Source organism: Phocoena sinus, chromosome 3 (assembly GCF_008692025.1).
Source record: "Phocoena sinus isolate mPhoSin1 chromosome 3, mPhoSin1.pri, whole genome shotgun sequence".
NCBI classification, from domain to species: Eukaryota; Metazoa; Chordata; class Mammalia; order Artiodactyla; family Phocoenidae; genus Phocoena; species Phocoena sinus.
This window is the reverse complement of record NC_045765.1, coordinates 115,845,112-115,917,200: the sequence shown is the minus strand read 5'-3', so window position 1 is coordinate 115,917,200 and position 72,089 is coordinate 115,845,112. Positions and strand designations below refer to the sequence as shown.

Sequence of the window (72,089 nt, the reverse complement as noted above, 5' to 3'; positions counted from 1 at the left end):
GCCGGGGCGGGCGGGAGCTGCGAGCTGAGGCTCGGGCTTAGGTCGGACCCCAGGGAGAGGACTGACGGTGTGAACACAGCCTGAAGGGGACTAGTGCACCACAGCTAGCCAGCAGGAAGTCCGGGAGAAAGTCTGGACCCGCCTAAGAGGTAAGAGACCATTGTCTCGGGGGGCACGAGGAGAGGAGATTCAGAGCACCGCCTAAAGGAGCTCCAGAGACGGGCGTGAGCCGCGGCTATCAGCGCGGACCCCATAGACGGGCATGAGACGCTAAGGCTGCTGCTGCAACCACCAAGAAGCCTGTGTGTGAGCACAGATCACTGTCCACACCTCCCTTCCAGGGAGCCTGTGCAGCCCGCCACTGACAGGTTCCCGGGATCCAGGGACAACTTCTCCGTGAGAACACACGGCGCGCCTCAGGCTGGTGCAACGTCACATCGGCCTCTGCCACCGCAGGCTCACCCCGCATCCGTACCCCTCCCTCCCCCTGGCCTGAGTGAGCCAGAGCCCCCGAATCAGCTGCTCCTTTAACCCCGTCCTGTCTGAGCGGGAACAGACACCCTCAGGCGATGTACACGCAGAGGCGGGGCCAAATCCAAAGCTGAACCCCAGGAGCTGTGCGAACAAAGAAGAGAAAGGGAAATCTCTCCCAGCAGCCCCAGGAGCAGCGGATTAAATCTGCACAATCAACTTCATGTACCCTGCATCTGTGGAATACCTGAATAGACAACTAATCATCCCAAATTGAGGTGGTGGACTTTGGGAGCAATGATACATATTTTTTTCCTTTTTCCCTTTTTGTGAGTGTGTATGTGTATGCTTCTGTGTGTGATCTTTTTTAAATTTATTTTGGCCGCGTTGCTGCGCACGGGCTTTTCTCTAGTTGCCGTGAGCGGGGGCTACTCTTCGTTGCAGTGTATGGGCTTCTCGTTGCAGTGGCTTCTCTTGTTGTAGAGCACGGGCTCTAGGCACACAGGCTTCAGTAGTTGTGGCACATGGGCTCAGTAGTTGTGGCTTGTGGGATCTAGAGCGCAGGCTCAGTAGTTGTGGCACACGGGCTTAGTTGCTCCGTGGCATGTGGGATCTTCCCGGACCAGGATTAGAACCCGTGTCTCCTGCATTGGCAGGCGGATTCTTAACCACTGTGCCACCAGGGAAGCCCCTGTGTGTGATTTTGTCTGTATACCTTTGCTTTTACCATTTGTCCTAATGTTCTTTCCTTTTTTGTTTGTTTTTTTGGTTTTTCTTTTTAGTATACTTTTTAGCACTTGTTATCATTGGTGGATTTGTTTTTTGGTTTGGTTGCTCTCTCCTTTCTTTCTTTTTTTATAACTTTTTTTAATAATTATTTTTTATTTTAATAACTTTATTTTATTTTTTCTTTCTTTCTTCATTTTTTCTCCCTTTTCTTCTGAGCCATGTGGCTGACAGGGTCTTGGTGCTCCAGCCGGATGTCAGGTCTGTGCCTCTGAGGAGAGAGAGCCGAGTTCAGGACATTGGTCCACCAGAGACCTCCCAGCTCTATGTAATATCAAAAGGCGAAAGCTCTCCCAGACATCTCCATCTCAACGCTAAGACCCAGCTCCACTCAACGACCAGCAAGCTACAGTGCTGTACACCCTATGCCAAACAACTAGCAAGACAGGAAGACAACCCCACCCCTTAGCAGAGAGGCTGCCTAAAATCATCATAAGGTCACAGACACCCCAAAACACACCACTGGACGCAGACTTACCCACCAGAAAAATCCAGCCTCATCCACCAGAACACAGGCACTAGTCCCCTCCACCAGGAAGCCTACACAACCCACTGAAACAACCTTAGCCACCGGGGGCAGACATCAAAAACAACAGGAACTACGAACCTGTAGCCTGTGAAATGGAGAACCCAAACACAGTAAGTTAAGCAAAATGAGAAGACAGAGAAACACACAGCAGATGAAGGAGCATGGTAAAAACCCACCAGACCAAGCAAATGAAGAGAAAATAGGCAGTCTACCTGAAAAAGAATTCAGAGTAATGATAGTAAAGATGATCCAAAATCTTGGAAATAGAATGGAGAAAATACAAGAAACATTTAACAAGGACCTAGAAGAACAAAAGAGCAAACAAGCAATGATGAACAACACAGTAAATGAAATTAAAAATTCTCTAGAAGGAATCAATAGCAGAATAACTGAAGCAGAAGAACGGATACGTAACATGGAAGATAAAATACTGCAAATGACTACTGCAGAACACAATAAGAAAAAAGAATGAAAAGAATTGAGGACAGTCTCAGAGACCTCTGTGACCACATTAAATGCACCAACATTCGAATTATAGGGGTCTCAGAAGAAGAAGAGAAAAAGAAAGGGACTGAGAAAATATTTGAAGAGATTATAGTTGAAAACTTCCTTAATATGGGAAAGGAAATAGTTAATCAAGTCCAGGAAGCACAGAGAGTCCCATACAGGATAAATCCAAGGAGAAACACACCAAGACACATATTAATCAAACTATCAAGAATTAAATACAAAGAAAAAATATTAAAAACAGCAAGGGAAAAACAACAAATAACATACAAGGGAATCCCCATAAGGTTAACAGCTGATCTTTCAGCAGAAACTCTGCAAGCCAGAAGGGAGTGGCAGGACATATTTAAAGTGATGAAAAGGAAGAACCTACAACCAAGATTACTCTACCCAGCAAGAATCTCATTCAGATTCAACAGAGGAATTAAAACCTTTACAGACAAGCAAAAGCTAAGAGAATTCAGCACCACCAAACCAGCTTTACAACAAATGCTAAAGGAACTTCTCTAAGCAGGAAACAAAAGAGAAGGAAAAGACCTACAATAATAAACTCAATATAATTAAGAAAATGATAATAGGAACATACATATCGATAATTACCTTAAATGTAAATGGATTAAGTGCTCCAACCAAAAGACATAGATTAGCTGAATGGATACAAAAACAAGACCCGTAGATATGCTGTCTACAAGAGACCCACTTCAGACCTAGGGACACATACAGACTGAAAGTGAGGGGATGGAAAAAGATATTCCATGCAAATGGAAATCAAAAGAAAGCTGGAGTAGCAATTCTCATATCAGACAACAGACTTTAAAATAAAGACTATTACAAGAGACAAAGAAGGACACTACATAATGATCAAGGGATCAATCTAAGAAGAAGATATAACAATTGTAAATATTTATGCACCCAACATAGGAGTACCTCAATACCTAAGGCAAATGCTGACAGCCATAAGGGGAAAATGACAGAAGCACAATAATAGTGGGGGACTTTAACACCCCACTTTCATCAATGGACAGATCATCCAAAATGAAAATAAATAAGGAAACACAAGCTTTAAATGATACATTAAACAAGATGTACTTAATTGATATTTATAGGACATTCCATCCAAAAACAACAGAATACACTTTCTTCTCAAGTGCTCATGGAACGTTCTCCAGGATAGATCATACCTTGGGTCACAAATCAAGCCTTGGTGAATTTAAGAAAATTAAAATCATATCAAGTATCTTTTCTGACCACAATGCTATGAGACTAGATATCAATTACAGGAAAACTGTAAAAACTACAAATACATGGAGGCTAAACAATACACTACTTAATAACCAAGAGATCACTGAAGAAATCAAAGAGGAAATTAAAAAATACCTAGAAACAAATGACAATGAAAACACAACGACCCAAGGCCTATGGGATGCAGCAAAAGCAGTTCTAAGAGGGAAGTTTATAGCAATACAATCCTACCTGAAGAAACAAGAAACATCTCAAATAAACAACCTTACCTTACAATTCGAGAAAGACGAAAAAAAAAACCCCAGTTAGGAGAAGGAAAGAAATCATAAAGATCAGATCAGAAATAAATGAAAAAGAAATGAAGGAAACAATAGCAAAGATCAATAAAACTAAAAGCTGGTTCTTTGAGAAGATAAACAAAATTAATAATTCATTAGCCAGACTAATCATGAAAAAAAGGGAGAAGACTCACATCAATAGAGTTAGAAATGAAAAAGCAGAAGTAACAACTGACACTGCAGAAATACAAAAGATCATGAGAGATTACTACAAGCAACTCTATGCCAATAAAATGGACAACCTGGAAGAAATGGACAAATTCTTAGAAAAGCACAACCTTCTGACACTGAATCAGGAAGAAATAGAAAATATAAACAGACCAATCACAAGCACTGAAATTCAGACTGTGATTTAAAATTTTCCAACAAACAAAAGCCCAGGACCAGATGGCTTCACAGGTGAATTCTGTCAAACGTTTAGAGAAGAGCTAACACCTATCCTTCTCAAACTCTTCCAAAATATAGCAGAGGGAGGAATATTCCCAAACTCATTCTATGAGGCCACCATCACCCTGATACCAAAACCAGACAAAGATGTTCACAAAGAAAGAAAACTACAGGCCAATATCACTGATGAACATAGACGCAAAAATTCTCAACAAAATACTAGCAAACAGAATCCAACAGCACATTAAAAGGATCATACACCATGATCAAGTGGAGTTTATCCCAGGAATGCAAGGATTCTTCAATATACTCAAAGCAATCAATGTGATACACCATATTTTTTTTTTTTTTTTTTTTTATAAATTTATTTATTCATTTATTTATTTTTGGCTGTGTTGGGTCTTCGTTTCTGTGCGAGGGCTTTCTCTAGTTGTGGCAAGCGGGGGCCACTCTTCATCGCGGTGCGCGGGCCTCTCACTGTCGCGGCCTCTCTTGCTGCGGAGCACAGGCTCCAGACGCGCAGAGCTCAGTATTTGTAGCTCACGGGCCCAGCTGCTCCGTGGCACGTGGGATCTTCCCAGACCAGGGCTTGAACCCGTGTCCCCTGCATTGGCAGGCAGACTCTCAACCACTGCGCCACCAGGGAAGCCCGATACACCATATTAACAAATTGAAGAATAAAAACCATATGATCATCTCAATAGATGCAGGAAAACCTTTTGACAAAATTCAACACCCATTTATGATAAAAACTCTCCAGAAAGTAGGCATAGAGGGAACCTATCTCAACATAATAAAGGCCATATATGACAAACCCACAGCCAACATTGTTCTCAATGGTGAAAAACTGAAACCAGTTCCACTAAGATCATGAACAAGACAAGGTTGCCCACTCTTACCACTGTTATTCAACATAGTTTTGGAAGTTTTAGCCACAGCAATCAGGGAAGAAAAAGAAATAAAAGGAATCCAAATCCAAAAAAGAAGTAAAGCTGTCACTGTTTGAAGACGACATCATACTATACATAGAGAATCCTAAAGAGTCTATGAGAAAACTACTAGAGCTAATCAATGATTTTGGTAGGGCTTCCCTGGTGGCGCAGTGGTTGAGAGTCTGCCTGCTAATGCAGGGGACACAGGTTCGAGCCCTGGTCTGGGAAGATCCCACATGCCGTGGAGCAACTAGGCCTGTGAGCCACAACTACTGAGCCTGCACGTCTGGAGCCTGTGCTCCACAACAAGAGAGGCCGCAATAGTGAGAGGCCCGCGCAGCGCAATGAAGAGTAGGCCCCGCTTGCCACAACTAGAGAAAGCCCTCGCACAGAAATGAAGACCCAATACAGCCATAAATAAATAAATTAATAAACTCCTACCCCCAACATCTTCAAAAAAAAAAAAAAATGAATTTGGTAAAGTAACAGGAATCAAAATTAATGCACAGAAATCTCTTGCATTCCTATACACTAATGATGTAAAATCTGAAAGAGAAATTAAGGAAACTCTCCCATTTACCATTGCAACAAAAAGAATAAAATACCTAGGAATAAACCTACCTAATGAGACAAAAGACCTGTATGCAGAAAACTATAAGACACTGATGAAAGAAATTAAAGATGATACAAATAGATGGAGAGATATATCATGTTCTTGGATTGGAAGAATCAACATTGTGAAAATGACTATATGACCCAAAGCAATCTACAGATTCAGTGCAATCCCTATCAAACTACCAATGGCATTTTTCACAGAACTAGAACAAAAAATTCCACAATTTGTATGGAAACACAAAAGACCCCGAATAGCCAAAGCAATCTTGAGAAAGAAAAACGGAGCTGGAGGAATCAGGCTCCTGGACTTCAGACTATACTACAAAGCTACAGTAATCAAGACAATATGGTACTGGCACAAAAACAGAAATACAGATCAATGGAACAGGATAGAAAGCCCAGAGATAAACCCATGCACATAAGGTCACCTTATTTTTGATAAAGGAGGCAAGAATATACAATGGAGAAAAGACAGCATCTTCAATAAGTGGTGCTGGGAAAACTGGACAGCTAAATGTAAAAGAATGAAATTGGAACACTCCCTAACACCATACACAAAAAGAAACTCAAAATGGATTAAAGACCTAAATGTAAGACCAGACACTATCAAACTCTTAGAGGAAAACATAGGCAGAACACTCTTTGACAAATCACAGCAAGATCTTTTTTGACCCACCTCCTAGAGAAATGGAAATAAAAATAAATAAATGAGACATAATGAAACTGAAAAGCTTTTGCACAGCAAAAGAAACCATAAAAAAGACAAAAAGACAACCCTCAGAATGGGAGAGAATATTTGCAAATGAAGCAACTGACAAAGGATTAATCTCCAAAATTGACAAGCAGCTCATGCAGCTCAATATCAAAAAAACAAACAACCCAACCCAAAAATGGGCAGAAGACCTAAATAGACATTTCTCCAAAAAAGACATACAGATTGCCAACAAACACATGAAAGAATGCTCAGCATCACTAATCATTAGAGAAATGCAAATCAAAACTACAATAAAGTATCACCTCACACCAGTCAGAATGGGCATCATCAAAAAATCTACAAACAACAAATTCTAGAGAGGGTGTGAAGAAAAGGGAACCCTCTTGCACTGTTGGTGGGAATGTAAATTGATACAGCTGCTATGGAGAACAGTATGGAGGTTCCTTAAAGAACTAAAAATAGAACTACCATACCACCCAGCAATCCCACTACTGGGCATATACCCTAAGAAAACCATAGTTCAAAAAAGTCATGTACCTGCAGATCTATTTACAATAGCCAGGACATGGAAGCAACCTAAGTGTCCATTGGCAGATGAATGGATAAAGAAGATGTGGCACATATATACAATGGAATATTACTTAGCCATAAAAAGAAACGAAATTGAGTTATTGGTAGTGAGGTGGATGGATCTAGAGTCTGTCATACAGAGTGAAGTAAGTCAGAAAGAGAAAAACAAATACCGTATGCTAACACATATATATGGAATCAAAAAAAAAAAGGTTCTGAAGAACCTAGGTGCAGGACAGGAATAAAGACATAGAGAATGGACTTGAGGACATGGGAAGGGGGAAGGGTAAGCTTGGATGAAGTGAGAGAGTGGCGTGGACATATATACACTACCAAACGTAAAATAGCTAGCTAGTGGGAAGCAGCCACATAGCACAGGGAAATCAGCTCGGTGCTTTGTGACCACCTAGAGGGGTGGGATAGGGAGGGTGGGAGGGAGACGCAAGAGGGAGGGGATATGGGGATATATGTATATGTATAGCTGATTCACTTTGTTATAAAGCAGAAACTAACACACCATTGTAAAGCAATTATACTCTGATAAAGATATTAAAAAAAAAATGCTGGTCAGGGCTTCCCTGGGGGCACAGTGGTTGGGAGTCTGCCTGCCAGTGTGGGGGAAACAGGTTGGGGCCCTGGTCCAGGAGGATCCCACATGCTGTGGAGCAACTGGGCAGGTGTGCCACAGCTGCTGAGCCTGCGCTCTGGAGCCCGCAAGCCACAACTACTGAGTGCACATGCCACAACTACTGAGGCCCGCGCGCCTGGAGTCCATGCTCTGCAACAGGAGAGGCCACTGCAGCGAGAGGCCCGCACACCACAGTGAAGAGTGGCCCCCGATCGATGCAACTGGAGAGGGCCTGTGCACAGCAGCGAAGACCCAACACGGCCAAAAATGAATAAATCCATTCATTAAAAAATATATACTGATCAAAAGAAACCAGACACAAAAGAAATAAACTGTATTCTTGGATTTATGAAGTTCTTGACCAGCCAAAACTATCCATAGTGATAAAAATCAGACCAGTGGTCGCCTGGGGCAGGAGTTGAAGGGGTGATTGGTTGCAAAGGTGGCATGAGGGAACATTTTCTATATCTTGATTGTGGCGGTTGTTTTAAGAGTACATATAAATGTGTACATACACACGTGTATATTAAACTGAAACTGTACATTTAAAATGGGTGCATAAAAATGAATGTTAATTTTAGTTCAGTTAAAAAAAGTCTAATAGACTAAAGAAAAATAATAACCAAATGCACTGTGTGAATTCCAGCTGGATCCTGATTTGGTGAAAACACACCTATAAAAGATTTTTAAGATGACTGGGCAATTGTGAATATGGTCTGGCTATTAGATGATATTACAGAACGATTGTTGATAGTCTCAGGTGTGATAATGTTATTTTGGTTGGGTAGAATCATGTCCTTACTCTAAGGAGATGCATGCTGAAGTATTTAGGATTGAAATGTCATGATGTCTGCAACTTATTTCAAATGGTTCAATAAGAACAAAAACATGTACACAAATACACACAGAGAGATGAAACAAACCTGACAGATGTTAATACATGTTGAAAAGATGAAGGGCATATAGAGTTTCATTGTGCTTTCAACTTTTATGACTTTTCTACATTTCCCACCAACTTTCAATAATAATAATAATAGCTATTATTACTACTGTGGGAAGAAAAGTTAATGTTGAGGTGTTATGGCTTGCCCCAAAGTCTACAAATTCTTCTTTAGAGGACACTTATGAAGACATGGCTAGAGTCATAATTTTCTCCAAGTTCTTCTAAGTGCTTGTTTTTGAACAGAATCCCGGAAACGAAGAGCGTTACAAATACCTGATTGCAGCTCTGGTGGCTTTCCGGCTCTCTTGGTAGCTTGCTGGGGCAGGGAGGGTCTCGAAACAGTTGTGTCAGGGACACCCAGGCAGGGGCCACTTCTCTGCTGCCCTTGGTAGGAGGGAGGTGAATGGATGACTAGTTACCCTCCCTTCCCCCGCACTGTTGAACCCTTCTCTGAGCCTGCACAGGCGTTCCCCAGCTGAATCCTGCCAGCCAAACCAAGTCTCAGGGAAAACAAGACGCAGGTGGCAATGTTTGCTAAACTGAAAAGCAGGCTTACGCAGGCACCTTACAAAAGGCTACACACCCCTTACAAAAGGTTACATTTTGGCATTAAAATGTCTCTCTTCAGACCTCAAAATCACCAGTAGCCTGAGACAGTGCCCAGAGCCTTGGGCAGGTGAGGTCTTGGAGCTGGTGAGGGAAGGGTAGGAAATCTGGAAGTTCTCCCTTAGGAAGGCCCACCTTCAGCAAGTAGGGGGCGGAGCCAGGGAAGGGAGGAGTCTGATGGGGGGAACATGTGATAAACGTGGGAAATGTTACATGAGCGTTTCTGAGGTTAAGGGCTGAAAATAGTTCACTGGATTGGGGCTGCTGGGTGGGCTTGGGGCTCAGGGCCTTAGTAATTTCCTTAGGTAAGGGCTGGGGGGTAAGTTGAAGCGCGTAGAGATTGCCCAGGAAGGAGGGAAATGGGGACACAAGGTGCAAAGGATTCTTCAAGAAGGTGGGTGCAACACCGTGCTGCTTGTGGTAGAGGGCATGAAGTCGGAGAAAGGAGGAGAGGGTTTCAGTGTCTGGAGACCTGAGTATGCCCAGAGGCCGAGTGGAGAGACTGGGACAGAGGAAGTGGGATAGTTAAGAAAGCCAACGGTTAAGAATGAGATCATAACCCACGTGGAGGGCAGTTTAGCAAGAAGAGACTTCTCTGAGATGGAGGGAGAGAAAGAGGGGGCAAAGACGTGTGGGTGTTTTGAAGTCCTGGGTAGATACCAAGGCCACCCAGCCAGTTTACCCACTACACATTCTACTTTCATATCTTTAGAAATAAGAGTGACCTGACATAAATCACAGCAAGATCCTTTTTGACCCTTCTCCTAGAGAAATGGAAATAAAAACAAAAATAAACAAATGGGACCTAACGAAACTTAAAAGCTTTTGCACAGCAAAGGAAACCATAAACAAGACAAAAAGACAACCCTCAGAATGGGAGAGAATATTTGCAAATGAAGCAACTGACAAAGGATTAATCTCCAAAATTGACAAGCAGCTCATGCAGCTCAATATCAAAAAAACAAACAACCCAATCCAAAAATGGGCAGAAGACCTAAATAGACATTTCTCCAAAGAAGATATACAGATTGCCAACAAACACATGAAAGGATGCTCAACATCACTAATCATTAGAGAAATGCAAATCAAAACTACAATGAGGTATCACCTCACACGAGTCAGAATGGGCATCACCAAAAAATCTACAAACAATAAATGCTGGAGAGGGTGTGGAGGAAAGGGAACCCTGTTGCACTGTTGGTGGGAATGTAAATTGATACAGCCACTATGGAGAACAGTATGGAGGTTCCTTAAAGAACTAAAAATAGAACTACCATACCACCCAGCAATTCCACTACTGGGCATATACCCTAAGAAAACCATAATTCAGAAAGAGTCATGTACCACAATGTTCACTGCAGCTCTATTTACAATAGCCAGGACATGGAAGCAACCTAAGTGTCCACTGACAGATGAATGGATAAAGAAGATGTGGCACATATTTGCAATGGAATATTACTCAGCCATAAAAAGAAACAAAATTGAGTTTTTGGAGTGAGGTGGATCGACCTAGAGTCTGTCATACAGAGTGAAGTAAGTCAGAAAGAGAAAAACAAATACCGTATGCTAACACATATATATGGAATCTAAAAAAAAAGGTTCTGAAGAACCTAGGTGCAGGACAGGAATAAAGACACAGACATCAGAATGGACTTGCGGACACGGGAAGGGGGAAGGGTAAGCTGGGACGAAGTAAGAGAGTGGCGTGGACATATATACACTACCAAATGTAAAATAGCTAGCTAGTGGGAAGCAGCCACATAGCACAGGGAGATCAGCTCGGTGCTTTGTGACCACCTAGAGGGGTGGGATGGGGAGGGTGGGAGGGAGACGCAAGAGGGAGGGGATATGGGGATATATGTATATGTATAGCTGATTCACTTTGTTATAAAGCAGAAACTAACACACCATTGTAAAGCAATTATACTCTATTTAATAAAGATGTTTAAGAAAAAGAAAGAAGAGTGACGATGGTTACTAATACTGTACTGCACATTTGGAAGTTGCTAAGAGAGTAGATCTTAAAATTCACAAGAAAAACATTCTAACTATGTCTGACAACAGACGTTAACTAGACTTACTGTGGTGATCATTGTGCAATACATGCAAATATCAAGTTATGTTGTACACCTGAAACTAATATAATGTTCTGTGTCAGTTACACCTCAATTTAAAAAGAGAAAAAAAAGAACGGAAAACATAAACTTTATAAACAAATTTTATGTGTAGGTGTAGATCTAGTTAATTATAGTTAACTCAGGAAGAAAGTCAGACCGGAGGGGGGAATAAAGAAACAGACGATTGGGAGTCTGATACAATGAGGAAAGTCAGGTCAGGAAGTGATTGAAAGGCATGGAAAAAGTAGCAAAGCAGAAAAAGATACAAGGAAAGATCACATAAAAACCCACCAAGAGGTGGATAGTCAGGTCAGGCACACAGACCCCTCTGAAGGAAGCCCACTAGGAGTGTCCCTCTAAGTGAATTGCTGTTGCTTTTTTGCATCTCTAGGGGGAAGTCACATGGCCTGCAGTTGACTCAGGTATTCTGTCCATCTGCTTTAAAAATGTTTCTCAGGCTTCCCTGGTGGTGTAGTGGTTGAGAGTCCGCCTGCCGATGCAGGGGATACGGGTTCGTGCCCCGGTCCGGGAAGATCCCACATGCCGTGGAGCGGCTAGGCCCGTGAGCCATGGCCGCTGAGCCTGCGCGTCTGGAGCCTGTGCTCCGCAACGGGAGAGGCCACAACAGTGAGAGGCCTGCGTACCGCAAAAAAAAAAAAAAAAAAAAAAGTTTCTCACTTGGCTTGGATCCATTCTCTCTGGAAAGAGACTGGCAAAACAGGTAGGTCAAATTTCATTTTACAAACATGGATTGCAAAGCATCATCTTAGTGCCCATACAGATAGAACAATGAATAAAAGAGGCTCTGTCCCTGCAGCAAAACGGTTCAGGCCTCAGGCTGTGAAGTGGAATGCAGCAGTGAGCCTGCTATCAGAAGGGTCATAGCCGGTAGGCTTGGAGGCAGGTTTGGGGCTCAGAGGTAGTGATGACCTGGAGGGAGGTTCTTTATCGTACACACTGGACTGGGCTTTTCCTGCCTAAAGACGGGGCCAACTTAAGGCTAAAGAGGCCTGCAGGGGCTCTTGTCATCCTTACAGCCATTTACCATTAGCGGTCCGGTGGTGACTGCCGTAGGTAACAATGGTTGTATTATCCATATTTGGGGCTATAATCCGCTTCCTTCCAGAAATACACAAATGAGGGAAATAATATTGCCCCCTTGGAGTTAAACCCCCCTCAAATCCACTCAACACATACAGGATGGAACCGAGAGAAGCACATTTACCGGAGGAGGTGTGCCAGAGAACAATGCATGCATCCCAAGAGTGTGTGTCTTTTACATGTTGTTCCCTTTGCTGGAATGCCCTTCCCTGCATCTCTAGCTACCAAAACACTACCACCCCATGTAGCATTCTCTAGCCTCTAGAAGTATGTGTTTGACTTTGTTGTAGTCCATATTTTATTCCATCTTGGAGTAGAGTTTGTGGTTACATGTAAGTCTTCCTTACTATAGTACAAACTCCTTGACCATAGGAAACAGGTCTTGCTCCACACTCTCTGCATATCATGGGTGGTCAATAAACGTTGTTAAATGAGAAACTGAGTGAATATGGGATGACCCCTCACTATGCATTGAAAGGTCTGGAGGCCAGTCCCAGTACTGCACATTCCTAGAAAGAATGCATTCCTACTAGTAGCCAATCACAAAAAAATCACACATTGATTTCAATCCATAGTATACTATTGTTACTTACTTGCCCGAGGAAAGGTCTGTCCTAGGTTGGGATGCGCCGAAACAGCCTTAAAGGGGGATTCTCGTCCTTGTGATATGTTGAGGAAGTGCTCTCAGGAGAAGAGGTGTGAGGAAAGAAGGAGATGGGAGGTGGTGCGGGGACACTAAGCGAGGATGCCGTCTCAGCCGGAGACCAGCGTCAGCCCGATCCCACGAAGCACAGGCGCATTAATTGTCCCGCTGGGCTGGTCTTCCATGAAGTAAGGAGACTGGCCTTTTGTACGCCCGTGTCAGCTTGACTTTGGCTGCGAGTTCCCTTGGGGGTGGGCGTGATCCTCTGGGAGAGAAGGCTCCCATTGGCCGGGGGCAGTTCTCTAGATTGGGAACAGTTGTGAGCTGTCGGCAACCACATTCACAGCAGGCTCGGCTAAGGAAATCTGGGCCAGAATTTTTAAGCCATTTACAGTGAATCTCTGGTGGTTTCCAGGAGCTCCCCTCCCCTAGTCTTCCTGTCTCTTTCCTTTTCTCTTCCTTGGCTAGCCCTACAAGGTCCTGGTTTCAACCGGCTGGTACCATGACTGATGGCACTGCAAGGGCCGCAGGGAATTCATGCAGCTGATGGTCCCTTGTGGCTCAGGTCAAGTTCTGTGGAGAGGCACGCCCACAGAGAAACAAACATTTCATCCACTAATACCGTTCACCTTTCATAGTTTAACCTTGAACTGTCCTTCAGCTGAGCGATCTCTTCCCACTAGTGGTGAAGAGGAGGGGGAATGCAGGGAACAGAGGAGATCAACAACCTCTTACTGCCACCCATGTAAAGACACCACCTTAGAATTTCCCCTATTTGGTGAAAGAGATATCGTTCCTGCAACTTTGCGACCCTAGTCAGGGTTCAATCTAAGCTGCTATAATAAGCAGACCCCAAGGTTGTTGAGCAAGACAGATGTGTATTTTTCTCTCACAAAACAGCCTGGAGGAAGCTGAGGGCTGGAGAGGTGGCTCTGCCCCATAAGGCTGTCTAGGGACCCGGGATCAGGAATGAGAGTTGCATTGCCATCCCTGATACGCAGCTTCACTGCACGGTCTGCAATGGCTGCCCCAGCTCTTGCTGTCATGTCTGCACTGCAGCCAGGGGAGGGGGAAAGGGCCAGAGGGGTCCCTTGCTTTTATTTGTTTGTTCATTCCTTAATTTATTCATTGTGGTAAAATACACATAACATAGAAATGATCTTTTTTTTTTTTTTTTTTTTTTTGCGGTACGCGGGCCTCTCACAGTTGTGGCCTCTCCAGTTGCAGAGCACAGGCTCCGGACGCGCAGGCTCAGCGGCCATGGCTCACGGGCCCAGCCGCTCCGCGGCATGTGGGATCTTCCCTGACCGGGGCACGAACCCGTGTCCCTGCGTCGGCAAGCGGACTCTCAACCACTGCGCCACCAGGGAAGCCCGAAATGATCATTTTTAAGTGCACAGTTCAGTGGCGTTAAGTACATTCACACTGTTGTACAACCATCACCGCTATCCAGCTCCAGAACTTCGCCTGTTTCTTTCACGGGCATGATCCTAACTTGGCATAGATCACTTCCACTCACCTCCTTTAGCCAGAAATTAGTCACATGGCTACACCTGCTGGGAGGCAGATGGAACTGAATGTATTCTCTAACCAGACGATTATGTGCTCAGCTGAAACTTGAAACTTCCTTGGTTAAAGGAAAAATGTGCAGCCCTACCGACCCCACTCTATTTCATCCTCCAAGAGGCTCTGCTCCTTCGCCTGTTCTTACAGTCCTGTGTTTTGTCTCCTGTCTGTATGCTCTTTATGTGTCTGCCAGCATCAGGGCTGGCTGCCTGGGGTCTGGTGCCTAGAAGACACAGCTACTTTAAACTGCTGGTGGCGGGCCATGTATGAGAATTCAGCACATACTGACACGTTCCCAAAACGTTGAGTCTAGATCAATTTTTGTAAAGAAAATTGTCTTTAACTTATTTGAAATACTTGCACATACAAAGGATGTTATTGTGAATCGTTTGGTAAAATGAATAATTATTTCTAAAAGATTGGCCACTACCTGATCTGTCGTTCATGTAAATGTGGGGTCAGATTCCTAGCTTGGTATGGGGCTACCTACCGCATTTAGTTAGGTTCTTCTGGTCCTGCTGTGGCAGGTGCGGTTCAGGTTTCATTACTTCTTCAAGGTCAGCTGATCCTGGTATCTATTGCTGTATACAAATCATCCCCAAACTTAGGGGCTTAAAGTAACAACAGTCACTTTATTATCTCTCATAAACTATGGGTCTCTGGGTCAGAAAGGAAGTAGTGGGTTGGCCTGTCACTTCCAGCTCAGGGTGTCTCATGTAGTTGTAATTACATGCTAGGTGGAGCTGGAAGAGAGAAGGGATGAAGCAGCTGGGGGCTGACCGGGCATTGGTCGCTCTCCTCATGTAGTCTCAGGACCTCTGTGTGTGGTTTCTCTACGTGGAACAACTTAGGCTTCCTCACGGCATTGCTGCCCCTGGGCAATCAGACGGCTCCCATGGCGACTAAAGGCTTCCAGAGCGAAAGCACCACTGAACAATGTGGAAGTTGTGTCCGATGACCTAGCCTTGGAGGTCACAGGGTGTTGCTTCCACCGTACGCTATGACACGGTCACAAAAGCCCATCAGTGTCAAGGGCAGGGGACATAGACGCCATCTCTTCATAAGACTAGTGTTCAAGTAGCAATGTAAGAAGAGAACGAGAAATGGGATATGCTATCGTAGCTATCTTTGGGAAAAAGTCTGTTGCACCAGCTTTGGCTAATTAAGAGCTTCGTGAGCTCCAGAAGATATGAGGCAGGAATCAGGAAGTCACTTGTGTTTCCCAAGTTGAAATTTCTAAGTGTGCTGGATTTTGCTTGTCTCTTTTTAATGTGGAAGAGAAGCAGCAGTGGTCTGGAGAGAATTGGCTTTTATACAGAAGAGTCATCTGCTGTAGTCTTCTGCTTGGCAGTGAAAGCACAAGCAGCAGCAAACAGAAGCATCTGGAAAGACTCTGCAAGGATCTGAAATTGGCCACGGTGTTTTTTAAGGAAAAAGCTACTGAAAGTCAGTTTTCCTCATATATAATCAGTGTCCTCTACTTACTCAGTTTCTGCTCTTAAGTTCTGTTTACACGTGACCAATATGCAGCTCTTCAACTCTCCTTGCCCTCTCTCTATGTCATGGCTCTTCTATTTCAGCCACTGGCATCAATTTTTAGTTTCCCAGTTTCTAGCTGAGAATCTGATTTCCCATGTTATTGTTTTGAACTTGCCTACACAGGTCGTAAGTCCCTTCTTGCTAGGATGACCAACTTGTCCTAGTTGGCCTAGGAATTTTCTGGTTTTAGCACTGAAAGTTTTGTGTCCTGGGAACCCCTTCAGACCAGGCAAAGCATGATGGTTGGCCGCCCTTCCCTCTATCTAGGGAAGGGTTGCCCTTGGATCAAATGTTCACCTTAAGAGAAGGAGACCTGGGTCATCTGGTGTCCAGCAGGGCCACTGTCTTTCAGCAGTGTGGGGTAGCTTCTCTGAGGAGGGGTTATGAGTTGGGCCAGCAATGATCAACGTTTCTAGTTAAAACTGTAACTGCATGAATTATTCATTAGAAGGGGAGGAATGGAGGTTTTGTAAGTACACGTGCAGCAGTTTGAATGTAGTAGGGAGAGCAGTGAAATAGGAATCAAAATACCTGGTTTCTGCCAGAGTGGCAATAAAACCCCAGAGCCAAATAATTCATCTTTATGAGCCTCAATTTCTCCATCTGTAAAATGAAAAGATTAGACTAAGCCTTGCTTCCTTTTTTTTTTTTTTTTTTTTTTTTTTTACTTTTGTTCTAGAACTTCACTCTAGAGGGTAGAATTACTCATTCTCTTCAAGACATGGTCTGGTACCCTCATCGTTCCAGCAAGTTTTTCTCCTCCCCTCCCGTCCCCTCGCCCCCCCGCCCCGCCCCCTCTTCCCTTCCTGCTTTCTCCATTCCCAGCACCGATCCTTTTTCTCCCAAGAGACAACCATATCAATGTGAAAGCTATTTATCTTTGAGTAGGTACGTAGTTTTATAACATGAGTATTGTTTCGTGTATGGATTTTTAATTTTCCTATGCTATATTGTGCTGTAGACTTCATTTTATTCCTAACTTTTTTTGTACTCAGCACCATTTGCTAGTCTCTAAGGCTCCTTCCATAGTGACATTTTATGAACCTTGTTTAATATCGCAGAATGCTGTTATCCAGAATTCTACCTAACTGGAACCAAATGATCAGCGAGCTTTCTAGAGTGACAGAAAAGAGAACAAAGTATCTTTAATCCCCCCCCCAACCCCACCCCCTGCCAATTGTACCATTTGGTCTGCATGAAGGGAACCAAATGGATGAATATGCAGAGAACATTGCTGGGGAATAGAGGACGTGTTAGATGGCAAGAGCAGTTATGAATGCACCTCCGGGCTTCTGACTCTCTGGACTATGGGGCCTTCCCCAAACCTCCCAGATCCTCTGAACTCTCACTGGGGGAGCTCACCTCTCCCTGAGGCTGGTGGGCATTTTCCTCGGGGAGGCAGGCGGAGGAGTTCCCTGGCTCTGTCTCATGCTTCACCAGGCACAGAAAAGGAAGGCAGCTGCTTAAGACCTCGGCCGGAGATCCAACTCAAAGAGGGCAGACACCTGCAAGCTCTCGCTTCTCCTTCCCGGGCCGAGGACCCGGTTGGCGTCCTGCCCAGAGAGTTCCTGTGGCTATTGGAGGCTATTAGCAGATCAGTGACTCACAGGCTGAGCCGCTCTCTTGGTGGCAGTGAGTCTCCGGGCGCCATGTGTTGCCTGGGAAGAGGCTGCAGGTGGGGAGCAGCTGTGGGTATCAGCCCCTCGTGTCACTGCCTGCCGACGCCTGGAGACCAGATTCCATTTCGGGCAGCAGCGATTCACACTGGGTGGCCTCTGGCTTGTCTTCTACGTCAGCGCCATGGAGAACTACCCAGAAGACTGACAAAAGCAGAGATCCCCTCAGAGGAAGGAGGGCCTCTCCTCTCTCCCAGGCTTCTGGCTCCACAAGGCCTTCACCCTTCTGGCCCCTCAGCAAACTGGGCAAGATCTTTCCAGGCTTGGCTGGTGAGGGCTGGGAGGTCAGGGTGGGACGTGGGGTGGAGGGTGCCTTATGCTCCTCCAAGTGACACACTTTATTACCAAAACTTTATACAGAGGCACATCTGGACTCTATTCCAGGCTTAACGATTTCTGCTCCTTTGAAGATACAAAAACAACAAAATACAAAACCAAAAATAAACAAACATATTAATAGGCACACACACAGATGCAGAGACCTATTGTTTCCAGCCCCTCTCCAAATTTCAGCTGATTCCACATTAAGATATGCGGTTTCCACCTTGTGTTTTTCAGCTTCCCAGAGGAGGAGATAAGTGCAGTCCTAGGAGTACGTACACACTTCACCTATATGTCTTCCTTTGCAGTAATAGGACTTAAGCTGACTCTAAGAATCAGAGAAGGTTCACCTTGGCTTTCAGACCTAGTAGCAGCTGATCCTTCGTACCCAGGGAATGGCTTCAGGGCCTCCTGGCAAGGGCCTGGGTGCTCCAGCCCTACCAGGGACCCAGCTCCTCAAGTACCCAAGGGGGAAGTTTAAAGAAATGTAGCAAGATAGAGTAAATGCCCCTGATCGGCACTGAGCTTACTATGCTACATTCTCTTTCTGTATCATCTCATTTGCCCCTCATACCCTTATGAAGTAGGTACTGTTATTAGCTTCTTTTATAAGTGTGGAAACCGAGGCTCAGAGAATCTAAGCAGCTGATCCAGTTGCATATCTAGTGATTGGTGGAGCCAGGATTTGATCACAGAAAAGTCTCCAGAGCCTAAGCTCACTCTTAACCATTACGCTTGTGTAAGCTCACACACACACACACACACACACGTACACGCGCAATGGTGTATACATGTGCACTTTGGTTTATAAAGTGTGATCATTTTAAAAATATTCACAGAATCATAAGTTGTTGGAAGTCACCTTAGAGATGACCTATCTGCCCCCTCCCTGACTTTTGATTTCCATAAAAAACCAAAGTGCGGTCTTGCCTTAAAGAAATAGTTCTTAATTGAGCAAGAATCAGAATCACCCGGTTGCTCTGGACCCCAACCCCAGAGCGTCTAATTCAGTAGGTCTGGGGTGAGGCCCAAAATTTGCATTTCTGACAAGGTCCCAGGTGATGCTGATGCTGCTGGTCCTGGGACGGCACCGTGCGAACAACTGCGTGAGAGTGAATTGGACTCGGTAAGGACCGTAAGACCTGCCGCAGTGTTGTTACTTACACTTCCTTAGCAATGCAGACAAAACCTACACATGGTGAGTCTTAGCTGCCTCACTTGTTCCTAAATAACCCTCCGCCTCTCAGCAACAGAAGCAGAATGTGGTAGGAAGAATTCTAAAAAAGCCCTCCCCCCAAAGGATTCCATACCCGTTGTTCCCCGAACCTGTGAACGTGATAGCATTCCTGTGCCCGTGTTATGTTATACGGCACAATCCATCTAGAAAGGAATTATCTGAGTGGGTATAATTTAATCACACAGGGCTTTCAGAGAAGCAGAGAACTTTCTGTAACCGTCGCAGCAACAGAATAAGGCAGAAGGAGGAGGTAAAACAAGTCAGAGAGATTTGAAGCCTGAGAATGAGGCAAAGTGCCATAGCTGCTGTGACGATGGAGAGGGCCACAAGAGAAGGGACATGGAAGCAGAAAGTGACCTTCAGCCAGGAACCAGGCCCTCACTCCTGCATCTGCACAGGGTCCAATTTGCCAACAAGCTCAAGGAACGTGGGAACAGATTCTTCCCAGAACCTCCAGATAAGACGATGCCCGACTCACTATCAACATAATATGAGGGTCTTTCTAAGCCTCTAAGTTTGTGGTTGTGACCACAATAGAAAGCGAATACACAAGTACACAGATTCCTGGATCCAGAAGGGAGCTACTGCCCAGTGCAGACCTACCCCATCGGAAGATCCTCAGAAGAGCTGAGCCCCTGGGAGGCTTACCTTATGGTGTGACGAAAATGTCAGGAGCTGGGACCTAAATCCCAGCCCCAGCAAGGTAGCATTCAGTTCAGTCCGAAAAAAGGTTGTCGGGGAGAACAGCCTGAAGACCGCCTGCCCCAGCGCCCCTCGCAGACAGCCTGGCTCAAGGACTCGGCAGAGAGCTTGTCAGCATGTGCCTGTCCTTCACAGAGGAGGAGTTTAAAAGCAGTTTAAGAAAACAGATTGTCCTCCTGTGCCGCTACTTGGTCAGATAACATACTTGCCCGTTTCTGAGATTAATCATCTATAAAGATGTCCCTCACCGGGATATTAGGAAGCTCAAGCAAGAGGATGGGTTAAATGCACAGAATCTGTACAGCAGTGATCCCTGCCCACCCACCCCTCCCCAAGATTCTTGTTATTCTTATAACAAAGTAAAATTCATGGAGACCGTTTTGATTTTCTACATGACTATAGTACAGCTATGATAGTACAGCTATGATTCAACCACTGTGTCTTTTTATTGTAAAAGGCGAGTGTAACTCTCTGGTGCCACGGTCAGGTGCAATTCAAGTAAATAAAACAGGTTAGCAGCTGGTAACTCCTGCTTTTGAGATCCCGCCAGATACCTCCAACTGACTTACAGACACCTGACATTCGTCTAAGTGCAGATTCACTTCTCAGGGCCGAGGTTCCACATCTGTTCCACCTGTACTGTGCATCGATCCTCCTGCCACAAGTGCTTGTCCCGGTACTGCTGAGTACCACGTGCAGCCTGGTTCATGTTCCCTGATGTCTGCACCCTCGGCCCTCTGAAGGCACAGAGCTGGTCGGAGCATGGCTTTTGGACCCTAGCCGCCCCCTCCATGACAGCTGCCTGTTTCCCCTCCTCTAGCACTAATGACAGGCATGTCCTGGTGGAAGTACCTGCCTTGTGTGGGACATCAGGACCATTCTAGGCCCTGGACTTCCGAGCAGGGTCAGGAGCCGTGCATTCTGACCCTCTTTTCCTCTCACAGCAGCTGAATGCAGAGTTGAGCCCATGGACCAGGTTCCTTGAGAACCCAATCATGCCCTCCAAACCTTTTCCGATTTTGTTGATCTTCTCACCGTTGGGGATGATGGTGGCCATTGACAGATGACAGGCCATTTTGACATTGGCCTACTGTGCAGAGCAGAGCATCCAGCCCCCTTCCTGCTGCTGCTTTGTTTTCCCCCACCCCCTTCAACTCCCCCTCCCCCTCCGACAGTGTGCTAGGTGTAGGGGAAGCCACATGGTGTCATTTCTACCTAAATGTTTGGGGATAAATTCTTTCTGAATTCTGGAAATCTTGAAGGGTTTTGAGACACATATTTGAAAGCAAAACTAGTAGATTGCTATTTTCCCATGTTGTCCGAGCTCATGGTTTTGTTTCATTCTATTTTGCCTTTTATGTGCTTTGAGTGGTTGAAATATTTGGTACTTTTTTGCTATTAGAGAACTGGTGGTATTTCATCTGTAATCAAATCAAAGTGAATATGGCCTGCACTGTCGCAGAAACAGGTTACACTGCAGGAGCATGGCCTGAGCAGCTAGAGGGTTTTGCAAAATGAATTGGTCACTTTACCAAACTTTTTTCTTTTTTTTTTGCGGTACGCGGGCCTCTCACTGCTGTGGCTTCTCCCATTGCAGAGCACAGGCTCCCGACAAACAGGCCCAACGGCCATGGCTCACGGGCCCAGCCGCTCCGTGGCATGTGGGATCTTCCTGGACCGGGGCACGAACCCAGGTCCCTCGCATTAGCAGGCGGACTCTCAACCACTGCGCCACCAGGGAAGCCCCTACCAAACTTTAAAAAAAAGCCATTTGATCACACACATAACATACACACACACAAATTCCACAAAGCAATTTACTCCCACCGCAATGTGTTCAGTCAAAGGTTTTGTTAACAGCTACATGACTGTTTTGTTTCACTTCCCACAAGAGTTCTCTGATAAGCTCGGAAAACTCTTGTTTTTGTGGTTTTAGCGTCACTTTTCATTCATCTCTTTGTACTGTAATCATTTCAAAATTACAGTTGTTAACTAGGAGTGTGGATTGGTGGTTAAAAATTGGAAGTTTGATGTTTAAGCCTGAAAAACAGTGGGGATATGCAAGAAACTCAGGACAAATCAGAACTCGGCGTTACTGACGACTGCCACGGAGCTGCCCGAGTAGGTCCGATCCAGAATTTGCCAGTAAAGAAGGATGAGGTTACTAACCACCGATAAGAGAATGAGTAGACAAACATGCTTGATCTGAAACCTTGGGGCATACTTGGATGTCCACATAGACAAACGTTCAAGCAGTAGCACAGACGGAACAGTGAAAAGCCAATATCCCTCTGTGCAAGATTGTACTTTCCAGAGAGTGGCAGTAATATCTCCTATGCCACATGTTCTTCTGCACTGTGACCTTGACATTCTTCCCCTAGAGAGGAAGAATCTAATTCTCTTTCTTCTGTATCTGGGTTGACTTGGTGACTTCCTTGAGCAACAGAATGAAATGCAAGTGATATTCTGGGACTTCCAAAGCTAGGTCACAAGACGCCTTGCAGCTGCCACCTGGGACTCGTGGAACACTCACTCTTAGGACATTCCCTCTCGAAACCCAGTTGCCATGCTTGGAGAAATCACATGGAAAGGCCACAGGTAGGAGCTCTGATAGACAACACCCATTCAACTCCCAGCAATGGCCAGAAAAACTCTCAGCCGTGTGAGTGAAGCCTCTTGGATGTCCAATTCGGTTGGGCTTATGGATGACTGTAACCCTAGCCAACTGTCCAGCAAAACTCAGTCAAGTTACAGAATTATGTTTTAAGCCACAAAATTTGGGAGTATTTTGTTATATAACTGGAACTTCTCCCGATTCTCTTTCCCCATTGATTATGCATCCTTTCAGTGATATTTTATGCACGTACTTTCAATAACAAGTATACCTCACTCCCCTTGCAAATGGTAGCATAGTAAATATACTATTCACTTTACTTTTTTTTCAGTCAACAACGCATCTTCGAGATTATCCCATACTTGTTCACATAGACATGGCTTGCTCTTAAACAGTGGCAGAAAACACACACACACACACACACACACACACACGTGCGCACACAACCAATGTTTGTTCCCAAATAGAAACATAAATAGGGCAGAATCGAACACTCTGTTCTTCTCTCTTCCAAAGTAAAAAAAAAAAAAAGAAAGAGAGAAAGAAAAGAAAAAGAAACGCAGGGCTTGAGGCTGTACCCCCTCTTAAACAGTGGCAGATACCCCATTGCTCATCACTGTAACTTATTTATCCGGTCCACTACTGATGGATATTTAGGGTTTTTTTTTCCCCCAAAGACAGTGATTCATTGTTTATTCTGCTAAAATACTCTTTTATGCAGGTGTCTAAAGGATATACTTGGGTTACATTCCTATAATTCAATTCTATTCTATGTGCATTTTAAATTTTAATAGATATTGTTCCCTTCCAAAAAAGTTGTTTCAAGTTGTACTCTCACCAATTAGATTTTAAAATGACTATTTTCCTATACTCTTGCCCCAACAGTGTATTACCAAAGTTTAAAAATTGTTTACCCTAGATTCCTATTCAGATTATGGATTTTATTATAGTAGCCAAAAATGAACTTAATCATTGATTTCTATTTGATATCTCGATACATCTTGTTTGAGAAACTCCTAGCTATAATTGCATCAAACAATTATTTTTGTAAGAATATTAAAAAATAAATTGTATGGATTGGGAAAGATGGCATGAACTATTAGGTAAAAAGAGAGTTAATGAATGACATAGTTTCATGTGATTCCATTTCTATGAAATGTGTAAACTTGTTGTAAGAAAAAAATAAGTCTGGAAGTATAGATACAAAGTGTGTTAATAAGAAGCAAAGTCTATCCAAATTATAAACCACAATCAAACTAGCAATAAAACACTGCCTGAAATTTCCCACAAGGTCAATGTCATGATTGCTTCAGAAGGAAGAGGCTCTATTCTTTAGATATGGCTGAAAAAAAATTTAGGTTGAAAGAGGGAGCCAAACTGAAAAGGGTGCTCATAACAAAAGATATATATTAATGTGCTAAAAGCCCTATTTACACTGATAAAAATTTTGAAGAGAGAATAGAGAAAGAATTGGTTCTTATAAACTGATGTAGAAAAAAAAGCATTTGCCAGATCAATCACTACGTATCAGGCGCCAGGGGCTATGATGATTTTCTCGAATTAAGATCTATATTTGGAACATCAACTACAGTTGGAATCACCACTTGATAAATTTATAATTTTCTTAAGAAGCCAAAGGGGTGAATTAAATAGGGATGTGATAGGTATCACCACCCTTATATCTTTCAAGTCTTTCATGATGACACTGATCTCTGCAATTTCCTCCAGGAAAGTGTCATTGCTTTTATTTTTCTATCCTGATAGGGAAGGACTTCTACTTGGCTCTTCCTACCATAGTAGCCATGTTCCACAGGTTAGAGAATTAATGTGGGGATTTACCAGTTGCCATGTATGTCTATTCTAATTTTACATTCAGGAACTGGGGAAATAAACACAGGGTGGTTTCACAGAACTACTGGCCCCACTGTATTCAACAAGACAAAATTCCACTTAGCACCCAACCACCCTAAGCCCCCCACTTTGACTTATGGACCACAGTGGCATTTTGGGTCCCTAGAAATAGTGTCAGTTCAGAGTCAGGGTGTATCAATTCCCAGAGGTTTGGGTAAATGGCTGTATGTCCTTTGAAAAATACTTGGAGGAAGATTTAAAGTATATATACTTGTAGCAGTGTGGCAGGGTTCTTTTTGAAGGGGAACCAGCCTCTCCTCCAGTCACGGAGCTCCAGGTCTGTGAATGGCTTAGGTTCAAAAACTGAATAAGAAGCCTTGACTTTCTATTGTGATAATACGAGTCAGGTTTTTGGTCACCAGATCTGGAGTTTCACCTGTTATGCACACCAAGTAACATTTTAGTAGGATGCTCATCTATTTCATTCCTAGGGACACGATGATCGAGTAGCCATAACCAAAGGTTATGGTGGGTCAAAATATTCTGACTACCATCCTTCATCCCTGATACCCATTATGATAAATGCACTCCTCTTGTCTTTGGCTATTAAGTGCTTTCTCTTGGCCTCTACTAGTCTGAAATTCCCATATCAGTCCCGTTAAAATCAGCGGGCCCACCTTATTGGCAACATTTCTTGATATCATACCTGGCCTAGAGAAGACAGCCATCAGTAAACTTTTCAAGGATATTGATGCTTTCTGCACTAATGTATTTCTCGACACCTTGGTGAAGGGATCAAGGGGTAGAAAATAAGTGTAAAGGTCAGTCTTAAAAAGTCTACTCCAACATCTCTATCTCTCAAAGTCTTTGAATTCCTCTACATTGTACCAGAGAATTTCTGGTATCTCAACCTCATTGAATACAAGCCACTGTAGAGTCCAAGTATCAATCAACCAACCAGGTCCACTAGTAAGGTCACTTCCAGCTATACACATTAACATTAAATCTAGAATACATTAACATTAAATTAAACAACAATTAATTAATAACACTAACATTAAATCTAGAATATCTGTTAAGTGCACCCATATAAAAATTTACCAATCCAATATTATATTCTATTAATCCTTAGGATTAATTTCTACCCATATTCTCCACATCTCTGCTGATATAAATTTTTTTAATTTTATAATTCTTTTGGAGAGTAAGCCATTTTCTCCTGAGTCAGAATAGAGTGTACTACACCCCTAGAGTATGCTGAAATTTGATACATTATGTTTAGAGGCAACAAGAGGTACCTGGTGTGAATTTTGAGAATAGGCATTCTTTGCTGCTTAAGGTGAGGTTATTATAGCATATTCAGGTGAAATAAGTGGAGAGAGTTGCTTCTTCTAACAAGGATGGCTCAGAATGTCTCAGGGGCTCAAGATTCTCAACTTCATCTGAGCCTACATGGGTGTCCTCATTCCAAGTCTGAGGATCCCAATCCTTCACAATCAACCCCCTAACTTTCATATTAGATACTTGATAAGGCTGTGAATTCAACTTTTGTTGTAATTATGTACCCTGAATGTTTAAATTTTGTGCTTGATTTTCAGTGAGGTCAGCCCTGAAGATACTAGAAAGAAGAGATTCTTTTAGGGCCACTGTAGAAGCCCTTTGGTTCTCCGACCATCACTTGAGCTGATATTTTAAAGACTTGAGATTGCTATTTTTCTTTTTGTAAGTGTTCTAGGGCACTCAGAAGTGGCCATCTCCATCTCACAATTCTCATAGCCTATCATACTAGTTAACTGTAGCAGTCACTGGGTCCCTAAGGCTCTTCCTTCACTAGGCACTTTTTTTGCAGCCTACCACAGGCGATATTTTGATTAATTTTGATGTTACTACGTGATTTGGGTTACTAATGTCCCATTTTTCATTGAGCTTAGCACTGTATTTGAGGCCAAGAATATGACCAAACCAACTCCAGAATCCCACCTTTGTAAGTATGTTTCCTAAACCCACTGTTGGTACTACATATCAGTCAGGATCCAGTTAGGGAAACACAAACCATACTAGTTATTTTAATAGAGAGGATTTAATTTAGGAAACTAGTTAAACAGGTATTGGAGGACTGAAAACACAAAAAATGAACACCGAGGTAACTCAGAGATAGTAAAAATAGGTGGGGGCAACAGAGGGAAGGAGCTGGAGTTACATTAGAATATAGACGCTTAGAGAAGGGACCCCATGAAGCTGGCACCTTGCTTTCTGGATAAAGGATGCCATTCAGCTTGTGCTGGCATCTCAGGAGTTGGGATAAAGAACCTCTGGGGAGCAGCCATAAAATCCCAAAAGGACAGGGTCCAGAGAGCTTCTAGGTTGGTGAACACGTGGAGATTTGGGGAGAGTGGTGCACTCCGAGAGACAATGGGAGCTCTGTGCACCTTTCCCCATACCTTGCCCAGTGCATCTCTTCTGTCTGGCTGTTCCCAAGTCATATCCTTTTAAAATAAACCAGTAATCTATTAAAAAAAAAAGAAGAACCTCTGAGGAGAGAGCATTGTTTGGCAGGTGGTGGTGTTTTTGAAGGGGCACAGTGAGGCTGGCTCTGGGTGTACGTGTGGAGGGAAACTGGAAATTGGAACTGTTCCTACCAGGATGAAGAACTGCTGATGGGGTGACACTGACAGTAGCAGCAAGAAAAAGATGAAGTAGTACAGCTGACCCTTGTACGATGTGGTGGGGTGGTTAGGGATGTCAACCTTCCATGCAGTTGAAAACCCACGCATCACTTAGAGTCAGCCTGAGGTGTCTGTGGTTTCCCTGTATCTGTGGTTCTGCATCTGCAGATTCAACCAACCGCAGATTGTGTAGTACTGTAGTATTTACTATTGAAAAAAATCCCAGTATAGGTAGACCCATGCAGTTCAAACCCCTGTGGTTCAAGGATCAGTTGTAATTGCTTTCTCCTTCCTCCCACCTTGCAGTCTCCCTCTAGTGCCCCCTACTGGCAGAGTCTAATATGGAACCATCTGGCAAAGGGAAATATTTGTTCTCGGCAGAGTTTCAACTAAAGCAAAGTATCAAGGGGTGGGTTTGGAGCAGAGTCACAACAGCTTAATAATCAGCCTAGTTCTCTCGATTGTAACCTGGTTGTTAAAAGGATGAAATGAAACCATGTACATTAAATATCTAGAATTGTGCCTGATGCATTGTATGTGTTCAATAAATCTTAACACTTTTTTTTTCCTGGTGTGCACCGAGATGAGCCTATGGGGTCTTTTCCCTTCAATGTAGTGTATTTTTTACACTGATTGGTTTTCATATGCTGAACCATTCTTGCATTCCAGGAATAAATCCCAGTTGGTCATGGTGTATAATACTTTTAATATGCTACTGAATTCAACTTGTTTGCTTTTTAAAAATTGGTATTTACTATATATATACAGAATTTGAGTTTTTAGGGAGAGAGGCAGAGTCAAGGTGACCTTGAAAGTGTAAGTGGAGGGATCTGAATTGAGAGCTTAGACAAGATGGTAGAATAGGAAGACACTCAGCTTACCTACTCTCATGGCACACCAAAGTTACAGCTATTTACAGAGCAAGTATTGGTGAGAAAGACTGGAATCTACCAGAAAAGATCTTCTACAACTAAAGGTATAAAGAAAGAACCACAACTAGACATGTAGGAGGGGCAGAGTCACGGTACAGTCCAGACATATGCCCCCAGGTTGGTGACCCACAAATGAGAGAATAATTACTATTGCAGAGGTTCTCCCCAAGGAGTGAGGGGTCTAAACTCCACGCTGGCCTCCTCAGCCTGGGAGTCCTGCCTGAGGAAGACAAGTCCTCAGAACATTTGGCTTTGAAGACCAGGGAGGATTACTATTGGGAGACCCAGAGGGCTGTGTAGAGACTCCACTCTTACAGGGCACACACAAAATTTCACACACTCTGAGACCCGGCAGAAGCAGTAATTTGAAAGGAATCTAGGTCAAGCCCACCTGCTGACCTTGGAGAGTCTCCTAGAGAGGCAGGAAGCAACTGGAGCTCACCCTGGGGACACAGACACTGACAGGAGCTATTTTGGGGAGCTTGTGGACACTGGCACTGGCAAGTTCCATTTTGTAATCCTCCCTGTAGCTTGTTAGCCTCAGGACCCAGTCCCACCACTGCCTACCAACTTGTAGGCACCAGTACTGGGATGCCTCAGGCCAAGCACAGCCCCACCTGCCAGCAGGCAGGCAGCCTTAAGACTCTCTGAACACACAGCCACCACTGGACACAGCCCTGGTCTACTGGAGGGCCCACAGCTTGGCCTCACATATCACTGCACAGGCACTAGACCCGGGACCCCCAGGGTCCTACACCCAGAGACCCCAGGACCCCAGTGGGAAGGCACCAATCCCAGGACCCCTTGGGCCCCAGTCCTGCCCATCCGTGAGCTGGATCTACCTTGGGATCAGCCTCACCCAACAGTGGGCAGGGACCAGCTCCAGGATAACCACAGCCCTGCAGCCTCCTATGGCAGGACCCAGCCTACCCACCAGCAAGCCAGAACCAGGCCCAGGACATTCTGAGCCCCAACCCTTCCCATCAGCCAGCCCTACACAAGCTCAAGACACCTTGGGGCTTCCCTGTGGCGCAGTGGTTGAGAGTCTGCCTGCCGATGCAGGGGACGTGGGTTCATGTCCTGGTCCGGGAAGATCCCACGTGCTGTGGAGCGGCTGGGCCTGTGAGCCATGGCCGCTGAGCCTGCGCGTCCGGAGCCTGTGCTCCGCAATGGGAGAGGCTGCAGCAGTGAGAGGCCTGCATACCGCAAAAAAAAAAAAAAAAAAAAAAGACACCTTGGACCCCTCAGCCAGCTGCCCTGGGTATATGGCCCCACTCACCAGTGGGTTGACCACAAACCTCAGGACACCCTGGACCCCACAGCCAGCTGTGTCAGGAATCAGCCTCACCCACCAGTGGTCAGACACCAGCTCTGAGACTTCTGGGCCCTGCAACCAGAGGTTCTAGGGCCTGAATCTGCCAGTGGGCTGCCACTAGCCTCAGCACCAGGCTTCATCCACTGGTGGGTAGGCACCAGGCCCAGGAGCACCTGGACCCCAACCCCACCTACCAGCAAGTGGACACTGGCTTCAGGACAACTGCAAGACTCAGCCAACATACCAGCAGGCCAACACCAGCCCCAGCACCCCTTCAGCCCTGGCTCTGTCCACCGGCAGGCCAATTCCAGCTCTAGGACAACTCAGGTCCCCGTCCCACCCACCAGCAGGCCAACACCAGCTCTGAGATACATTGGACTCCTCATCCAGCCATCCTGAGATCTAGCCCCGCTCACAAGTGGGCCATTATCAGCATTGGGACACCCTGGAACCCACAGCCAGCTGTGTCAGGAACTGGCCCCACCCACCAACAGGCTGACACTAGATCTGGAAATCCTGGCACCACAATTACCCACCCCAGAACCTGGCTCTGCCCACCAGTGAACCAAAAGTAGCCCCTGGGACCTCCTGGAGTTCACAGCCAGTCGCCCTTGTGATCTGGCTCCACTAACCAGCAGCTGGCAGCCTCTGCACAAAGCAGGGCCTGGCAACTGAACGGACTGGAGGCCAGACACACCTACCAGACTGTAGTCAGACCCCACAACAGAAGGGACCCAGGCAACCCACATACGGAGCACCCCTAGAGCATATAGCTTTGGCGACAAGAGGAAAGTGCACTGCTGGGATGCATAGGATGTCTCTTACAAAAGGCCACTTCTCCAATGTCAGGAAATGTAACCAACCTCCCAGATACATATAAATAAAAACAGAAAGTTAGGAAAAATGATGGCAACAAAGGAATATGTTCCAACTGAAGGAACAAGATAAAACCCCAGAAGAAGAACTAGGTGAAGTGGAGATAGGCAATCTATCCAATAAGGAGTTCAAGGTAATGATCATAAAGATGATCAAAGGAACTTGGGAGAAGAATGGATGAACACAGTGAGAAGTTTTACAAAGCATTAGAAAGTATAAAGAAGAAACAAATAGAGCCTAAGAATACAATAACTGAAATGAAATATACATTAGAAGGAATCAACAATAAATTAAATGATACAGAGGAATGGATCAGTGAGCTGGAAGGACAGAGTAGTGGAAATCACAGAAAAAAGAATAAAAAGAAATGAAGAAAGCATAAGAGTCTTCTGAGACAACATCAAGCATACTACCATTCACATTATAGGGGTCCCAGAAGGAGAAGAGAGAGCGAAAGGGGCAGAGAACATATTTGAAAACATCATATCTTAATAGCTGAAAACTTCCCTAACTTGGGAAAGGAAAACAGACATTCAGGTCCAGGAATCACAAAGAATTCCCAATAGGATCAACCCCAAAGGGACCACACAAGACACACTGTAATTAAAGTAGCAAAAAGTAAAGATAAAGAGAGAATATTAAAAGCAGCAAGGAAAAAGCAACAAGTTAGTACAAGGGAATGCCCATAAGTCTATCACCGGACTTTTCAGTAGAAACTGTGCAGGCCAGAGGGAACTGACACAATAGATTTAAAGTGATGAAAGGGGAAAACCTACAACCAAGAATATTCTATCTGGCAAGGCTTTCATTCAGATTTAACAGAGAGACCAAAACTTTTACAGAGAAGTAAAAGCTTAAAGAGTTCATTACCACCAAATCAGCTTTGCAAGGAGTATTAAAGGGAGTTCTCTAAGTGAAAAAGAAAAGGCCACAACTAGTAACATGAAAATTACAAAAGGAAAAAGCTCACTGGTAAAGGCAAATATACAGTGAAGATGGTAAATCAACCAGGTACAGAGCTAGTATGAAGGTTAAAAGACAAAAGTAGTAAACTTGTCTATGTCTGTAATAAGTAGTTAAGGGATACAGAAAACAAAAAGTTGCAAAATACGTCAAAACCAGTAATCATGAGGGGGAGTAAAAATGCAGAATTGTTAAAATGTGTTTGAAACTAAGGGATCAGCAACTTAAAATAATCATATCTGTATCTATCTACCTATCTATCCATCCAACCATCCATCCATCAATCTAGAAAGAGATTGCTATAATATAAACCTCATGGTAACCAAAAACCAAAACTCTATAATAAATACACACACAAAAAAGAGAGAGGAATCCAAACATAACACTAAATATAGTCATCAAATCACAAGGAAGATCAAAAGAAGAAGAGAACAAAAAAGAACTACAAAAGCAATCCCCCAAAATTACAAAAATGGCAAAAATTACATAGCTATCAATAATTACTTCAAATGTAAATGGACTAAATACTCCAAACAAGGGCAGGGAGTGGCTGAATGGATACAAAAACAAGACCCACATATACATATACATATATACCCATATATATAGTGACTCTACAAGAGACTCACCTCAGATCTAAAGACACACACAGACTGAAAGTGAGGGAATAGAAAAAGGTATTCCATGCAAATGGAAATCAAAAGAAAGCTGGGGGTAGCAATACTTATATCAGGCAAAATAAACTTTAAAAACAAGACTATCACAAGATACAAAGAAGAATATTATGTAATGATCAAGAGATCAATCTAAGAAGAAGATAAAACAACTGTAAATATATAGGCATCCAACACAGGAGTACATAAAGCAAACATTAACAGATATAAAGGGAGAAACTGACAGTAACCCAATAATAATAGAAGATTTTAACACACCATTTACATCAATGGACACATCATCCAGACAGAAAATCAATAAGGAAACACTGGCCTTAAATGACACATTAGACCAGAGGGACTTAATTGATAGAACATTCCATTCAAAAGCAGCAGACTACACGTTCTGTTCAAGTGCACATGGAACATTCTTCCAGGATAGATCACATGCTAGATGACAAAAATATATCAGTAAATTTAAGAAAACTGAAATCATATGAAGCATCTTTTCCAACGACAATGCTATGAGACTAGAAATCAACTACAAGAAAAAACTGCAAAAAACACAAACACATGGAGGTCTAAACAATATGCTACTAAACAACAAATGGATCACTGAAGAAATCAAAAGAAGAAATTTAAAAATACCTGGAGACAAATGAAAATGAAAACACAGTGATCAAAAATCTATGGAGGGAGATGCAAGAGGGAAGACATATGGGAACATATGTATATGTATAACTGATTCACTTTGTTACAAAGCAGAAACTAACACACCATTGTAAAGCAATTATACCCCAATAAAGATGTTTAAAAAAAAATCTATGGGATGCAGCAAAAGCAGTTCTAAGAGGAAAGTTTATAGTGATACATGCCAACTCAGGAAACAATATCAAATAAACAACCTAATCTTACACGTAAAGGAATTAGAAAAAGAAGAAAAGACAAAACCAGAAGTTAGTAGAAGGAAAATAAATCATAAAGATCAGAGCAGAAATAAATGAAATAGAGACAAAGAAAGAAAGAAAGAAAGAAACTAAGAGCTGATTCTTTGAAAACATAAGCAAAATTGACAAACCTTTAGCCAGACTCATCAAGAAAAAAACAGAGAAGGCCCAAATCAGTGAAATCAAAAATGAAAAAGGAGAAGTTACAACTGACACCACAGAAATACAAAGGATCATAAGAGCTTACTTTGAACAGCTATATACCAAGAAAAATGGAACAACCTAGAAGAAATGGGAAAATCCCTAGAAATCTACAATCTCCCAACACTGAACCAGGAAGAAATAGAAAATATGAACAAACAAATCACCAGCAATGCAACTGAATATGTAATAATAATAATAAAAGAGCTCCCAACAAACAAAAGTCCAGTACCAGATGGCTTCATAGATGAACTCTACCAAACACTTAGAGAAAAGTTAACACCTATCCCTCCTCAAACTATTCCAAAAATGTTGCAGAGGAAAGAATGCTCCTAAACTCATTCTACAAGGTCAGCATTACCCTGATACAAAGATATCACAAAAAAAGAAAATTACCAAAAAAAAAAAAAGAAAATTACAGTCCAATATCACTATGAACATACCTGAAAATATCCTCAACAAAATATTAGCAAACTCAATCCAACAATATATTAAAAGGACCATACACCATGATCAAATGAGATTTATCCCAGGGATGCAAGGATGGTTCAAGATTTTGCAAATCAATCAAGGTGATACACCATGTTAACAAACTGAAGATTTAAAAATACTGTGATCATCTCAATAGATGCAGAAAAAGCTTTTGACAAAATTCAGCCCCCATTTATTATGAAAACTCTCCACAAAATGGGTATAGAAGGAACATACCTCAATGTAATAAAGGCCACATATGACAAGCCCACAGCTCACATAATTCTCAACAGTGAAAAGCCGAAAGCATTTCCTCTAAGATAAGGAAAAAGACAAGGATGTCCACTCTTGCCACTTTTATTCAACATAGTACTGGAAGTTCTAGCCATAACAATCAGATAAGAAAAAGAAATAAAAGAAATAAAAGGAATCCAAATTGGAAAGGAAGAAGTAAAACTGTTGCTCTTTGCAGGTGACATGATACTATACATATAAAATCCAAAGGACACCACCAAAAAACTACTAGAGCTCATTGATGAATTTGGTAAAGTTGCAGGATACAAAATAAATATACAGAAATCTGTTGCATTTCTATACTCTAAGTACAAACTATGAGAAAGAGAAATTTAAGGATTTACAATTGCATTAAATAGAATAAAATACCTAGGAATATAAATCTAACGCAGGAGGTAAAAGACCTATATTCAGAAAACTATGAGACACTGATGAAAGAAATGGAAGACAACACAAATAGAAAGATATTCCATGTTCATGGATTGGAAGAATAAATATTGTTAAAATGACTATACTACCAAGACAATCTACAGATTCAATTCAATCCCTATCAAAATACCAGTGGCCTTTATCCTAGAACTAGAACAAATAATTTTAAAAACTTGTATGGTAGCACAAAAAACCCTGAATAGACAAAACAATTTTGAGAAAGAAGTACAGAGCTGAAGGTATCATGCTCCCTAACTTCAGACTATACTACAAAGCTGCAGTCATCAAAACAGTATGGTACTGGCACAAAAACACATAGAGCAATGGAACAGAAAAAAGAGCCCAGAAATAAATCCACACATTTATGGTCAATTAATCTGTGACAAAGGAGGCAAGAATATACCGTGAGGAAAAGATATTTTCTTCAATAAGTGGTGCTGAGAAACTGGACAGCTACATGTAAAACAACGAAATCAGAACATTTCTCACACCTTATACAAAAATAAACTCAAAATAGATAAAGAGCAAAATGTAAGACCAGAAACCACAAAATTCCTAGAAGAAAACATAGGCAGAACACTCTTTGACATAAATCATAGTAATAGTTTTTTTTTGAATCTGTCTCCTAAGTCAAAGGAAACAAAAATATACAAATGGTACTTAAAAGCTTTTGCACAGCAAAGGAAACCATTGACAAAACAAAAAGACAACCTACTGAATGGGAGGAAATATTTGCAAATGATATGACCAATAAAGGGTTAATATCCAAAAATATATAAATGGCTCATACAACTTAATATTAAAAAAACAAACAACCCAATAGAAAAATGGGCAGAAGACCTAAGTAGACATTTTTTCCAAATGACCACTTGGCCAATCAGCACATGAAAATATGCTCAACATCACTAATCATCAGAGAAACGCAAATCAAAACCACAATGAGATATCACCTCACAGCTGTCAGGATGGCTACCATCAAAAAGAACACAAATAACAAATGTTAATGAGGATGTGAAGAAAAGAGAACCCTTGTACACTGTTGGTGGGAATGTAAACTGGTGCAGCCCCTGTGGAAACAGGACAGAGGTTCCTCAAAAAACTAAAAATAGAAACTACCATATAGACCCAGCAATTCTTTGGGTATATACCCAAAGAAAATGAAAACACTAATTCAAAAAGACACATGCACAAAACAGAAACAGACCCACATACATAGAAAACAAACTTATGGTTACCAAAGAGGAAGGTGCAGGGTGGGGGGAGAGGGATAAATTAGGAGTATGAGGTTAAGAGATACAAACTTCTATACATAAAATAAGCAACAAGGATTTACTGTATAGCCCAGGGAACAATATTCAATATCTTGTAATAACCTATAATGGAAAATAATCTAAAAATATATACACATATATGTGTATCACTAAATCACTTTGCTGAACACTTGAAACTAACACAACATTGTAAATCAACTATACTTCAATAAAAAAGATACATGCACCCTAATGTTCAGAGCAGCATTATTTGCAATAGACAAGATATGGAAGCAACCTAAGTGTTCATGAATAGATCAATAGATAAAGAAGATGTGGTATACATATATACAATGGAATATTACCCAGCCATAAAAATGAATGAAATTTTGCCATCTGCAACAGCATGGATGGAGTTGGAGGGTATTATGCTTAGTGAAATAAGTCAGACAGAGAAAGACAAATACTGTATGTTATCATTTATATGTGGAATCTAAAAAATAAAAACAAATGAATGAGTAACAGAAACAGATTCACAGATATAGAAAACAAACCAGTGGTTACCAGTAGGGAGAGGGAAAGGGGGAAGGGACAAGACAGGTACAAGGGGATTAAGAGGTACAAACTACTATGTATTAAATAAATAAGCTACATGGATATATTGTACAGCAGAGGGAATATAGCCAATATTCTATAATGACTTTAAATGGAGTATAATCTGTAAAATTTTGAATCACTTTGTTGTACACCTGAAACTAATATAATAAATCAACTATGCCTCAATAAAATATAAATAAAATAAAATAAAAAGGAATTATAACTAGAATTTCCTCACCAGTCTGCTCTGAAAGCCATTGGATTCATGAGCTGTTTAGAGGAAGGTGCTCTCTCTCCCCTGCTCTTTCAGTATTCGCAGTTGTAATTGCAAGTGGATGTAGCTAAAGACAAATGTGAAACATAAACTGAGTGGTTTAGAAGAACAATTTGGAGAGCCTAACTCTTTCTAAATGCCAGGGACTTTCAGGGGTTAAGAGCCTGAAAAGAATGTCAGGCTAGCTGACCAGAATTTTTATGATTAAAGAGAAAAGTTGGCTCCCCTGGATCTCTGATCTATCCCAGTGGGAAAAGGGGCAGACCCCTCCTACTGCAACACTACTCCATCCTTGCTGCTGGAGGACACGCACGGGGAGATACCTGAGGGGGTCACCTGCTTGCTTTCCCTTCTGTTTGGCAGTGAAGTTGAAGATCACCAGCCTTGTCCTGTAGCAGGGAGAGACATTTTGGAGGGGAAAAAAAGTCCCCAGGTTTCCCAGGAGCACTTGGGATAAACGTAGGGTTTCCAAAGATTTCTGATGATAAGAACAACCTGAGGCACTTACTCTCCCTTGGAAATGTTGGTTCTGTTGAGCTGAGTTGGGAACTCACATGCTGCCATTTAAAAAAAGTGGCCCAGGTGATTTTTATCATCAGGCAAGTTTGGGAAGCCCTGCCCTAGGGCAAGAGGGCAACTCCTCCTGGCCCTTGAGCTCATGCCTGCGAAAGGGAGCTGATATAATATTTAACCCCTGAAGAGATACATCTGTTTGGAGAAGATCTGTCTAGGAAAGTTACAGGGCTACAGTTACTATTCTGTGGAGGACGAAATTGGTTGGGGCTCTTCTGAAGTTCTGTAGTTATGAATGACAGATCATGTCATTGAAGGGCAAGTTTTCTTCTTGAAATCAGCTTGGGTTTGGTTGCAAAACACAGCAGACTTGAAAATCCAGCTGTTTACTTCACGATGGAAACTGGGGATGGTGCTGCCACTACCGAGCCAGGGTCTGAAGTGCGTGTCCCTGAGACCCCGGGTCATACCTGATGCTCTGCCAATGACGTGGTGCATGGAAAGGCCTCTAGGGTGTCTTTCCTCTCCCACAGCTGGAATTGTTCCCCAAATGCTTGAAAGCAAAGGCACTTGGAGCTGGCCAGGAAAGAGCAGGACCTCAGAGCTTTGTGAGAGTTGCTATGAAAGTTTAAGTGTCATCACAACTAGAGATTCCTGGGGTGGGAAGGAAAACAGACAGTCATGAAACAGGTCTCTATTTCTAGTGAGCTGACCCGGCAGGAAAGTTCGGTTAGATTCCTGAACATGTGGTGGACACATCAAGGGCCCCTGCACAGCTAGAGGCCCTGGAGGGGTCCTCTGCTATTTCTACAATCGTGGTTTGGGTAGGATGCAAACAGAGCCTTGATGCAGTGCCTAACACATCTAAAAAAGTACCGCCTGGCACATAAGATGGGCTCAGTAAAAACTTTCTGAATGAGTGAATGAATGGGAAGAGAGAGAGCTTGTCATTGAATTGCAAATCAGAGGTCTCCAATTGTTGACAATATATGGAGAAAGATTCAGGCTTCATTTCTCAGACCTTTATTCTTCTAAACAAAGTTCAGGGCTCTGCATGTTCTACTCTGTTAACCACAGAAGCCCAAAGTTCTTCCATAACTAATCTGAACCTGGGATTCCTTTGCTCTGCTCTCAGGAGCTCTCACAACCTCTTTCCCCTTGAAGCAGTGTAAGGATGATGGAGCAGGGCCGCGGCCGCATGGAAGATTTCCCTCTCAACGTGTTTTCGGTCACTCCTTACACACCCAGTACTGCTGACATCCAGGTGTCGGATGACGACAAGGCGGGGGCCACCTTGCTCTTCTCAGGCATCTTCCTGGGACTGGTGGGGATCACGTTCACCATCATGGGCTGGATCAAACACCAAGGAGCCTCCCACTTTGAATGGACCCAGCTCCTTGGGCCCATCCTGCTGTCAGTGGGGGTGACATTCATCCTGATTGCCATCTGCAAGTTCAAAATGCTCTCTTGCCAATTGTGCAAAGAAAGTGAGGAGAGGCTCCCGGACTCAGAGCAGATGGCAGGAGGACAATCATTTGTTTTCGCTGGTATCAACCAACCCATCACCTTCCATGGGGCCACCGTGGTGCAGTACATCCCTCCTCCTTATGGCTCTCAAGAGCCCATGGGGATGAACACCACCTACCTGCAGCCAGTGGTGAACCCGTGTGGCCTCATACCATCTGGAGGGATGGTGGCCACCATGCCAAGCCCTCCTCAGTACTACACCATCTACCCTTCAGAGAATGCTGCCTTTGTTGATGACCAGGACTACCTTTCCTCCGTGGACGGTGGAAATGACAGGTAGGATGTGTGCCTTGGCGATGCTCCCCTTCCAGCTGTGGCGGTCACGGTCTATGGCTGTGTTTGGTCTGTAAGGAAGGTGGTGGGAGACTGCAGATCTCCATGTGGCCCGTTGCCAGGATGGTGGCATTGGTTCTGAGAGTGGTGCTGTGGGCTGTAATGCATTTTGTGCTTTCTGCTCCCTTTTCAGGACCGGCCCTGATGCTGAGCAGATAGAAGAGACACAGCTGGGAGATGAGGACTCTGCCTGCTTCTCTCCTCCCCGCTATGAGGAAATATGCTCCCTCCCTCGCTAGAGACTATGCGGCTGGGGGCACAGAGTTTTAGTTTTTTGCTGACAACTGAAGTGTTCTATGCTGTGACCTTCAGAAGTTAGACAACAGAGCAGCCCAGGAAGCCTGACATACCATTCGAGGTGGGGAAGGGGGAAATGGGAGGTAGAATCTCTCTGACTGTTAAAAATTAGGCTAGTGTGGGGATATGCACTTCCGATCCAGCTAGAAATCCCCTGGATATGGCTCAGGATCAGGAATTTCACCTGTTTATTCACCACCCACCCCTTTCCCACTGGAACGCACTGGTGTCTTAATTTGAGCTCCAGTAGCCAAGGGAAAACTCACTACTGCTGTGACTTTGGGAGTTTCCACAGTAGTGAGAATGGGGGTAGGGGAAGGAAGCAGGGAATAGAAAACGGGCTCAAATGGAGATTTCCCAGTTCCTGTTCTCACCTGGGGATCTTCATACGTATAAGAACTTGGTTGCCATCTGGCGTCCCTTGAGGACTCTGGCATCTTAAAGGCTGCAAAAATAAATGAATTAAATGGAATAAAATAATGTCTTCTGTTAGAACAGTATTAGATAGTTGGCTAATAAAATAGACAACTGATGGGAACATACTGTGTAGCATAGGGAACTCTACCTAATGCACTGTGATAACCTAAATGGGAGGGAAGTCCAAAAGCGGGGGGATATCTGTATGTGTATGGCTGATTCATTTTGTTGGGCAGTGGAGGCTAACGCAACATTGTAAAGCAACCATACTCCAATAAAAATTAATAAAAATAAATAATAAGACGATTATGTCAATAAATCCTTAAGTTACCACGGACAGACACATCACAGCGACTCTCAGCTGTCGATGTTCTCTCTAGCAAGGCTGAAGCTTGAGGTGCCCACCCCAGCATGGGATTTGTGCTGGACCCAGTGGCCAACAGAACACGAGCACCTCCCTACACATAGATGAGATCTGTTAAATTAGACAGAATAGAGCTGCTGTGTCAACACCTGGAAAAGCATGTCATGGAAACAATCTTTACGGTCAAGATAAGCTCACCTTCTTTATAAAAATACTTAGGTGCTCTTAATCTCCCAGAATCTGGGCTGTGTAATAAACAACCAGAACAGATCCACAGGCTTTAGAAGAGACAGACTAAACCATCAGAGTTTAAAAGAAAGTGTTTTCCATAGGCTACAAAGGTAGGCCACTCAAGGTAAGGGTACGTGGCTCATCCCAAAGGAAGACCAGGATTTAGCAATCCTTTAGAGTTTGGGTACTGAGTTCATATATGGAGTGATTTTTACTAATCTTTATCAGAAGTATCTAGTTTTCCAAGTATATGATTAAAATAAGCTTGGTATATTATTATTGTGATTTGTATTATATCTTAGGGGCGAAATCTCTTTTTTAATTTAATTTTTATTTTATATTGGGGTGTAGTTGATTTACAAGACTGTAACACACTCTCCTTTAATGGTCATTGCTACTTTGCTTTTTGGATCTATATTGTACTTCAATTTTTTTAACATCTTTATTGGAGTAAAATTGCTTTACAATGGTATGTTAGTTTCTGCTGTAAAACAAAGTGAATCAGTTATACATATACATATATCCCCATATCCCCTCCCTCTTGCGTCTCCCTCCCACCCTCCCTATCCCACCCCTCTAGGCGGTCACAAAGCACCGAGCTGATCTCCCTGTGCTATGCGGCTGCTTCCCACTAGCTATCTATTTTACATTTGGTCGTGTGTATATGAATATATATGTCCATGCCACTCTCTCACTAGGGACGAAACCTCTTTGTATGAGAATTCATTTTCATGTTCAGTGATAGCAGGTGATTGAAAAATATGACTCAGTTAACAGAAAATAGCTTTTTGCTCGGCATATTCATGAAACACTGGACTCCTGGCTGAGGGCCATCAGTTCAGGGAGGACGTTAGGTGACAGAGACATAGTTGAGCACCACCAGTGGCATGCCCACCGGCAACGCCCACACACCTGCCTCCCTCATCCCTCTCCCTCGTCATCCTCACCCACTGCATAACTTTATGTTCCTGGATTTGGGTACCAATGAGCATCAAGGGTAGTTCAAAAGGGAAAGAGATGTTAAGAAAGGACAACCACGTGTGAAAGGTGGGACGGTGGGACAGCTACTTTGTCTCAGTGATGCCTGGAGTCCGATGTGCAGGGAAGTGGCCTTGGGGGCTTTTTAGCTCTAGGCTGCAGTCATTCAGCACCAACTGTCCCTGTTCCAAGGCAGACAAAGTGCTAACGCAGAGGTAATTTATGCTTCTGGAGACAGTGCGCCAGAGCTGACAGCTCAAGGTGGGAGGTGGGGCTCAGAAAATAGGAATTCAGCACTTATTTATTGAGCACGTCCTCTGTGTCAGGACCCGGGCCATCAAGTAGGGTTATAACATTGAAAAACTGAACCCGCAGAAAAGCAGCTACGGCTAGTCTAGAGAGAGAGAGACAGCTACTGATCGCTTATGCCCTGACACCCAAGATGGGTCCTGGAGCCATAAGAGGGATTTGGACTAGTCAGGAGGGTCAACAGAGCTGACTTGGGAAAGTGAAGTCAGGACCACGGTCCTGTATAACCTCGGGAGCACCGTTACATGGACAGCCATGACATCGGACTCCCTGGACCTCTGAGGCCGGTGCCAGGAGCTAAAGGAACAGCAGCTGATACTAGACAAAGAGGAGGAGGAGGGGCCAGCTGTGTAAACCTTTTTATTTTGCTGCTGCTACAGCCTTCAAACAGAGCTGCCGGGCTTCCCTGGTGGCACAGTGGTTGAGAGTCCGCCTGCCAATGCAGGGGACACGGGTTCGTGCCCTGGTCCGGGAAGATTCCACATGCCGCGGAGCAGCTGGGCCCGTGAGCCATGGCCGCTGAGCCTGCGCGTCCGGAGCCTGTGCCCCGCAACAGGAGAGGCCACAACAGTGAGAGGCCCGCGTACCGCAAAAAAAACCGCAAAAAACAGAAAAAACAGAGCTGCCTTCCAGCACCTGGGAAATTATATCCACCAGCTCTCTGGCTTCGAAGCAACCCCACCATGTTCTCTTTCTGTTTTCCTTAGGGGTTGCAGGGGCCAACGTAATGGGAAGCCCACCAACTGGCCCCTGGACTCTGACGCCAGGTCTTCGCTGGTCTCTTTGACCAGCGAGGACACACTTCTGGCAGAGCTTCAGGTTTGTTTTCTGGATATTTGTCTTTTCTCATTCTCTCTCTCAGTATCTTATCAGCGGTGAACGGAGGACTGTGATCTAGGGAGAGTGAATTGGGGTCTGTCTGGTCCCAGCTATGCCATCCACCCTGAGATTCCTGCTGTGGAACGTGGCCCTGGCTTTAGGCACATGCTTAAAGGTCCAGTGTCCAGGCCAGAACCCATGGGCCATTGTCGGCCTTGTTAAACATCTTAGTATGTGTCTGCAGAGCAATTGGGAAGTCATTGAAGAGTTTTAATGACGAGGGAGCTGTGATCTGATTCTGAACACTTCCTGGTTAGGGCAAGACCCAGAGGCACATAGGGTGTGATACTGACCTTGCTGGGAAAGTCCAGATGTCAGTGACCGGAGCACCGGGAGACATCCCTCTCCTCTACCTTCAGTCTTCACCGGGGTGCCATGGCTGGGCATGCTCTGGCAATCTACACATCATTCGGAACAAAGCCAAAAAGGTCTTGTTAATCAAAGGGGATGGGTGTCTTAAGAACTAAATGTTCACATCTCTCGGGAGCCAGTTTGGGTTGGGCCTCTGGTCTGGAGGCACTGATGACCGCCGCCAACCTTGATAGGACAGGAACGGACCCTCCAAGCCTGGGTAATGAGGCCCAGGCACCAAAGGGAAGAAACTTTCATAAAGCTCTTAGACTTCTTTCTCCTCTCGGGCTGATCTCTCCTGCAGTGTGGGTCTGGCCACGCCCTCTGCAGGGCCCTGAGAGGTAGGCATCCTGCAGGGATGGCAATCGTTTTTCCTTTCGCTCCACTGAACCAGGCACGGGTCTAAGTTTCAAATGCAGCAAGTGGCTCTGCTCAAAAACAGCCCTTTAAGTGCTCCCCCCACTTTTTTGGGGGGTGGGGTGTACAGTGTAAAAACAAAACACTTGTTTGTGATAAGCTGGCCTTGGGTGGCTGTTTTCAGCTTCGGCCCTCTGGGGTTCGTCTTTGGCCTTGTTTACTATCGGCTCAGTGGTGTGGGGCTGAGCTGAAGGTCCACACCCCCAGGGGGCTGGTGTTTCTCCCCCAAAACGGAAGTGCCTCACAGTGGTCGTGGGATAGACACCTTCTTACCAACCGAGAGAAGGGGGCGGGCAGCCTAGCTCTCAGTAGTGTCCCCGCCTGTCACAAGCAGGCAGGCAGACTGCCGCTTACACCCCTTGACAGTCACCAAGGGCCTCACGCAAAGCCCTCTATGGATGCTTGGTTCCTGGCGAATAACAAATATGAAATGAATAAACGAAGAACTTTTCAAATAGCTAACAACCACTCTAGTTCAACTTAGCTCTTTTTTTTTTTTCTCATTATGTAAAATTTCAAACATGTACAAGATTAGAGAGAATAGTATATGAAACCCTATGTAGCCATTACTCACCCTCAACTCATGGCCAATCTTATATCTTTTATCCTCCCACCCATAATCCCCCACCTGGATTTTTAAAAAGCAAATCCAAACCATCAAGTCATTTCATCCTAAAACATTTCATTGTGTATCTTTAAAAGATAAAAACTCCAAAAAATACAACACCATTATTACACCCCCCAAATTTATAATAACTCCTTAATGTCTTCAAATATTTTGTCATTATTCAATGTCTTCAGTTTTCTCTATTCTGCTTAATTTTTTACCTCTTTGTTTTGTTTGAATCAGGATCCAAATGAGATTGGCTTTTGGATAAATGGATCCTTAATTTCTGTCTATATTATACTATATTTTGGAGGCAGAGAGTTCGCAAACTATTCACGGTAGCAGAATCATATTTATTAAATTTCACTTTCCCCCAAAAAATGTTTTTCAAGGTTTTTTGCTTTATATTTCCCTGGCAGTTCCCTGAAACTCTAGGACTCTCCTGGAATTAGAAACTTATTTTTTTCTACTTTTAGAGATTTTTCTAAGCACAGTCCTAGAAAAAAATTACATTAAAAAAATCTTTGAGTGTTTGAGAAATATTTGTTGCATAATAGTTTCAAGAGTTTCAATAATATCAGAAAACTGATAACCATCAGTATTCCTGGCTTGGTTGGTGAAAGTTTTTAGGAAAAAAAAAAAAAGTTTTTTACCAGAGACCATAAAAACTCCTTTGAACATTTCAAAAGTGGGAACCAGCGTCTTCTCTCTACGAAATAAAACCTCTTGCTCTACATTAAAATACCACCTGGTACTGTTAAACTCTCTGAGGTTATTGACTGTGGGCCTCTTACCAATGAGTTCTCAATTTTCAAATTAAAAACGAATATATTTTCTGGTCATGCCTACAACTCTTCCTTTGAAGGTGTGTGTGTGTGTGTGTGTGTGTGTGTGTGTGTGTGTGTGTGTGTTCACCTACACCTTCTTATTATTGAATGTGATTTATGGATTTCTTTCCCACTCACTACTTGTAAATCATCAAGAGTTTTATGTCCCAAGCAGTCAGCAGTTGGTTATAAAATCAACAGAGAGCTGTACTAAATAAACCCTTACCGGATTGCTCCTAAGAACTGATGACAAATCAGAAAGTGAAGACAATTCCATGGGAATGATTCTCTCCTGCCTCTGGGATACCACAAAGGTCTCAGATATGGGGATTTTATTTGTCTTGCGCTTTTAGGAAGATTAATAACCAGATGAACTGGGAAGGAAGTCAGTTTTCTAGGTTCCAGAAGTTTCCTTATAACAAAGAATTTTTCCTCCAGCACAAAACCTACACATGTGTAAATCATAGACACAAATATGTGTGCTGGAGTCTGTGCTTACACACAAGGGGCTGGAAATGAAGCTATGTGATTTTCCTGTTTTAACCTTCCATTAGTTTAAAAGAACACATTTTTTTTTAAAAAGGGGTATGTGTGTGCATACTCTTTTTTAAATATATAGAATATCTCTTGAAGAAGACTTAAAAACTGGTAATAATCATGTCTGGGGCAGAGGATGGGAGACTTATTTTTCACTTTAATTCATGCTAATTAATAAATTTTTTTATCATGTTCATAATATTGCCTGTTCATAAAATTATTTTTAGAATACAGGAAGAAAAGGAAATGATCTCTCTCCATGTGCTTTTAATGTTAACCTCATCTTCTTGAGTCCAAGGATAAATGATTTTCATTGTCACTGCTGCTTATACATGTAACAGGTAAACACACACAAGACACAGAAACAAATGTGGCATGTATACATACATCTATGTGGACACAAGGCAATGTAATATGAGTAACACTTCTATATAGACACACACACACAAAGTCTCTGGGGGAGAGAACAGAGTTTTCACTGTGTACGTGAAAGAATTTTCACACATACATGTTGTTGCTAAAGTCCTCTGCCCACGGGGTAAAACACTGACCAACGTCAGTGTAACAGCAGTGCACAGAGTCATGAATCTGATTCCACATGGTTCTTCCTTGGATGATTTGTCTCAACCCAGATTCCTCCTTCACACTTGAAAAACTGTTCACAGCAGACAGCCATTCACTTACCAAAGAGCCACCACCATTGTACCTTCAGAGGTGAAACAGAGCAACCTAAGTAAATGGATTCCTCATCAGAAGGAGCTCCAGGGATTAACTCTGCATGCTTCCCCTCCCTCCCCACCCCAAGTGGGTGTGAGAGGGAATCGTGGCTACAGCAGCCCCCCCTGCTCCTTTCTGTCCTGGAATTGGTCAGGGGCTCCTCCTCCGGGGCCTGTGGGGCTGGTCTGGTCCCACCTCATCCAGGAAGGACGCCCTGATCCCTCCACAACCTAAACGGGAGCCACACAAGCATGCTTGGAATTTTTCAGAAGGCAAATAGATCGCTTTGTGTGCTGTCTACAAAGCTCAAAGAGGACAGGTTTAGGCTAGAGTGTGTCTGTACCTCATTAGAGCCCTTTGGAGGCCATGGCGGGGGGGCTCATCCTTGGGGGTCACCTTTCTGGTCCCTGTGCTCAAGTGACATCCCAACTGACTTCCCAGCCTACCCTGTGGTCCTCGAAGGCCTGTGGCAGGAGGCACCATAGTTATTCACTCGTGCATTTGGCAGACGTTCTCAAAACTGAACAAAATGAGCCTGTCACTTCAAGGGAAATAACTGACAGTATTTGTTGCCAATGATAACATTCAACCTTTCAAGTGAAAATTAGAATTTTTGAAAACTTCTATTTGTCATCGTGAGCTTGACAACTTCTCCAAAAGTGGACTTTTCTTTTGAGATCGGTATTGATATTTTAAAACGTAATTTCTAAAAATTTATATAATGAAATGTGTCAGCATTTGAAAGGTCAGTATAACTCAGTGAACAAATATTTTCCACATGACCACTACATGATATTACAAAATCATGTGTGGGAAAAATGAACTCAGTGTACAAGATGGACCAATGGATTTTAATGTAACAGAGTACAAAATGTTCGTCGATACAATTTCAGATGCCACATTGCAACTAGCCTTTCAGAACTTACCACCTGGGTTTTGGTCTGGTATCCAAGAGGAATATCCACAATTACCTGAAAAGTTTTTAAAATACTTCTGTATTTTCCAACTACACATCTGTGTGAGACCAGATTCTCTTCATACAGTTCAACCAAAACAACACATGGCAACAGATTCAAAGCAGAAGCAGATATGAGATATGAGAGTCTGGCTGTCTTCTGTTAAGTAAGATAATAAACAAATTTGCAAAAATAGAAAACAATATCACTTCTCATTTTCTTTTTTCCTTTGGAAAAATATGCTATTTAATACAGAAAGAGTTTATAATTGTAATTTTCATGTTTTAATATTTTTGAATGTCCTGGAGCTGTTTTAATTTTCCAGCTTTATTGAGGTATAACTGACAAAAAATTGTAAGATATTTAAAGTGTATGATGTGATGATTTGATATGTGCATTATAATTTTTAAATGAATAAACAAATATTTTATGCTTTTTTGGCTTTAATTTCTAATATAGTAAATGGTAAATACTAGTAGATAGTCCATAAACAAAAGTTCTTTGGGTTCCTCAGTAAATTTTGCAGGTATAAAGGGTTTTCAAGACCAAAAATGTTAAGAACTGCTGGCGTATATTACTGGGGGGAGAGGGAGAGGTGGCAACGTGCCCAGCAAAAGACTACACTTCCCAGCCTCCTTTGCAGCTAAGTTTGGCCATATGACTAAGTTCTGGCTAACTGGATGTAAGGAGACGTTTTTGGAAGGGGCTTCCTCAAAGACTGCTTAGAAAACAGCTGGGGGAATTCCTTTTTTGACTTTCGCTTTTTCCTCATTCTGTTTTTCTTCCTTGAAGACTACGACTTATATGTGATCACAGAAGCTTCAGCAGCTACCTTGAACCACGAGGTGACCTTGAGGATGGAGACTACTTGTTACAAAGATGGAACAGCAAGATCGAAGAAAGCTGGGTCCCCAATGACTATGATGCTGCCTGATTATCTACGTCAGAGTTCTTCTAAGAGAACTTTTTGAGAGAGAGAAATAAACTTTGAAATCTTGTTTAAGTCAGTATTATTTTGGTCTGTCTGTTCCACATAGTGGAACCTAATTCTGCTCCTTTTAAGTGTGGCAATGTGCTAAGACCAGCTACAAAGGACCTATTTTATGTGGATTATCTAATTATTTCATAGGTATTTCTAAGATTGGGTTTTATTCCCATGTCAACCACTGTCTTAAGGTGTGATGTTGGAAAAGCATTATTCAGGGTTAGTATTATAGGCACTCAGAAATTCATTCACACTGTAAAGCAATGATACTCCAATAAAGGTGTTTAAAAAAAAAGTTCATTCAACTCTTTGAGCTACAAACATTTAGGAAGCCCATCTCATTGGCAGGCAGTGAAGCAGGCACTGGGTACTCCTGCGCTCAGAGCCCTTGTGGTCCGTGGAGGACATCGCCTCACTCCAGGACCTAGCACTGCCCTCACAGCTCTGCTGCAGGCCCTACACTAGGATAACAGACTATTCTGGGTATGGAGAGAAAAGCAGATGGCTTGTCACTTAATTGGTATTTCCAGGGCGTGACTTAAAGTTCTCTTGAATAAATTTCATTGTCACTACACTCACTGAACCAGAATGGCCCAAATAAACCGAAAGACTTCCCTCTCCTTAATTTTGATGGGTTAACACATCTCACATCCCCGATTAGCCACGTCAGTTGTTGAGGGCTCTCTCACGCTACATTGTCAATATTGTTAGTAACTGCCTGGATTTGAAAGTCTAGTTGTAGGAGGTCATCAAACCTTGTCCATGGAACCACCTGTGACTTAAATCCTCTAAGCAAAGGCAACTTTCTATGGACCCTCAGCAGTCTCTTCTCTCCTGTTATACAGAATCTATTACCATTTATGTGGGGGCATCACAGGTGGGGGCTGGATAAAGGAGAGACACACAGAAGCCTTACTTGCAAAGTCCAGTAGATTCCAGAAGGGGAGCATCTTTGGGGTAAGCAAATCTCTCCCAAGCTCCTTGGGTGCGGAATGGATTCAGGCCGGATCTGACCACTGCACAGCCTGCTAAGGACTGAACATAATAATATTGTTGATTAAAAACTGCACATTCTACAGAGCTGTAGTTATTGACTCATGCTGCACTGACAGGGACAGCAGTTTTAAGTAAACGCATAGGCTGAGTTAGAATACTGCCTCTGTTGCTTATTGGCTGGGTGACTTGAGGCACGTGGCTTAACCTTGCTGAGCACAAGACATAGTTATGTCCATGTCCTCAAGTCATGCTGCTCACTCTAGCAGATGGACTAACATGGGCCAAAGTGTGCTGACATAGTACAAGAAATGACTTTTCTATTAACTTTACCCTATCCTCATCTATCATGTAGGATCAGATTTGTTTTTGTATAAATAAAAACCCCAAATAACTTTAACTTAAACAAGATAAGTTTATTTCTCTCTCACATATAAAAAATCCGGAGGTAGATAGTATCAATACAAGGCTGATCCCTCTGTCATCAGTGGCCTCTTTTTCCGCCACCCAAATTTAGCACCTGGCTTTCCTCCTCCAAGTCATCTCATGGTCCATGATGGCTACTGAAGCTCCAGCGTTATGTCTACATTCTAGAAGGTAGGAGAAAAAGAAAAGAAAAAAAAGGACACACCTCTCACCTGATTTGATTCCTTTCAAGAAATCCTTTCTGGAAGTTCCATGTCATACTTCCACTTCTACCTCTTTGACCAGAATTTGATCCTGTGGCCATACCAAGCTGCAAAGACATCTGGGAAATGTAAATTTTTAGAAATTACTGTTGTTAAATTACAAAGGGAAAAGAGTAGAAAAAAAAAAGGACACCATTGGAAGAAAGGATGAAATTGGAGGATGTACTGTTGACTATATAAAAAAGAGTAGAACAGATATTGGGTAAGCCACTAGCAGCCTCTTTCATACTTGGTTCTCTCTCTCTCCCTCTCTCTCTCTCTCTCTCTCTCTCTCTCTCTCTCATTCACTTTAGTCGGATTCAAATATCTGCTCAAGAATTTGGAACTTTTCAGAAAATGTTTGTTTTAAATCCCTCTGCTGAACCAAAAATATTAACTCTGAAATGCCAAGTATAAATACACACGCCAGATGCAAGGTTTCAGCCAACGAAGTTCAACTTGTAATTTTAGAATGACAGATGTGCTCGTGGTGGGGGGAGCATCAGTGAGTTACAGAGCATCTACGCTGTAAAACAGGCGAGCTTTTGACCGAACCGTGAGTCAACAGATTTGCTTGTATCACATATTTGTCTCATTTCTCTGGGTTTTTGTGGGATTTTTGGTCAGCCTCTTCGTCCCATTTGAAGGATGTTAGTTGTTATGGGAAATGGTGACATTAAATTCAGATGGCAGGATCTGATGATATTGACATATGCAAAACAAAGTGAGTTCATTCCAGAAGCTGTGATTTAGTAAGTTCAAATTGCTCAGAGTTTAACTTGCTCCCTGAGTTTGGAGAGGAGGTTGGGGTAGGGGGAGTGTGGGAAGCCAGACACCTTTGGGAGCTGCCATAACTTCTTTGGGGCATTAGAGCTATATTTATTGCAATTAAGTTGCTAATTCAGTAAAAACTGCACAGTTCCCTTGCGGCCTGGGAGAGGGAAATGCAGCTGCTAACAGTGGCTGATTTATAATCACGGAATGACCTAGGTACCAGGGGAAATAAGCCAGATTCTTCCGAGGGCCTAAATCACTCTCTCAGCCAGGCGATCAAAACAGCATGCTCACCCTGGGCAGAGCACCGGAGTTGGGTAGCCTCCAAAACCAGGCTTGAAAAATTCCCAGTTTTCAGTGGGATTAGACCCCTGCCTCTCCCTCATCCCTCAGAAGGATGCAGGAAGTGTTAAGAGAGCCTTCAAAGGCTCAGAGATAAGTACCTGTGCTCTCCTTAACCTCAATCCCAGCCCTAGGGAAAACAAGACTCAGAAAAGTGTGTATTTAGTCTGTGATCTCTCCCACTAGCGAGTTCAGGTCATTGAAGATCACATATAGGGGCGAGCAGAGCCAAGCTGAAGGGCTAGCAGGTTGTATACCCCACATCCCCAGGGGATGCCATTCTCAGCATAGTCTAATTCAGTGGTTCTCAAACATGGTTGCATACTAGAATTACCTGAGAAGTTTAAAAAATCTCAGTGCCCAGATTGTACTTCAAACCAATTAAATCAGACTCTCTGGAGGAGTGACCAAGACATTAATAATGTTTAAATTCCCCCAAGCGATTCCAGTGTGCAGCCGGGTTTAAGAATCAATGGTCTACCCTCAGAATGGGAGAAAATATTTGCAAATGAAGCAACTGACAAAGGATTAATCTCTAAAATTTACAAGCAGCTCATGCAGCTCAATATCAAAAAAACAAACAACCCAATCCAAAAATGGGCAGAAGACCTAAATAGACATTTCTCCAAAGAAGATATACGGACTGCCAAGAAACACATGAAAGGATGCTCAACATCACTAATCATTAGAGAAATGCAAATCAAAACTACAATGAGGTGTCACCTCACACCAGTCAGAATGGACATCATCAAAAAACTTGCAAACAATAAATGCTGGAGAGGGTGTGGAGGAAAGGGAACCCTCTTGCACTGTTGGTGGGAATGTAAATTGATATAGCCGCTATGGAGAACAGTATGGAGGTTCCTTAAAAAACTAAAAATAGAACTACCATACAACCCAGCAATTCCACTACTGGGCATATACCCTGAGAAAACCATAATTCATAAAGAGTCATGTACCAAAATGTTCGTTGCAGCTCTATTTACAATAGCCAGGACATGGAAGCAACCTAAGTGTCCTTCAACAGATGAATGGATAAAGATGTGGCACATATATACAATGGAATATTACTCAGCCACAAAAAGAAACGAAATTGAGTTATTTGTAATGAAATGGATGGACCTAGAGTCTGTCATACAGAGTGAAGTAAGTCAGAAAGAGAAAAACAAATACCGTATGCTAACACATATATATGGAATCCAAAAAAAAAAAGATCATGAAGAACCTAGGGCAAGACAGGAATAAAGACACAGACCTACTAGAGAATGGACTTGAGGATACGGGGAGGGGGAAGGGTGAGCTGGGACAAAGTGAGAGAGTGGCATGGACATATACACACTACCAAACGTAAAATAGTTAGTAGGAAGCAGCCACGTAGCACAGGGAGGTCAGCTCAGTGCTTTGTGACCAGCTAGAAGGGTGGGAGGGTGGGAGGGAGGGAGACACAAGAGGGAAGAGATATGGGTATCTACAGAGTATATCATATACAGAGTATATGAATAATTGATTCACTTTGTTATAAAGCAGAAACTAACACACAATTGTAAAGCAATTATACTACAAAAAAATGTTATAAAAAAAAAAGCATCAATGGTCTGGCTCATGTAGACTTCGATGTGAGTAGCCCCTGCTGCAGCTGTGCTGGGGACAAACTGCACAGACATATGTCACAGCCCTGGGTGGCGGTGGAGAAGAAGAGAGGCAGAGGACAGTAGGGAGACGAGTATGCCTTCTGGAAAGGAAGAACTCAAAAGGGAATCTAGAAATTGGGCCTCAAACCAGCAACTTGTGACTAGGGTGAAAAATTAAGGCACTGTATGATTTGTGGTCCCTGAGTGGCTTATACGATTGCAAATTTCACTTTTAGTTTGCCCCAGTTCCTGAGCTCATTTCTTGGATATTTTATTTTCTAAGACATGTATTTTATTTCATTAAAACAGCAACCCACACTCAAGTGTCACTTCAGAGTTTGCAAAGCACTTTTTCCATACCCACCATCCTTACCGGGCTGCACACCTTGTAAAGACCCTGCCGTAGTTTGTGGAGTCCGAGCCCCTTTCTCTGGCAGATCCAGATGCCATTGGAACTGGATGGTCAGTTTTCCATTTACGGTTTCTGCTGGGAATTTTTTTTTTTTTTTTTTTTGGTCTTCTTCTCTGAGTTTTCAATTCCTATGGGCAGACTTAGAGGATAGAGCTTAAGGGAGAAATCAGCATTTATGATGTAGCCTCATCCTCACCAAACTTCACCCTCAAGCTGGACTCCAGGTCAAAGGGCCCTGCCAGCCCCCCACCAAAGTCTCAGTGTTTGGAACAAGGGAATCCCTCAGTGATACTTGTGCAACACGTGCACAGGTGAATGGTGCAGCGGCAAACCCCGCTGGGAGGCCACAGGTCAGAATGAAGGCTCTGGGTGCTGAGAGGGAAATGATGGCCCCGGAGAAGAATAGAACATGTGTGGTTATTCATTTATTTTATTGAAGTATAGTTGATTTATGGTGTTGTGTTAGGTGTTAGTTTCTGGTGTACAGCAAAGTGGCTCAGGGTTTTTTTTCAGTTTTATGTATATATATTCTTTTTCAGATTCTTTTCCATTATAGGCTATTATAAGATATTGAATATAGTCCCCTGTGCTACACAGTAGGACCTTGTCTTTTATCTTTTTTTTTTTTTTTTGCGGTACGCGGGCCTCTCACTGTTGTGGCCTCTCCCGTGGCGGAGCACAGGCTCTGGACGCGCAGGCTCAGCGGCCATGGCTCACGGGCCCAGCCGCTCCGCGGCATGTGGGATCTTCCCGGACCGGGGCACGAACCCGTGTCCCCTGCATCGGCAGGCGGACTCTCAACCACTGCGCCACCAGGGAAGCCCTATTTTTAGTTTTTTGAGGAACCTCCAAACTATCCTCCGTAATGGCTGCGCCAGTTTACATTCCCACCAACAGTGTAGGATGGTTCCCCTTTCTCCACACTCTCTCCAGCATTTATTATTTGTAGACCTTTTGATGATGGCCATTCTGACTGGTATGAGGTGATACCTCATTGTAGTTTTGATTTGCATCTCTAATAATTAGCAGTGTTGAGCATCTTTTCATGCGCCTGTTGGCCATCTGTATGTCTTCTTTGGAGAAATGTCTTTTTAGGTCTTCTGCCCATTTTTTGATTAGGTTGTTTGGAACATGTGTGGTGAAACAGTTGCAAATTTGGCTGAGGGTTCTTCTGGCCTCAGTCTGCCCTCAGCCTTTTCAAAGGCAATAGTCAAAGGGGCCTCCAACACTGTCCGGATCGCAGTCCTGGTCCTCGGGTGGCTCTCATGCTCACCTGCAGTCGCCAGGCCTCTGGCCTGCACACAGCGGAGCACAGCGGTCAAGGGCCGACTTCTGTAGCCAAAGGCTTGGCCCCTTACAGGCTGAGTGACTCTGAGTACGCCCCCGAAACTATCACACCTCTGTCCCCTTTATCTGTCCAGGGGGTAGTCTGGGCCTCTTAATGTTGCCCTGAGGCTCAGCATGGGCCTGGAGCCCTGGTAGGAACCCTGTGAATGGTGCAGTGGTGTCCGGGCACAGCTCCGGGGCTACGATTTCACTGCCTTCACCAGGTGAAAACCAGCAGATGGAGGCTGGTGACCCTCTAGGTCTCCCTGGGCCCTGATTTGATGGGTGCTCTGTCCCGACCATGGTGTGAGTTTCATGGGTCTAGGGAAAGCAAACACTTCTGGCAGATTACATTCAACCTCTAAGGTTGTGGCTCAGTCTTCTTCTTTAAGGACATAGAATGGTGTTTAGTAAAGCCGGTTCTGGAGCCAGAACAGGCTCATCTCTCTCCATTATCCTCTTATGACCTTTGGCAAGTTCTTGGCCCTGCTAAGTTTCAATTTCCACATCTTTGGGAATGGAAGCAACATTACTATCCAGGTCATAAGGTTTATTGGGAGAATCAAAGGATATAATGCCTGGAACATAATTAGCACCTGATAAAAAAGAGCTGATATTGCTGGGCAATCTTGTTTACATCCCCCCTCCTCCCCGTGGGCCAGGTCTGGAGGGTCTCTCTGGGCCCCATGGCTTCCCATGGCAGTTCCTGCCAGCTTCAGTTCTGCTCAACTCCAAGCTTCCCCAGGGAGCCCTGTTTTCCAGGAGTTTCCATTCCAAAGTGTTGCCACCTGATAGAAATTCCTGATCTTGCTTCCTAGGGAAATAACCACTCAAGAAAATATTCTAACATTTGATCACATTGTCAATGTGCCCCATTAGGTCCCCTCTCTCTTCTTCCCCACTGCTTCTGTGGGCAGACCACGTCCTGTTTCAGCAGGGCTTCTGTATTCTAAGACATTGTGCTATTCAAAATGGACACTTTCTCAGACCTAGAGATGATCACACTAAGTGAAGTAAGTCAGACAGAGAAAGACAAATACCATATGATATCACTTACATGTGGAATCCAAAAAATAATACTAATGAACTTATTTACAAAACAGAAACAGACACACAGACAGAAAACAAACTTAGGGCTACCAAAGGGGAAAGGGTGGAGGTATGAATTAGGAGTTTGGGACTAGCAGATACAAACTAATATAAAAAATAGATAAACAACAAAGTCCTACCATATAGCACAGGGAATTATATTCAATATCTTGTAACAACCTATAATGGAAAAGAACATGAAAAAGAATATTGTATATACGTATAACTTAACCACTTTGCTGTACACCAGAAACTAATATAACACTGTAAATTAACTATACTTCAATTAAAACATAATAAAAAATAGGGGCTTCCCTGGTGGCACAGTGGTTGAGAGTCCGCCTGCCGATGCAGGGGACACAGGTTCGTGCCCCGGTCCAGGAAGATCCCACATGCTGCAGAGCAGCTGGGCCCGTGGGCCGTGGCCGATGAGCCTGCACGTCCAGAGCCTGTGCTCCGCGGCGGGAGAGGCCACAGCAGTGAGAGGCCCACGTACCGCAAATAATAATAATAATAAAAATAAAATAAAATGACACTTTCTCCAAGGTAAGCCAGTGCCCCCCCTCAAGCCTGGCAGACTGCTCTGCCCAAAACACAGGGCTTGGGAGGGGTGACCTGCACAAACGGACAACTCCTAGACTTAATAATAACTCGTTTCCCCTGTATTGAACTATTTTGTGTTTATTTATGGCCCTAAGCCCCACCTACACCAATTTGACATCACTGTTTCGATAGCGAATAATTTTCAAATGGAATAAAGCAGAAGCTGAAAGCCCCACAAGATGCAGCTGAATGAGACAAACGTGTTCCTTAAACAATGGATACAATGGAGCGGTGTGGCTGCCAGCCTGTGTATTTATGTTCCAGATGACTTCTGTATCTCCACCCCTGTTTACCCCACTAATGAGGAATGAGGAAGGGTGGCTGCTACAAAAACAATACGCCACAACTTCACAAATCCCATAGGAGCATATATTTATTTTTTGTTGTTGTTTTTTTAAATAAATTTATTTATTTATATTTTATTTTTGGCTGCATTGGGTCTTCATTGCTGCACACGGGCTCTCTCTAGTTGTGGCGAGCGGGGGCTATTCTTCATTGTGGTGCTCGGGCTTCTTATTGCAGTGGCTTCTCTTGTTGCAGAGAATGGGCTTCAGGTGCATGGGCTTCAGTAGTTGTGGCACGTGGGCTCAGTAGTTGTGGCTCACAGGCTCTAGAGCACAGGCTCAGTAGTTGTGGCACACGGGCTTAGTTGCTCCGTGACGTGTGGGACCTTCCTGGACGAGGGCTCGAACCCGTGTCCCCTGCATGGGCATGCGGACTCTTAACCACTGTGCCACCAGGGAAGTCCCGGGAGCATATATTTATACACAGAGACGTGACTTTCACATTAAAAGTTAAGGCTTAAGGCTTCCCTGGTGGCGCAGTGGTTGAGAATCTGCCTGCTAATGCAGGGGACACGGGTTCGAGCCCTGGTCTGGGAGGATCCCACATACCGCGGGGCAAGTAGGCCCATGCGTCTGGAGCCTGTGCTCCGCAACGAGAGGCTGCGATAGTGAGAGGCCCGCGCACCGCGATGAAGAGTGGCCCCCGCTTGCCACAACTAGAGAAAGCCCTCGCACAGAAACAAAGGCCCAACACAGCAAAAATAAATAAATTAATTAATAAACTCCTACCCCCAACATCTCCTTTAAAAAAAGTTAAGACTTATTAATGAAGCCCTGCATCTGGAGCATTTGCTACTCCTCAACATTTCAAAGGAAGTATTTGGACTTAAATTCTCTACAGAATTTAGAATAGACCCCGGAGTCTCACTCTCATTCACTGTCTGTAGCCCTCCTTTGGCACCCAGAATAGGTTCTTTTATTGGCTGCCTAGATTTTTATGTTTAGGTGTTGAATATAAGCTCCTGAAGGCAGGGGCCCTGCCTTACAACAGAGACCTTGATGTCCCAGAATCCAGCACAGAGTCTTACACATAGAAGTAGGTGTTTCTGTTTCCTGAGGAACAGGGTGACGTAATACTTGCCCAAGAGAGATGGGAATCCGTGTGACAGGTAATACCTGAATACGCTGAAGTACATTTTGTTCCAGGATGTCCTCAAAGGACATGAACTCATTCTCACCTTCACTTCGCAAAGTGTGGTCCACGGATCAGCAGCGGGACATCACCTGGAGCTTGTTAAGAGTCTCAGGCTCCAGCTCAGCCCTCCTGAGGTAGAACCTGCATTTTAACAAGGTCCCCAGGTTGTTTATGTGCCTATTAAAGTCTGAGAAATCTACACTATCAGTCTACACTATCTTCATGTGGATGGTTGAGAGCAGTGTTCAAGTCAGAGTGCGTGTGTATAAAAGAGGGAGAGTGACAGAGACAGAGAAGCCAATAGTAACATTCTCCGAGTGCTCAAAAAGAGCCTCAGAAGTAGGTACTATCGTTATTCCATTTTACTAACTAGCAAGTTGTGGAGATCGAATTAAACCTACGGAGTGGGCACTCATAAACCGTTCTGTTAGGTATCCTAGGAGCCGTGGGAATCCTGTGGCATTCACTACCTCAGTAACACCTGCGAAGAATTCTAACTCACATTCAGGTAGCAGCTTCCTCTCACGGAGCGTCTACACACTGTCAGGACTTCAGGCAGCCTATATTCTTTACCCTCTAAAACATGTTTTCCAAGCAATACCAGCTGACTGCAGAACAATTAGAAAATACAGATCAGCACAAAGAAGAAAGTAATGCCCAGGAATGACGACATAGTTAACATTTTAATAAACATACTTCCATATATCATTCTATGTATAGATATGAGTGTCTGCATGCAGATGTATATACTCATACATGTTTTTAACAACAAAAAAAAATCATTGTATCCGTACCATTTTGTGACTTTCTCTGTTTTAAAATACCTGTAGAATTGTATAATAGATTTCTCCAGCTCTCACCTTCTTCTTTTCTCTGCAACTCTTTTAATTCCCACCCGTCCTTGAAAAAAATTAGCTCAAGGTGCACCTCCTCCAAGAAGCCTCCCCTGGTCACCCAGCCCATGGGGACTGGTGACACTCAACTGACACGGCCAGCTTGGCCACCTCTACCTGTGTGTCGCGTAATGCTCATCCCCAGGTCAGGTCAGCTCAGAACAGGATTCGGATGATATTCATAGGACGCTGGTCTTGTCCTCCAGCTCCCGCGCGGGGAAATGTTTCGGCCACAGCAAGCTCCTTTCTCTGGGCTCAAGGGCTCTCTTGAATATCTCAGGCCTTATCTGACCTCTGCCCTCCCCCACGCTGGCTTCTCCCCGCTCCCTGCACTTACCTATCCACTATGTTAATATACCCTCTTCTCAGCCACAGCTGACGCTCTGCTGGCGGCTGAGCTGAATTAGAACTAACAAGTGAAATTGTCAATACTCTTCTGTTTTTGACCTACCTCAATGGCAGTTCCGTGAGGTTCACCCTGATCCTCCCCCTCTTCCACTGGATGGGACCACGCCTCTGTTTAGCTCTGACAGCTGTTCCTATTACCTGGAGCAAAGACCTCCCACCTGCCTTCCACTCCATCATTGGGGCACAAAGCAGAACGAAGCTCTCCTCTCAGTTTCCCTCAAGCTTCTGGTGGACCAGGTCTTTCACTGAACCTGCTCTTTCTTTCAGGTGATATCACGTTCTCCTGAAGAGGCTGCCCCAGAGCCCTTGGGTGGACTGGACTAGAAGACAATCAGAGTAACCTGCAATGGGCAGTGCCGAGAATGGCTCCTCTTCACTGACTGCTCACCTGTGTCCCTGGCCTGGCTTGGTCCCCACAGGGGGCCACATCCTTATCAGGTCACTGCCTGGGAGTCCAAGGGGGCCAGCGCTTCTCTCGTGCTTGGTGTTACCATCACTCCAAAGAGGCTGCTGCCTTCTGACCTCACTCATGCCCAAACACCCCAAATTTCTCAGTGGGTGTCAGCTCGCACCCTTGCTCTGGGGGTTTTGTTATAATTAGCTTCCTCTTTCTACCTGCTTGGCCGGTAGCATGTGTGGGATCGAATTGGTGGGCTCAGCTGGGTTTCGATTTCTGGCTCCAACACTTGCTAGCTTGCATCAATTTCTTTGGTGTCTCAGGGTCTCATTTTTCTCATGTTAAAAGGAGATAATAAGAGTGCCTGCTTCATTAGGTAGTTTTGAGGGTTAAACAGAACCACCCATGAGAGATGCTTAGAGCAGTGCCCAGAACACTGAAAGCACTTAATAAAATCTAGCCTGGAGGCACTAACGACATTTCCCACCTCTGAGCACTTTGGTGTGTACCTGAATACATACTTGGTGAATGATTAACGCTACCTGTAAGAAAACAGAGGCAGCAGTGTCTGTGTTAATTACAGGGCAAGCAGACTGTAGGGGGGGAGGGTGAGTGAGGGGAGACGTAGGTAGAGGAGTCTGTGTCAGAGGGACACTGCGCCCGGTCCCCTAGCTCCTGGTCACACCCATCGCCCCAAACCCCTCACCCCTGGGGGCATTTCGGTCCAGCACCTACATACGCTCAGGTAACTGCAGGGGCTTCTGGAAGCCTCAGGCGGGAGCAGCATGAATTCCAGAACCTTGCGGGAAAAGTGTCCTCACCCCATAAAAAAGTCATGTACGCCCCCAAGGGCCAGGGAACCAACTGCAGAGACATCGTAAACATCAGGATCTGACGACTTCAACAGCGGATTATTCAGTTCCAAATATATACAAAGACTCCACATTGATGTGTAACTTCTGAAGATCTGTGGAAATCAAAGACCAAGGAACAAGAGGGAACTCTGCAAGGGAGAAATGCTCCAAACTGTCAGCACTAGGTGAGCGCTTACACTGGGAGCAAGCCGGGACGCTTGGGACACACGTGTTACCATTCAGGCTTCCCTGGCACTTTCAACCCCGCTCCACTGAAATAACCCAAAAGTGCCCCCACCCCTCGCCAGCTTCACTTTCATCCCAGCTTCCTTTCTATGCACCACCATGGTTTTCACATTTAGTTTTATAATAATACATATTAAGTTTATATTTAGCTCTGTTTTAGACGTGTGTAGCGACCATTTGGTGAACGAGCATTGCTTATAGAAATATAACGGCGCAAACAAACACGAGGTGGGTACGGTGCATGCAGTGTACAGCGGGGCTGACCTGTGGTTAGTGTCCTGTTTTTATTTTTTTGCGGTACGCGGGCCTCTCACTGCTGTGGCCTCTCCCGCTGTGGAGCACAGGCTCCGGACGCGCAGGCTCTGCGGCCATGGCTTACGGGCCCAGCCGCTCCGCGGCATGTGGGATCTTCCCGGACCGGAGCACGAACCCGTGTCCCCTGCATCGGCAGGTGGACTCCCAACCACTGCGCCACCAGGGAAGCCCTAGTGTCCTCTTTAATTGCTCCAGCCTTCAGTGAGGATTTCTGCTCAAGTTGTAAGATTTGAAAACTTCTGCTAAGTGGGGAGGCAGCAGGCATGTATTTTTGCAAGACTGGCTACTAATTCATACATGACTATAAAATGACAACGTGGGGCTCCTTGTTCAGAAATTGTTTCAAGATGGCGACGGCAGAGCATTAAACCAAGTGCAAGGCTCTTCTAAGTGTGAGGCTCTGGGTGACTGCACAGGGTACATTCCCATACCGTCAGCCCTGAAGTTTAGGCCACAACGTCAAATTCAAGGAACGTCACATTCCTCTATTTCTCCAAAATAAAATTTAGCCTCCTACGCTGTTGGTGGGAATGTAAATTGGTGCAGCCACTATGGAGAACAGTATGGAGGTTCCTTGAAACACTAAAAATATCAGTCTCACTCCTGGGCATATATCTGGAAAAGATGAAAACTCTAATTCAAAAAGATACATGCACCCCAGTGTCACGCAGCACTGTTTACAATAGCCAAGACATGGAAGCAACCCAAATATGCTTATCAACAGAAGTGGCATATATATACGAAGATGTGGGATACACACACACACACACTCAGCCATAAAAAAGAATGAAATACTGCCATTTGCAGCAACATGGATGGACCTAGAGATTGTCATACTAAGTGAAGTCAGACAGAGAAAGACAAATATTATAATGTATCACTTATATGTAGAATCTGAAAATAATACAAATGAAATGAATCTATTTACAAAACAGACTCACAGATATAAAAAACAAACTTAGGGTTACCAAAGGGGAGAGGAGGGGCAGGGGACGGACAAATTAGGAGTATGCGAGTAACAGATACAAACTACCATCCATAAAATAGATAAGCAACAAGGATTTACTGTATAGCACAGGGAACAATATTCGATATCCTGTAATAACCTATAATGGAAAATAATCTGAAAAAATATATATATATAACTGAATCACTTTTCTGTACACCTGAATCTATACAACATTGTAAGTCAACTATACTTCAATAAAATAATTTAGCCTCCAAATTATTAGGGTGTTCCCTCTCTTAATCCTGCGATCCTACAAGAAACCGGGCTTATGTGGTGCTAAACAATGGCGGGGGTGGGAAGGAGGCCAGGAGGCTCTTGGGCCCTGGTGGCTTCCTCCTTTACCATTGCTCCTGGGGGCTACAGGAAGCCACAGCTGACCGCAGTCCTCACAGGCTTTTGGGCACTCCTGAAGTTCAGAGAGGCCCTCACAGCTCTCCGCCCCACTGGCCACAGACTTTGCATCTACTAACTACCATACCTCTGCCTCTCCATGTTCCCTGACCCTCCCTTCCCCTCTCCAAGTCTGGGAGAAATCGGAACCCTCTCTCAGGACCTGGCTGCTTCCACTCCCCACCCCCCGAGGCATGTCCCTTCACCTTCCTAAGATGTTTCCAGATCCACCCCCCTCCGAGTGCCTTCAGGAAGACACCGCTGCCCCCTCTTTCCTAAGGAGGGAGAAGGGAAAGCAGATACCTACCTCAGTGGGGCAGATTTTTTATATTCTCACCATGATTCACCAAGATTGTGGTGGGGCCTGGACCTCACGTCTAGGTCTTCAGATCTCTGCCATTCTTTGCATCCGCAGAGGACTGGGGAAGCCCAGCGGGAGACGGGTAACAGGGGAGTAGGTGGAGCAAATGAAGTGGAGTAAGCACAGACCTTACTGAATGCTGACTCCATTGCCCTCTGTTGTTGTGACCTTAATTTCCCCATCTGTGCAATGGGCAGCAGCACCTCCCTCCCGGGGTGGCTGAGGAAATCAGAGCGCACGCTAAGCCCTTCACCACTATTAGTTCTCTCTCTTCCCTTCCCTTCCTCTCATCTTCTAACTTTGAAGCAACCCCAGGCCAAAGGAAAGGAAATCAGAGGAGTTTTGTAGATTTGGAAAACTAGCTCAACGTATTCATAACAGACCATTGAGTAAAAATGCAGGTGATAAGCTAGCAGAGCCTGATTCCTTTTATGTAACATCACACACACACACACATTTCCGTCAGAAACGCTCAGAAGGATATTCGCCAAAACATTAATGGTGGTTTTCTTCAAATGGTAGGATTTCAGGTGGTTATTACCTTGTTCTTTGTACCTTTATGAGTTATTTGCATTTTTTTTACAATGAATATGTCTCTTTTTAAAAAAAAATTAAAGCTTAAAAATGTTGTAAAACACAACTATCTAGAATAAGAGTGGTTGGTTTAGAAGATCTCTAAAGGTGAAATGCATAACATTGTCTGTATTAGGACACTGGGCAAAGCTATGATGTAAGCTCAAAAAATAGCTGCCCCCCAATATAAACTGGTCCAGCCTCTTCAAGAATCATTTAGCAATATCAAGCAGGACTGAAAATCCATATTCCCAACAATTCTATTTTTTGTTACACTCCCTAGAAAAACTCTCACGGCTGAGCACAAAGAGATACAGGAAAGATGTCAACTGCAGCATTGTAAATAATAGTGAAAAACTGGAGAGCAGGACAATGGCCATCGTCTTAGTCTGTTTGGGCTGCTATGGTGTGGCTTATAAACAACAAACATTTATTTCTCACAGTCTGGAGGCTGGCAAGTTCAAGATCATGGCAACTGCAGATCTGGTATCGGCTGAGAGCAGATGATTCACATTTTATTGGCCAGAACTAGTCACTTGTCCCTTCCCACTGCAAGGAGTTCTTTTAAATGAAAATAGGGCTAAATGTATCTGTATGTTGCTATTATTCTTTAAAAGTGGTCATATGTAGCTTTGTCTAAACATGGGAATGGGTTAAAGGATGTTGTGATAATTTCTGAGTCTGTTTAGTAAGCTTATTGTTATGCAAAGAAACAGGAAACAGAAGGAGGAAACTACTTTAGTTGCTTAAGAAATCATTGCACTAACCCAGGCAGTGGCAATGTGCATTTCTGAAACTCCTAGGGCCCTGGATCACTGTGGAAAACAGGTATCTGACCCTACACTTTCTTCTACTTCCACATAAGCTTATTTCTGTGTTTATTCCTGCTTCTCTCAAAGAGCAACGTCCATCCCAGCCCATTTCCCTATTTCTGCCTCCATCTAACCTTACAGATTCACTCCTAGCTTTGTTCTTCATTATTAATTTTCATACGTTTAATTATTAAAACATTCTGCATATATTTACAAGGCATCTTGCCCTGGAGTTGCTGAAATCCCTTGTCTATTTAAAGAACCCGTCTCCCATTATGGGGCCAAGTTCTGGGCAGAGCAAACAGTTGAGGAAAGAAGTGCTCCCTAGAATCTGAACACCCTTCAGGCAACACAGTGCCAGGCAGGCAGAGGACCCCGCCTGCAGCATTTGTCATTTAAGGAACTATTACGACACTCTGATTGGGAAGAAGCCCAGTTGAGGCACCCTATGTGGAGAGCCTCCCAGCCTCCTGCCAGAGGGTGGACCAATGCTGAGCTTGTCTTCACCCTCCGTACCCTATGGATTCTGGTTCTGTCTGTGCAGCCACCGGTGCCCAGTCACCCTCAGGCAAAACCATGGCTCCTCTCTCCCTCTTCTCTCTCCCCCAGGTCCCTAGGGCTGGATAATCCTCGCTTCCTGGAATCGGCCCTTCCCTGGCCCTTGCCCAGCCTCTCCTCCTTGCATCTGCCCCTCTGCAATTGTTTCTTGGCTCTTGGCAATCTCCCAGCCTCCAGTTTCTCCCACACCCAGCGCCCTCTGCCCTTCGCCTTATTGGGACTCCAAGAACTTCCCTCAAAACTGCAGCGGCTCCCCCTACAGGACAAAGGAGGAAACTCAGTGGGGCCCCAGACCCTTCTATCACATCCAACCTCACACCTCTATTTCTCCACTTTCTTCTGCACAGACTTTCAGGCACACTGTGACAGGGTCTATCCTGGGTGAAAGGTAGGTAGGAGGGTCATTTGGCTCTAACCCCATTTTCACAAAGAACCTCAAAGTTAAACTTCTGAAGTAATCTGCAAATGAGGTTATGCGTAGAGTCTCAGAGATAAACTGACAGATGTCCCCATACAACTTTATCTTAGGTCCTGTTACTAGACCACATTATCTGTGGAGAACTATAAATTAATATATTTTTAATAAATTCTGTAATTTTTTGGTAATCGTAATTGTTTCTGTAGATGTAAAGCACAATTATCTAGCATTAAGTTAAAATAATTAATTGGTCGATGAAGACATACTATAAAATGACCACAAAGGTTATCACTCTGTTAAACATTTCTTTCTCATATCCTTTACTTTCTTCCTTTTCTCTGGAGAGGGTGGGGTTAGGATTCATTTCTTAGCATACAGAATCTTATTTTTTTTTCCCCTTTAATGGCCTGTCTTTCCTTGTCTCTGCTGTGCATGTGGCTTTCTCCCCTCCTTCCCCAAATGATCACCAAGCTCCCCCTGCCCAGAACTGTCTCCTTCCTGCTGATCTCAGGCCAGGCTCCTGCCAGGCTCAGTTGTCACCTCCCCACCCTTTGGCCCTCCCACGATGGCTTAGCTCACTGAGCTGCAGTGCATAGCGCCAGCCCTTGTTTGGGCTTGGCATAAACCACCTTGAACTTCATATTGTCTTTCTTCTTGTGCGGCATGTCTTTCCAACTAAACTGGAAGCAGGGGCTGCGTCCCACCCTCCCTTTTTGCATCCACAGCTCCCCTCAGTGTGCCCTGAACCCCATTAACCCCACAGTGAATGCCCCATAAGCCCTTCCTCAGGCTGCTGAGGGTCCAGCTTGCTGTCCCTGTTTGTGGACCCCTCTTAGGGAATGTCCTTTACGATGGGCAGAGATCCTAGGGCAGGCTTTGGGGGGCTCCATGAACCTTGCAAAATCGTGCAAAATCTTCTGTGCGAGTGCAGTTTTATGATGAGAGGGTTTATAACTTTCATCGGAGTCTCAAAAGGCCCTGTGACCTAAAAAAACATGGTGAACTCCTGCCCTGAGGTGCTCTGGTTGCTATCAGCACAGAAATGAATGAAAGAACTCAGTTGTCTTATCTGCAAACTGGGAGTAATAACGGGGGCCTATATGGAGGGGCTCCTCAGGAAACAGCAATTATTAGTATCCCTGACCTAGTTCCAGAAATGCCTTAGCTCAGGGGTTCCCAAACTTGGATAGTCATCAGAATCACCTGGGGGGCTGTCCTGCAGGACAAGTTCCTGTCCTGCATTCCAAGACCAAAGGAGAGACAGTCTCCACAGGAGGAGCCTGAGTTCTGCATCTTTATCAAGCCTCCGCCTGGTGCTTCTGAGGATCGACCGGCCAGGTCTGGGAATCGCTGCTGTTCCATGCTCCCCTGCCTCCGCAAGGCATTCTCAGCCCCGTCTTGCCTCTTTGTGGGAAGTACACGTGTTTAAGGAAACTGCCCAAGCCTCTGAGGGAACAGCGGGCTGCACAAGTCTTTCAGAACAAGGAATTAAGTATCTTTATAATTATATCCAGGCCTATATTTAGGCCCTGGCTCATATGGCCTCTTGAACTTCAAATAAATACCTATTTTGTTCCTTGTTTAAACAGGTGTAACAATATCAGGGATACTAGATTTATCCAGGCAGGAAGGCAGCTCCCACAGCTGTCAGAAAGCACGCTACCCTCATTCCTCACAAGAGGAAAAGCTAATTATACTGTCATAGAGCAAAATAAATGTACGATGTCTACCCCTGAGTTCACTGAACCACTCGGGACTGCGCTCTGGCAGGATCCAGGGCCAGCTCGGTTGGCACGTGCTGAGATATGATAGAAGCCACTGCAGTGGGGCGATTCTGGGTTGGTGAGGTCTGCTGTCCCCAGAATGCTTTACCCTCTCACACACAAACTCATGCACACACACTCTCATACGGGAATGCACAACTCTCACACATACGCAGGGAACACTCACACAAACACACACACACTCACACACACCCCTCTTCTGATGCCAGAGCGTTCCCACCCAAGCATGAGAGTTTACTCCCCGTGGACTTCTGACTTCCCATTCCCTGTCCAAATGCCAGGGACTTTCCTGATTTTAGCACTTAAAACCTTACGTCTGGGAGCACCCCTCTCCCCCAAAGTCCTGGGCAAAATGGGGTGGCTGGTCACCCTAAGGTGTACCTTCTGCTTTCTTGGCTGCGTGGTGTCCTGTGAATGGGGCCACCTGCTTTTCCGAGAGGGATCTGAAGTCCTCGTGGTTACTGACTCCGCAGAGCTGACGCACCCAGGCAAGTACGCACCGTGGCAGCCGGCACCTACACAGCTCCGGTGAAGGATATAACCTGCTGATTAGGGGTCCCGTGGCGGTCCTGACAGCACATTAGAATCACCTGGGAGACTCTGACCTGCACCTTGATGCCCTGGCCCTACCGTACAGAGTGTGGTTTACGTGGCTGGGGTGGGGCCCGACGCGGCCAGGTTCTTCTAGTTTCTGAGGTGGTCTGAATGTGCAGTCAGGACGGAGAATCGCTGAATCCGGGCCAAGCGTACAGCAGTCAGGTCACTCCCTAGTGCCTTCCTCACACCTCTACGGGGCGTGGGGCTTACGAGCACAGGCCAGAGGTCCTGTCAGGAGAGAGGAGCCCTGAATCTCCTGCTCCTGCACTTTGAAGTGGACATGTTATCCTATAAACCAACACACAGACCCGTGCAGTAACTGAACCTAAGGCCAGTGCCACATTAAGACTTTCTGATTATGCCTCTAGCCAAAGGCTCAACTCCAACCTTTCTTTTGCAACTGAAAGAAGTTTCCAAGCAGCAGTTTTGACTATGGCTTGCCACCTATCATGGCAGAAAAAGGCACTTCTCTGGCTGTAGGACTGAGTATTCCTGTGGATGAACAGGTTGGCGTTGAAGAACAGTGGCTCATAAGCTGCTCTCCGAGAAGGGGCATAAAGATGGGTTGCAGGAAACAGCAAAGGCTTTGGAATTAGCTGAAGTAGAAGTGGCATCCCTTCTCTCCACCTATCAGCCACTGATGTGTGACCTTGGGGCAGTTGCTGTCCTATGCCGAGCCTCGGTTTCCTCCTCAGTAAAAAGTGCATAACAATACCTACCACCAACGGTTCTTGCTGGTCTATCAGTGACTAGTCCAGACCTTGGCTTGGAGTAGGTGGCAGTGGAGTAAACGACAATTGATAACTATTGAAAAAAAGTGAATGGCGACGCTGTTTCCTTCTTCGTGTTGTACCAGCTTGCTCCCATCACGTCCTAAAGAAGGTATTCTGTTCTCAAGTCACATAAACAATTAAGTTAATGGAAAGTACTCGTTTCCGTTGCCGTTGTAACAAGTTACCACAAACTTAGTGGCTTAATATCATGCACATTTTTTATCTTACGGTTCTGGAAGTCAGAAGTCTGAAATGGGGCTTGCTGGATTAAAGTCAAGATGTCGGCAGGGCTGTGTTCCTTCTGGAGGCTCTGGGGGAGGATCCAGTCCCTTGACTTCTCCATCCTCTAGAGGCTTCCGCATTCTCTGGTTCTGGACCTCTTCCTCCATCTTCAAAGCCAGCACTCTAGTATCTTCAAATCTCTCTCTGACTCTGGCTCTTTCACTTATGATCACCATTGCGACTCCATTGGGCCCACCCAGACAATCCAGGACAATCTCCGCATCTCAGGATCCTTGGCTTAATCATATCTGCACAGTCCCGTTTGCCCTGTAAGGCAACATATTCACAGATTCTGGGGATTCGAAGGTGAACATTTTGGGAAGGCTATTATTCTGCCCACTATGTGGGGAGAGTTTTATCAATGTTAAATTTTTTATCTTCGCTAGGTTTTTCTCCAACCTTTGATGCCTACTCCCAGTCACCGGGTAGCAAATGCTGGCAGAAGGTGAAAAGAATTGCCGAACAAATTAAATTAGCATCACCAGAATATTCAGAAACTGCCCATCAGAGACTTCAATAGTTTCCTGTGTGTGTGTGTGTGTGTGTGTGTGTGTGAACCTGTTCACTGATGGTTGTGATTTCACGGTACAGTACATGCCATAGCAGGATCATAGTTTTTGCCTGTAAAATTGTTCCTAGAACATTTGAGGGGACTAATTGGTGACAAGGTGTCCTGCAGAGATGACTGTGACTTTGCAGGCATTCTAACCTCTGACAAGTCTGAGGGCTGCCCCGGGGGCTGCCAGGCTTAGAACTTTAAAAGACCACTCCTCCCCTGAGTGGGGGACCACTGGCAAGCCCGGCCAGGAAGGAAAGACTTGAACTGAATATGCAGCGAGCTCTCATGTCCTTCAAATGAGTTGAGACCTCAAATCTGAAGTTTGGATAGGAAACTGGGACTCAGTGGGAGGTCTGCGAGGGTGGAGGACGGGGGTGCTTCCAGGCTTTCAAAACACAAAACAGGTGGTTTTCAGTGGTGCTGGCTGGCTGGGGAGAGTGGGGGAGGTGAGGGGTGAATACAAGGCAGGCAGGCTTCTGGAAGGGTGGGACCCAGGGCTGAAGCCTGGGCCGGCTGCCTGAGAGTAGAGTGACAGGGGAGGGCTCTGAACCTCCCTGCACGGGAGGGACTGCCAGGAGGTTCGGAGAGGAAGCCCAACCCCGGCCTGAGAAATGCTTTTCTCGGGCTCAGAGGCCAGGGTGCACAAAAGTGGGAGTCCAGCCAGGCCAGAGGTCCCCCAGCAAAGAAGAGGACCAAGGAGCAGAGTGGTGTGAACCCGTTCTTCTAATGAAGCAGCAGTGATGTGGGTGACAAGGAATCTGAAGGCGTGAGCCCAGCCAGAGGTGGGACCAGCCAGGTCTGACAGGCTTTAATTATTTTCGGGTAAGAAATCTGTGCTCGGTCAACACACCAGATGTTTATGCTTTTGTATATTTTGATTTCTTGTTTGTTTTCCTTGTTGTTGATGATGTTGTTTTAGTAAAACTCTAAGTAAGAAGAGGGTAACGGGGTCCTTGTTTTTGCCTGGGAGGGCCCAGCTGGAGAATCAAGGAATCCTTGTGCGGCTGAGGCCTCCGGTGAGGTGAAGCATAGAAACGTGACAAACCTTAACCCCAGAAGTGGCTGCCCTCAAATCTCCCGGGGAGGCTTTAATTACCTCTAACACACGTGGCGTGAGTGAGGGAAATGGTGATTTTAGTGACATACTGGGCATGGGGACAGCAAGGGCAGGCATCGAAATGGACAACTTAGCCATGTCCCATTTCACTCGCACAGAAGGCTGGACGACAGCGCTTTTTTAAGTAGCTTGGCTGATCATGCAAAATGCCTCCTGGCTCACCAAAGGGCCGCCGTGGCTGCCCACTTTCCCTTTATCCTCTCTAGCCCTTATACACACAACCAAATAAATAGACATCTACATTCTTCCCAACAGACCTGCCTGACATCAATTAACACTAACCTCTGGCAAGTGGCAATCCTCAAGGAAGCTCCAAGATGTTTTCAACGCGAGGATTTTGATGTGTTCTCTAAATGAGCGTTCTCATGGCCATTTTCCTGACAAGGCAACTGGCCTCAAGATGGTAAATGGAGACACTGGTTAAGTGATCCTGCACGCAAGGGATAAATCTGTGCACAGAATGTGGTCCGAGGGCCCCAATTCCCTGCCTATTCCATTAGACAATCAAAATCTCTCAGTCAAGCATGTAGCAAATGGGTGTCCCAGGACTGGCAACTGACTGATACGTCCCAGAGCTCACATTCTAAGCTATTGTCCAGAGAACACCCCGACTGTTCACATGTGTGGGAAGCAGGGGGAGTGGCAGCGGAGAGAAGGGGTGGGTAATTTATTCAGGAGCTGGAAGCTGAGAAACAGATTTGGTAAGCAAATACTTCAAAGCCCACTAGAGAACTCCCATAAAACACAGGCTCTCTGAAGCAACCAGGGAGTGATTTAAATCCACTTGGAATTTTGAGGGGGAAGGGGTAAGACTTATCAACTCTGTTCAGAGCCTCATGAATAATTTCACCTGACACGGGACACTGAACCAGCAGAAAGCTGGGATGTACAAAGAAAAATAGGTTTCCAGCTAATCTTTGGTACTCAAGTCTTATTCCAAAGTGGGGAACCAGGGTTCGTGAAGCCCAGACAGGAAGTTCACCATTTTTAGACACATTATATTTTGTCCTTGTGAGAGAAGTGTTAGATGGGAAACACATTTTCTGGCAACCGAAATTGGGCTGGCTGGTTGGCTAAGGGAAAGGCCATGCACCCACGTACTACCGGGATGTGGAAGTCGTTTGGAACTCTCTCTAGGCTAGTAGAGGCAGTGAGAGAGGGGCCTTAAAATGAAATGAACATCTAAGCCCCGAGCTGCAAAGGTGGTGGCTGCCACAGGTCCTCCTGTCGTCCTAAAACGCAGGGCACCGTTCCCCCACCTTCTACCTCCACACTTCATTTCTGCGATAGATACTTCAGTTACTGCCAACGAGACGACGAGCCTGGCGCTGGGGGAGGGTTCCCCCCGTTGTTCTCATTATTGTGGACAGAGTGGGTTTGGGGGACGGTTGCCTGAACCTTCTCGATGATCCCAGGGGGTCTCGGTCCCCGGGGAATCACCTCCGTCCCCTTCGGAGCGCAGCCTGTCCACCCAGGTGCCCGCCGTCGAGGTGGCAGCGGCGGCGGCGGCGGCGGCGACCCTGGCCGGCCAGGACCGAGGAGCGGCCGCGCTGCTCTCCCCGCGATGGCCGCAGGGGGGCAGAACAGAGGGACCGAGGACACCGGCCCGCCGAGGCGCCGGGCGCTCGCGGAGTGCGGGGCTCGCGGGGGGCCGCGCGCGCTCGGGTCCGGAGCCCTGGGAGTGGCCGCGCGCTCCGCCGCTGCCCGACCTGCGCTGGGGGACGCTCGGGATCGAGGGGGCTGTGCCGGCCGAGGGGTCCCGCCGCCCCGAAAGCCGGGGGACAGTCATGGCAGCCTCTGAGAGGAAGGCTGCCCTGGGAAGGAAGGTGGCCAGCTGCTCCCCGCGTCCCGTCTGTCCTCAGGGCCGAAACCGCCCTCCCAGCATCTGGCGACCCCGTATTCCCCCCACCCTCCTTCCCCTGTTTCGCAGGTATAGAGGCCTGGAGGTGTCATGAGCCTAAAGGACATAATTTAGACCGTAAATCAATTCTGCTAATTCTGAGCCCTGGGGTTCAGAAGGTTTAAATTCAGGAGCCAGGTTTTTACGTCTAATTACATGGACACCTTTTCTTGTTGTTTTCTCCGACCGTGGCCCCTCCACGTCAACTCTTTTATCTTTTAGTACAAACTTCCACACATTTTCAGCATTCACCCCAAGAAGTTACGGTCATCCCGGTTCTCTTCCCTTCTTCACATAAGTCTCCATTTCTCTTTTTCTTCCTTTTACCAAATTTATTCCTGACGCGTTTGAGCCGAAAAAGTACTAGTTCAGAGAGCTCCGACCCAAATGGAAATGGCCCCGGAAAGGAAAGAGGCGGAGCAAAAATCAAATTGCATCTTTGAGGGTACTGAGCCTCCATTCAGGCTCCTGGGTTGCTCCTTTCTGCTAAGACTCCAGGGCCTTCTAGTTCCTCAGCGTCTGCTTTTCTAGCTTGGCAGTGGCCCAGGCCCCTGATCTCCCACTCTTCTTTCTGCAGGCCTATTTGTCTGGCAGTCTGGCTGATGCGTTAGCGTCTCCACCAGAGGGTAGGCAGGGAAACGGGGAGCTTGGAACTCCAGGCAGCCTTACTTTTCTTAATGGTCCTTCTAGCGCAGGGCTTGGTGGGAAAAGAGCCGTGCTGTTGGCTAAAATGGGATTTTGGGATTATCTGTGGATTTAATCTGGTCTTCTCATATC

The 72,089-nt window shown here is 44.6% G+C and overlaps 1 protein-coding gene and 2 long non-coding RNA genes across 4 annotated transcripts; 1 reads left to right on the top strand and 2 right to left on the bottom strand.

The window, feature by feature from the left end:
• Window positions 1–1,419: 1,419 nt before the first annotated feature.
• Window positions 1,420–14,291, bottom strand: LOC116750818. Its single transcript, XR_004349107.1, has 3 exons — window positions 13,081–14,291; window positions 8,937–9,047; window positions 1,420–1,468 (listed from the first exon to the last, which is right to left on the bottom strand). It is a non-coding gene; the product is annotated as an uncharacterized LOC116750818 (long non-coding RNA).
• A 12,328-nt stretch (window positions 14,292–26,619) lies between these two features.
• LOC116750817 lies at window positions 26,620–61,032 on the bottom strand. 2 transcript variants are annotated; one of them, XR_004349105.1, is made up of 12 exons: window positions 57,110–61,032; window positions 52,531–52,697; window positions 49,374–49,490; window positions 48,666–48,784; window positions 42,646–42,750; window positions 39,549–39,619; window positions 38,792–38,888; window positions 38,262–38,463; window positions 37,488–37,671; window positions 36,828–36,893; window positions 36,469–36,571; window positions 26,620–27,143 (listed from the first exon to the last, which is right to left on the bottom strand). It is a non-coding gene; the product is annotated as an uncharacterized LOC116750817 (long non-coding RNA). The 2 variants fall into 2 exon arrangements; XR_004349106.1 differs by lacking the exons at window positions 26,620–27,143; window positions 36,469–36,571; window positions 36,828–36,893; ... (1 more) ...; window positions 38,262–38,463; window positions 38,792–38,888 and adding an exon at window positions 38,898–39,024.
• Window positions 37,696–39,763, top strand: TMEM174 (transmembrane protein 174). Its single transcript, XM_032626046.1, has 2 exons — window positions 37,696–38,820; window positions 39,011–39,763. Exons 1-2 carry the CDS (start codon window positions 38,192–38,194, stop codon window positions 39,114–39,116), a joined length of 735 nt encoding a protein of 244 aa, XP_032481937.1. The 5' UTR covers window positions 37,696–38,191; the 3' UTR covers window positions 39,117–39,763.
• Window positions 61,033–72,089: the final 11,057 nt, after the last annotated feature.

Bases quoted from the DNA above. Each gene is read 5' to 3' on its own strand.
- TMEM174 (XM_032626046.1), top strand. From the start codon at position 38,192: ATGATGGAGCAGGGCCGCGGCCGCATGGAAGATTTCCCTCTCAACGTG. The intron at 38,821-39,010 runs GTAGGATGTGTG...CTCCCTTTTCAG, and splicing joins GTGGACGGTGGAAATGACAG to GACCGGCCCTGATGCTGAGC.